General features: G+C 46.5%; 2 protein-coding genes across 3 annotated transcripts in view; one reads left to right on the top strand and one right to left on the bottom strand.

The window, feature by feature from the left end:
• The window catches only part of Chmp3 (charged multivesicular body protein 3), a 28,157-nt gene extending 9,595 nt beyond the window's left edge, over window positions 1-18,562 (top strand). Inside the window, exons 3-6 of the mRNA XM_015506345.2 lie at window positions 4,403-4,582; window positions 12,147-12,268; window positions 14,358-14,472; window positions 17,992-18,562. Of these exons, the coding sequence (XP_015361831.1) occupies window positions 4,403-4,582; window positions 12,147-12,268; window positions 14,358-14,472; window positions 17,992-18,140 (566 nt within the window). The 3' untranslated portion in view covers window positions 18,141-18,562. The remainder of the gene's footprint in view (window positions 1-4,402; window positions 4,583-12,146; window positions 12,269-14,357; window positions 14,473-17,991) is intronic.
• Window positions 18,563-28,167: 9,605 nt separating this feature from the next.
• Window positions 28,168-65,549, bottom strand: Kdm3a (lysine demethylase 3A). 2 transcript variants are annotated; one of them, XM_048787806.1, is made up of 24 exons: window positions 65,056-65,549; window positions 63,838-63,948; window positions 60,135-60,237; window positions 59,305-59,429; window positions 58,860-58,932; window positions 58,667-58,755; window positions 51,743-51,906; window positions 49,230-49,747; window positions 45,840-46,044; window positions 42,393-42,607; window positions 39,904-40,056; window positions 39,698-39,793; window positions 39,332-39,459; window positions 37,910-38,105; window positions 36,269-36,441; window positions 35,674-35,910; window positions 34,256-34,427; window positions 33,514-33,601; window positions 32,823-32,953; window positions 30,934-31,053; window positions 30,712-30,851; window positions 29,614-29,790; window positions 29,403-29,537; window positions 28,168-28,825 (listed from the first exon to the last, which is right to left on the bottom strand). In XM_048787806.1, exons 7-24 carry the CDS (start codon window positions 51,892-51,894, stop codon window positions 28,745-28,747), a joined length of 3,117 nt encoding a protein of 1,038 aa, XP_048643763.1. In that variant the 5' UTR covers window positions 51,895-51,906; window positions 58,667-58,755; window positions 58,860-58,932; window positions 59,305-59,429; window positions 60,135-60,237; window positions 63,838-63,948; window positions 65,056-65,549; the 3' UTR covers window positions 28,168-28,744. The 2 variants fall into 2 exon arrangements, with proteins under 2 accessions (XP_048643763.1, XP_048643764.1); XM_048787807.1 differs by lacking the exons at window positions 60,135-60,237; window positions 63,838-63,948; window positions 65,056-65,549 and adding an exon at window positions 55,011-55,062 and having other exon boundaries at window positions 59,305-59,391.
• Between the last annotated feature and the right edge of the window lie 5,588 nt (window positions 65,550-71,137).

Below are 71,137 nucleotides of genomic sequence, written 5' to 3'. Positions count from 1 at the left end.
TTGGAGTCTCCTGGAGACTCTGTGAAGTCAGGAGGAGGAAAACCAGTCCTAAAACTGCAGAAAGCCCAAGTAGTTTTGGGCCTGACTTAGATCTGCCTTGTGCGCCCTGTGGGCAGGGCAGACATCTGTTGCAAGGGGCACCTCAGGAGACTGTGCCCTGAGAGGGGCTGGTGCTGCCTCACTTGCCAGCCTGTGTGCCAGCTCTGCTTCTTATCTAGTCTCTGAAAAGACTCCCCACGGTGAACCCAGCCTCCTTCCTGAGGTCACAGTGTGGGTGCCACTCAGAACCTGGTGCAGTTTCAGGAAAAGGACTGTAGGTCGGGGGCTCCTGCTGGTGCCACACAGTTGTGATAGGCCTAAGGGTGTTTAGTTCTGCAGTGTGACTCAGCCAGATGAGTTATTTTGTGAAATCAGTTACGTTGTTACAGTGGCCATTTCACTCAGCCTCCACCAGACTTAATTTATGCTCAACCTTCAGTTGAATGACAACTGTGTAGAACATTAGACAAAGTAATGTATTTCTTAATTGTATAGCTATAGAGTCATGTGAGGTGCATTCATTTTGTAAAGGAAAATATATAACATTTATATACTTTTATCCACCGAATAACAGGCTGTTAAAATATATAAAGCAAAAATATAATCAAAAGGAGAAATAATTCTACAGTAATAGCTCAAGACTTCAATACTCCATTCTCTAAAGTGGTTAAGCAAGGAGAGAAACCAGCTCGGTCTAGTAGACACATGTGCAAGAGCAGAATAGGCGATGATTATCAAGCGCATGAGAGAAGTTCTCCATGATGGACCATGTGTTATGCCACAAAATCAAGTCTTATAACCAAATGAAGTTAAAAATCCATAACTAAAGGGACACTGGAAAATTCACGAATGGAAATGAAACAACACACTTCTACTCAACTTGTGAAAGAACTCTTCACTTTGGAAGCTAGAAGATACTTAGAAAAGAGTAAAAATCAAAGTACAACATAAGAAAACGTAGGGTATGCAGCACAACCCAAGATCAGAAGGGGACTTATAGTTGTATATGTTCACATTAAAATGAAGAAAGGTCACAAATCTTCAGCGAAACTTCACATCTTAAGGAACTAGAAGAACAAACTCATCCCAAGTCTAGCAGAATAAAGACAACGGTAAATACAAGAGTAGAGATAAACAAAGCCATGTAGGAAATCAAACCAAAATTTATTCTTGGCAGAGATCAACAAAATTTGACAAACCTTTAGCTTGATTCAGAGGAGAGAGAAAATTCACATTACAAAATAGTCAAATAAAGATGGAGACGCTACCAGTAATTCTGTAGAAATTAAAAATTTTAGGAGAGTATTTTGTGCAATTGTACATCAACAAATTGGGCATCCTAGATAAAATGGACAAATTCCTAGAAACCCATCAAGATGGAAATATGAAGAAAAGAATCTTTGTAGACCTGTGACTAGTAAGGAGACTGAATCAATAATCAAAAACTCTCTTACAAAAAAAAAAAAAAACAAGCCGGGGAGGTGACACATGCCTGTGATCCCAGCGACCCAGGAGGCTGAGGCAGGAGGATCGCGAGTTCAAAGCCAGCCTCAGCAAAAGTGAGGGGCTAAGCAACTCAGTGAGACCCTGTCGCTAAGTAAAATACAATATAGGGCTGGAGATGTGGCTTAGTGGTCAAGTGCCCCTGGGTCCAATCCCAGGTACCTGCCGCCTGGAAAAAAAAAAACCCATACCCTGGACCTGGTGGCCTCACAGGTGAATTCTACCAAACATTTAAAGAAAGTTAATACCAGTCCTTGAACTCCGACCTCCTCCCCCCACAAAAAAAAGTACAGAGAACTTAATCTATATTCCAGCATTGTTTTGACTCAAAGCCAGGCAAAGACACTCAAGAAAACTACCAAGGGATATCCCTTGTGATCGTTGATGTGGAAATGCAGCAACATACTGGCAAAGCAAATCCAGCAACATATTACTAAAAGGATCACACACCATGGACAGTGAGATTTATCTTAGAATGATTGAGCATACAAACATGGACCAGCATGCTGGGCCACAAGGAGGGGAAGAAGGGAGAGGTAGCGGAGCACTTGCCTAGGCGGGCCCAGGCCCTCTCTGTTGATGCACAAGTGTTTGGCAAGATCTTAACACTCTTGCAGGACAAAAGCATTCAATGTAGGAGTAGAAAGAAATGCTCTGCAAAGACCATAGGCACTGGAAGTATTTCCTCTAAAGTCAGAAACTCTTCAGGGAGGCCTGCCTTTGCCAGCTGAGGGGGACTGGATGCTAGCCAGAGCAGCCCGGAAAGAAACAGTGAAAGGCATCCAGCTGGAAAGGAAGAAGGGAGATGGTCTTGCAGATGATATCACCATATATGTGTAAAACCCTAAAGATGCCACAGAAATCTGTTAGAACTAATATGGAAAAATAGCAGGATGTAAAGTCAACACAATTGCTTTTCTCTGTGCTAACAGTGAACATTCTGAAAAAGAGATTTTTAAAAATTCCATTTAAAGTTATAAGAAAGAATAAACTTAGGAAGTACTTAACCAAGAAGGTGAAAGACTTGTATAGTGAAAATCACAAAACTTTGTGGACAGTACCCACATAAATAAGTGGAAATGTGTGTTGGAAGACAATGCTAAGATGTCAGTACTCCCCGAGTTAGTGCGGTCCTTGTAAAAATCCCTGTGGCTTTTTGTTTGTAGAAATAGAAAAAATCCATCTTAAAATTCATCTGGAATCTTTTTTTTTTTTTTTTTAATTTTTTATTGTTGGTTGTTCAAAACATTACATAGTTCTTGATATATCATATTTCACACTTTGATTCAAGTGGGTTATGAACTCCTATTTTTACCCCGTATACAGATTGCAGAATCACATCAGTTACACATCCATTGATTTACATGTTGCCATACTAGTGTCTGTTGTATTCTGCTGCCTTTCCTATCCTCTACTATCCCCACTCCCCTCCCCTCCCCNCTAATGCCATCCATTTCCCTGTAAATTCTATGATTTTGTCATTTTTTAATGCAGAGTAATACTCCATTGTGTATAAATGCCACATTTTTTTTAATCCATTCGTCTATTGAAGGGCATCTAGGTTGGTTCCACAGTCTCATCTGGAATCTTAAGAGACCCCGAATAACAAACAAAACCTCTCCAAAAACCAGGAAGAATAAAATTGGAAGAGTCATTTCTTGATTTCAAAACTCATTAGAAAGCTACAGAGAGAAAATCCTGTAGTACTGCCATAAAGACAGAAATAGACAAATGGAATAGAGTGGAGAGCCCAGAAGTAAGACCGCGAGTCTGATATCAGTTGAGGTTTTCCACAAAGTGCTGATGCCTTTTAGTGGGGAAAGGACAATGTTTACACAGACGGTGCTGGAGAAACCGGAACTCATCGGGAAGAGTGACATTGGGAGCTTGTGCTCTGGCAGCACTGCAGCCAAGCTGAGCAGCTCGGATGGCTGCAGAGGTGCAGTTCCCGGTGGCGGCCAGTGTGCTGGGGCTCTACCCCAAGATTCCTGCTTGTTGCCCTGTTTCACTGTGTGACCACCAATCCCAGGAAGTCGGAGTGAAGGGGGGTTCGCCCCAGGCTGCAGGACATGGTCTGAGTGAGGTGGGGGTGTAGGCCTTCGCACCTCCCTTCTTCCCTTCCACCCAGAACAGCGTACAAGACAACTTGCATTTCCTCAGAGTCTTTCTGAAGCTTCACTGAATAGAGCCCAGAATAGGGGCTGCTCTCTTTTCTCTCTCCCCTCTAACTATTCATTCTTCTGTGGTCCTCCCCCAAATATGAAGTTGGCCCTTCTGTGCTAATGCTATGTACAAAAACAGCTTTAAAAGATATCCTACTGATCCTACAGCACACAGTGCAGACCTGTCACTCCTGGTCGGTGCTGGTGAGCACTCCTCAGGGCTGGGCCTCCCTGTACTGCAGGTTTCTGTGGAGCACTCCTGTAGGAGGCTGCGGCACTGGTTGTGAGGGCCGGCTGTATTGGAGCAAGCTCTGCAGTGTTTTTCAGGCTGCTAGTACAGCACCTATGCACACTAGACTGGCCTCGGTGGGGGCTATGGCTCAGTGGCAGAGTGCTTGCCTAGCATGTGTTCCTTAGCACCACATAAAAATAAATAAAGGCATTCTGTCCATCTACAACTACAAAAATTTATTGAATGTTCTGAAATTTTGTCAATTATAATAGGATTACGCTTTCTTTTTACTCTTTATATTAATGTTGTTTGTACAAGTAATGAATGCCTCCAATAATAATTATTTTAACTTCATTTGTATCCTTTCATATGTTTTCCTTTTTGGTAGACATATTTAGATCACAATTAAAACAGATTTGAGTGCTGACTAGTCTGATTTGCCCTTGATGTCATGTTTTAAATTTAGATATCCAAAGAGAAGAGGAGAAAGTGAAGCGATCGGTGAAAGATGCTGCCAAGAAGGGCCAGAAGGACGTGTGTGTGGTCCTGGCCAAGGAGATGGTCAGGTCCAGGAAGGCCGTGAGCAAGCTGTACGCGTCCAAAGCTCACATGAACTCTGTGCTCATGGGGATGAAGAACCAGCTCGGTAAGGCGCCGTCCCCTCTCACTAGCTCTTACAAACTTCTGAAGTGACCTTGTCAGGTAATCAGGCACCTTGTCAGTCTCGCCCAGGAACATGTCTCTAGCTGCAGAGGCAGTGCTGGGCTCAGTCCTGTTTATGGGAAAATAAATCTGCTGGCGCCAGCATTCAGCTGAGGTGCTTTCTTCCTGGTAACACCCTTCACGTTAGCACACTGGGGCAGAGTCATTTAAAGAAGGAATTCTGCCATTCCTTATTACCCCTTGAGCCGTGCTGCTGGCTTGTAGGCTCCGCAGCAGCACTGAACTGAGCCTTGTCTGTGCCTTGTCCCTGCGTTTGCCAGGGGAGTGCCGTCTTGAACACACCTCTGTGATCGTGGCTCCCACCTCTATGGTCACCCTCACTAGGCATGTGTTTTACCTGGAGCAAGTGATTTCTAGCATGTGATCCTTGAGCAACTGAGAGCCCCCAGACCCTTCAGGGCCATCCATGGGGTTGAACTGAGATACTTTTTGCCTTTGTCACCACATTGGCGTCTGACGTGTAAAAGCAAAGGTGGGAAAACTGCTGTGCACCAGTCCAGGTAGTGGCACCCACGCCACCCAGGAATCACCCTGCTCTTCACTGCCACGTGCCACATTCTGAGGGAAGAGTCGGCTGCGCTGAAGGACCTCAGTGAAGCAGTACAAGTTATTCTGCTAAATGCCGCTGTTGAGCACGTGTCTTTTAGTATTCTGAGTAGCAGAAAGTTGTGTAATTTACTTTACCAATTTCTCCTTGCCTGGCTTAACAGTTTTCAGAGGACTGCCAGATTCCACATTAATACCAAGACTGTACTTTTATTTCTGTAGCAGCAGTTGATGGTCATTTTCCATGTTTTGCCCTCAGCACGTTCTCATATGTGTGTATCAGTATACACACACACCACACAAAGCATATTGTGATGTGAAGAGGAGAAGCGGAAGAGTTTTTTTTACAGATGTGTCTATCAGGTTTTTATGTCATCGTTTTTGATTTTAGAAAATGGAAGACAAATAACATTTTGCTCAAGAGCACTTATTAACTTGTTGATCAGTTGGAATGATAAAGTCATCCAAGTCATGGATCTTAGAATTGTAACTTACTTGGTTGTTAGTGTTGATTATCTAGAGGCTGATTGTTCAAGGAGGAGTCCCGCTTGTGGCTGAGAACCTGTATGTGACCTCTCAGGCCTGGCCAAGTGCTGTGACAAGGCCTTACCTGGCAGACCTCGGGAAACAGGTTGCCACTCAAGTCCTGGGGCACAACAGGGTGTGGCAGTCTTCCTTGTTTCTTGGATCCTCGGGATTGAACTCAGGGGTCCTCTCCCTCTGAGCTCCATGCTCAGCCCTTTTTTGTTTTTTATTTTGAGATAGAGTCACTTTGAATTGGGAGGCTGACCTGGAACTTGTGATCCTCCTGCTTCAGCCTCCGAGTCCCTGGGATTCCAGATTTGTGCTACTACACATGGCTGCATTGCAGTCCTTAAAAAGAGTCTCTGTGAAGGATTCAGGCCACCCCGAATGCTCCTAATTAGTTCTGCATTCCTAGCTCAGATGTGTCCTTTTGGAGGGTTCCTCTTGAGGGATGGGGTGGGGATGGGTGTTGGCAGCAGCTTTCCCAGATTCCTCTGCTAGGACCTCCTTGTGGGTGAGGAGGGAGCTTTGAAGACACTTGCCTCCACTCCCGGACCTCCCCTTCCTCCCTGGCCCTTGACCATAAGATGGAGAGACTTGTTTTAGGCTCTGTCTGGGATACACCTGACCCTCACCTGGTCTTTTGCTTAAAGTGGTATTTTAATGTTAGCAAAGTATCAGGAGAAGCTTATGTCATTAATGTAAAATTTTTTATTTTTTTTATGTTTAATTTTATTTCTGCTTTGATTTTGTAATTTTACAGATTCATAAGCATCATGAATTTTTTTCCAATTTATAAAGTTAAGATGATTAAAGCCAGCAGTGGAAAGCTGTTGGCAGGGACATGGCCAGCGTTTCCTTTTTCCTCAGAGGAGCGGATCAGTGGACTCAGCGGAGGAAGAAGGTGGTGGTGCAGTTGGGGACCAGTTGGGTGGCAGAGCCTAGTACCTGGATGGGGACAAGCGTGTGTACATGTGTGGTAAAGAGCTTGGGTGGAAGGCTAGAGAGGCACGCAGACCAGAGGCTTGTGCAGGCCCCTCTGAGGAGAGCAGCTGGGTGGCAGGAGGGTGGGCTCCCCCGCTGTGCCAACAAGCCCTTCTGTGCTGCTAGAACAATGGTCCTGGGGTTTCAGTTCCTCTCTGGTGCATTGTGAGCATGCACAGCAGGAGTACAGGGAGCAGTGTGATGGCCCTCAGGTGTCTGTCACTCAGCCCAGCTCTTGTCAGCTCTTGATGGGGTGTGTGTTTTTTAGCTCCTTCCTCACCTGGTTTATGGATTTCCTTGGGACCCGGGACTCAGTTTCCCAGGGGTGAGTGCACTTGACATCCTCCCTGAGCTTGGCAGCCTCCCTGGGCCTTGCCCTGCTCTTGGACCCAGTGCCTCACACATACTAGGCTAGCACTCTGCCACTGAACCACGGCCCCAACCCCATAATTAATCATTTAACTATATTTTTAAATTTCTTTTAACCTTGTTACAAGGAAGAATTTATCCAATTCTCTTAAAAGGATTTTGAGGCTTAAATGTTTTTGATGTTGCTTCTCTGAGCTTTCATCTGTCCTAAATGTGAAATGTCATAAAATTCCATATTTTCTTTTTTAAAAATATCTTTTAGTTGTGAATGGACACTATTTGTTTGTTTGTTTATTTATTTATTTATTTATTTATTTATATGTGGTGCTGAGGAGCGAACCCAGTGCCTCTCACACATGAGGCAAGTGCTGTACCATGAGCCCAGCCCCAGCCCTCCATCTTTTCTTAGACTCCTATTCATTCTATTTGTAACTGCCTCCATCAGGCTGAGTGTGGTGGTGCATGCCTAGCGCTCAGGAGGCCGAGGCAGGAAGATCACAAGGTCACAGCCCACCTGCACAGCATCCTGGCATCTAAGCAACTCCATGAGACCCTGTATCTAAATAAAATATAAAACAGGGCTGGGGATGTGGCTCCGTGGTCCAGTGTCCCTGAGTTGAATCCTCGTACAAAATCCCAGAAAACACAGTCTGGTTTGTGACTGTCACTGTGCTGGGCCTTTGTTACCAGTGAGCTGTTTTCAGTACTTTAGTTTCTGGTTATTTAACTGTAATTCCTATAAGAGCTGTGATAGGTAGAGGGCATTCCGTTTGTTTGTTTGTTTGTTTTTTTAATATTTTTTAATTGTAGATGGACACAAATACTTTTATTTTTATTATTTTTATGTGGTGCTGAGGGTGGAATCCAGGGCCTGGTGCATGCTACCCATGTGCTCTCTGTGAGCCCCACCCAGCTGAGAGCAGTCTGTCCTCATGGCTTTCAGGCTGGTGTCCACATTCTTTTCAGAGTATCTTTATTAGTTTGTCTACTGATGATGAAACCATAAAGTTCATATTCCTGTCTATAGTCATTGGTACTATAACAAAGTATAATAATCGTTCTTATTTTCTACGATTCCTTCCCTGTCCACTGGTTCTCTGGCAGGCTTGGGGTCTGACGGTGCTTTGGTTCTTTGTGCTCTTTCCTCCTGATCTTTCACAGTTAAGGTTTTTAATTAGAGAAAGTCATAGACTCAAGTGCCTACAGTTGTAAGGGACATTCTGATGCGCACACGTGTTCTGTTCCCTCAGTGGCACATCAGAGAACTGTGGCATAACCAGGGCACTGGCCTTGAGGCCGTCCAGGGCAGGTCCATCAGTGCTGGCACCCCTCCTGCTGCCCGTCTGTGGCAGTGCCACTTTCTGCCCTCCACTCGGCCTTCATCTCTGGCGCCTCTAACCTGCTCCACCTCCAGGACTGTCACTCCCAGAGTGTGTGTGGTGGAGGGTTAGGGTGGGCAGCCTCCTGGGGTTGCTGTTGCTGTTGCTCCCGGGCACAGCTGGCTGGAATCAAGCACCCTCCACCCAGCGATCCCACCTCTGTGTACCGTGCTACACAGGCCCAAGGCTGCAGGACCAGTGACTACGTGAAACCTTCCTGAGGTTGATTCTCAGTATTTTATCAGTGAGGAAAAGCTAGCACAACAATAAAAGACATTTAACATAAAATTTACTATTTTAACCACTTTTCAGTGTACAGTGTGGTGCTATTTGGATTAAATATAAGACAATACTTTGAGTTCTTTGGTTTCTGAAGATTTTAGAAACTTGTTTCAGTCTAACAGGTGCTTTCTAGGGCTTTATGTCATTAATTTTTTGTAAAGTGATGATTGATTTGTTCGCTTAGCAAGTACTTACTAATTACATTCTGTGTCCCCGGCAAATTGCTAACATAGTGGCACACAGTCACTGCTGGTGGCACGTGTGTCCCAGCGTGTACATGTATGTACTCGAGTGTTGGGTGCAGGGTTTTGGTGGCTGTCCACCGTGCCTGTTGGCTTGGGGTCCACTGTGGCATGAAGGGCTTGGTGGTCCATCTGGGACATAAAAGAGCAGCCTGCGGGGAGGGCTTTGCGTCGGCTCTGGAGTCGCTGGTACCTGCAGTCCATGAAATGTGGGTGGCACCTTTGCTTTCTTTGTTGCATTAGGTGTATGTTAAGCATACATGAAGCTCTGCAGCAGAGCTGTGTGGAGGGCTCTTTGCCTGCCCTGCCTGCGCCTGCACTGAGCTGGCTGTCCCGTGTGTGGACGCCGTGGAACATCACCATCAGCATTTCCTCAGAGCCAGAGCTAGCCAATGAGCGGCTCACCCTGCCCACACTCTCGGCAGTCCTGGATGGCAGCCCCTGGTTTGAATTGGAGGCCCCTTAAGAGTACAGTGCTGATCAGCTTTCACGCACTCACTGCCCTCTGCATGTCTTCTTACTGAAGTGGTCCACTGGTCTTCGCCTCCCCGCTTTATTTTTAGCTGTAGAAGGACATAGTATCTTTATTTCTTCATGTGGTGCTGAGGGTGGACCCCACTACCTCACACATGCTAGGCGGGCGCTCCTGGCTGACCCCTGAGCCCACCCAGCCCCTCCAGGCCCCTTTCAGTCAGGCTGTGGCTCGTGCTGAGTCTCAGGAGTCCCTGTGTGTTCTGGATGCAGCACTTTTTCGGGTAGGTCTTTTGCAAGTATTTTCTTGAAGCTCGTGGCCTGTGACTCTCATTCCCTTGGAGTGGTGACTTTTGATTTTGAAGTGGTTTTTCTCTGCCAAGCCGCCACCTTCCCTTTTTTGTTCTTTTTATTTTTGTTAGTTCTGGTTGGACACAAGACCTCTATTTATTTACTTTTATGTGGTGCTGAGGATCAAACCCAGCGCCTCATGAGTGCTAGGCCAGTGCTGTGCCGCTGAGCCACACCCAGCCCCAAAAGCACTCGAGTGTTTTTGGCCTTTTTGCTTGCAGAAAACACGTTGTACTCCAGTCCCCTCTGACTTGTTTAATTTGTGCTTCTGTAACAGATGCCCCGTGATCCCCAGGGAATAGGGCTGTAGGCCAGGGGTACAGGATGGAGGCCGGGCAGCTCGGTGATCCAGAATGGAGGTCCAGAATGCCATGCCTGCCCAGACAGGAAAGACAGGCCCCCTATTCATACTCACCAGGGAGGAGCCCGAGGTTCTTATCCTCAGAAAGGCCACATCTCTTAACTCCTGTCACACTGGCAACATGAATTTTTTTGTTTTGTTTGTGGGTTTTTGTGTGTGTTTATGTGTGTGTGTGTGTGTGTGTGCATGCACGCGCTGGGGATGGAACCCAGGGCCTTGTGTGTGCGAGGCAAGCACTCTGCCAATTGACCTGTACCCCTAGCCCCTAATTTTGGGGAGCATACATTCACACCATAGTTCCTTTCTTTTGGATTTCAGGTGCAAAACACATTTAGTTCAGCCTCTTAAAAATTTGCTTTCCAATCAACATTGACTGATTATCAAGATAAATGACTATAATAAGTTTTTTTATTCTTATATTTTTGTTTGTAATGTTTTATTCCTAAGTTCATTTTTTATTTTTTCCCACTGTTTGGCCTGTTTCCAAGTTTTCTTGTCCCTCCTTATAATTAGAAATGTGTGTAACCTTTTCACAATATAAAACCGATTGAGCTCGGGGCAATGCAGTGCCTTTAGCTTGGGCGGCTGAGCAGGAGGATCACAGGTTGGTTTGAGGTCAGCCTGGGCAACTCAGAAGGTAAAAGGGCTGAGAACGTAGCTCAGGGGTGGAGCACCCCCGGGTTCAGTCCCCAGTACCATACAAAACCTGCACAGTGAACTCTGAAGTGACCATTCTGGGTGAGCTTCACACTCCTCCTAACCCAGGCTCCCTGGCCCGCAGTCTGTTTGCTGTTGTGAGAGCCGACCCTGAGGCAAAGGCTCAGAGGAGAAAGGAGCCCACGTCCTGGTGGCTGGAAGCCCAGGATGGGGTGGCATCATCTTCTGGGCTCTGGGGAGGGCATCCTGGAGGCGGCATTGCAGGGGCAGGTGTGGGAGATCTCGTGGTGAGACAGCAGGCTGGAGCTGGGGCCAGGCTAGTTTTGTAACCAGCTCCCCTGGTGAGCTACGCACCTGCGGTGCCTGTGACCCGGAGTGTCTAGATGCCAGCTCTTGGAGGGCCCCACCTCTTGCCCCCCTGCAGTCCCAGCTTCCAGATCAGGACTTCTGGGGACACAGCGCCATGCTGGCCGAAGTCCCTATGGGTGCTTGCTCCTCCAGAAAGGGCAGGCAGCCCAGAGCTGTGTGGGCATGCTTGCTCTGCGCCCCTCTTGCCCTGTGGTGACTTTAGCACTTTGGCATGTCTGGCTTTTGGTGTCACCGCATGGCGTGTGTCATTTCTTGCTTACCTCAGCCACTGGTCGCTCCCTCTGCAATACGCTGACCTTAGAGACTCTTCCCCACTCCAGTGTGGCGAGAACAAGGGGCGCTGGCACCCCAGCTAGGCATCTCCCTGTCTGCTTGACTCCTGTGGGGTGGGCACACTCCCTGGGGTCTGGCTGCAGGTGCTAGCAGCCACACGTGGCGCAGCGCTGGACCCTGGAGGCAGGTGCTAGGGGCAGCGTCAAGTGAGTCCTGGTCACCCGCTATGACCATTTCTCCTAAAGAGGGCCATGGCACATGTGTGATCTCAGATCACAGACCACATAGCCCCACACTGACCCTTGCTGTGCCTCGTCCTGCTTGTCGCACCTGGGGACCAGTGGCAGAGGCTGCCTGTGTGGGCTGGTGCATGGACTCTGCCTGGGCACCTGAAGCCCCATAGTCTATGGCCTCTACACAGCTTAGAGCAGTTCCCCCCGTGGTGGTGGTCCCCGTGTTTGGTAGGGCTCTCTCCCTAAAGCTCGCTCCCCGGGAGGGCCCACTGCCTTGGTGCTCAGTGATGCACACGGCCCTGGCCTAGTAGCACAGGAGGGGGTCCATCTCAGTAACGCCTGCTGTGGGCACAGCGGCAAGTCTGCAGCCTGCTGTCGCCACCATTGGTTTTATTGAAGGATCCTGACTGGGCTTCGTCCCTCCTGACGAGTGTCTCCTTCTCAGCCGTCCTGCGAGTGGCTGGTTCCTTGCAGAAGAGCACAGAAGTCATGAAGGCCATGCAGAGTCTTGTGAAGATCCCAGAAATCCAGGCGACCATGAGGGAGCTGTCCAAAGAGATGATGAAGGTGATTGAACCCTACTGTCCCCTTGAGAGTCCCTTTCGGCAAGTGGCAGGGGCTGGGGTGGACGGATGGGAGCAGAGAGACTGCGGCTGCTCTCCAGGTAGCTTTGAGAGGAGAGCTGTGGGCACTGCTGAAGCCACCTGAGCTGCAGCTGGGTCAGGTTGCCAGGTGCTCCTTAGAAGCATGCCCAGAGCTGGGGGCCCGGGAGCAGCTACTGGGATTCAAGGGGAAGGTTTGCAGGCTCCAACTTTAGCAGGACTCAGAGCAGCGTCCGGAAGCTGGTCAAGCTATTGTAGGGTCATTAGGGCCTGGATGGCCGAGCCTGTCCTGAGAAGTGCAGGGTGACAAGGTGGTGTCCATGTGCCTGCCTACAGTATGGGGGCAGCTGGGGACAGCATTAGAACAGCAGGCACAGATGTTCCAGCAGAGCTTTAGTTACAGGGATGGCCGGTGGACGGCTGTTTGCCAAGCAGAGGGGAGAGGGGACCAAACAGAAAGCACAGGCACACCTGCCACCTCAGGAGCTGGACCTGGCAGGGACCTTCATTAATGGCCTTCAGACAGGACCAGGGTGAGGAGACACTGCCAGCCACCCCTGTTCCCTCAGCAGGAAACTGAATCTCTGAGCTGCTGGGGCCCTGTGTTGGACCTTGCCACCGACCTGTCACTGGGGTAGCCTGAGATCCCTTGTTCCCACTTCAGACCAGCATCCTGACAGCTAGGATTGCTCACCACAGGTTCTCACGCAGGAAAGTCCTCCTTCTCCCTCGCAGGGGACTTCTGTGGGCTGGAGAGATACATAGGATGTGGAGTCTGGGCGAGAGGGGCCAGAGAAGAAAATTGATAGGAAGGAAAAGCCACAGAAAATGCTGAGGGTGATCTGCAGCGAGGAGTCCTTGGGCAGAGCCTGTAGGGAGGGATGCCGTCAGCAGGGCGCATGCTTTAAATTGGCATGCACCAGGTTAGCAGTTATTACCCACTTAGAGCTGGGGGCCAGGTGGTTCTCGGAGTAGCTTCAGGCCTGTGTGGCTCAACTCTGGTGGCCCCGAGATCTGAAGGAACGCTTCCTTAGAATCGGAGACCTTTTTCACAATTGTCTCTGGATACTGAGGAGTGTGGGAGAAGTCTTGTGTATGGTGGATAATAAATGTTCATCAAATGCACATGTGATGATGCATCCCCAGGAACACACCAGCCTCCGTGGGCCAGTGGGTGTGATTGCATTCTGTGTCCCCAGCACTGGCCTGGTGGCGTAGGGCAGCATTGGAGGGGTGTCTGCTGATGGAATGGAGAGAGGCATGGATGACCACCTGGGCCTCCATGGTGTGGTCAGGATCCTGACAGGATCTTTGGACCAGATGACAGGCGTGCAGTGAGACACTTTGACATAGCCCTGAGCACCGAGGTGACTTCCACTGAGCCAGGCCATGAGGCTCTGTCCTCTGGGTGACCCTGAAGATGAATTTGCTTGTGGTGATTGGGAGAAAGGGATCTGAGAGTGGGCAGAACAGGACACTTGCTAGATTTGTGTCATTGAGTCCCTCTGGGGGTCAGGGAGCAGACAGGCAGGGTAGAGGGGCTGCTTTAAATCTGATCGCGTCAGCAGAGTCAGCAAGAGTCATGCTCCCAGGAGCCAGGGCCGCCCTGTATGACCGTCTGCATGGTGCATGGCCAGAGCATCAAGGCCCGGAGCTCAGAGCTCTGTTCTGGAGGCTGCAGGGCCTCAGAAGCCCTCCCATCGCCCCTCCTCTGCCCACCCCCCACAGCCACTGGGTGCCTCTTACCTCTCCTGCCCAGCAGGTTGCTTCCAAGTGCCATCACTGCAGGCAGGCTATAGGAGGACAGCTGCGAGGGCCACCGAGGGGGCCACTAAGAGGGTCCCAGCCTTGGCACTGAGGTGGAGGCCCATGTCCTTGGGCCTTGGCCTTTCTGAAGAGCTCCGTGTCCAGTGTTTCCCCTGGCCACCATCAGGGTGTTAGCCCTGGTGAGGGTGACCTGGGCTTGGGGAGACAGGAGCTTTGTCTGGGTGGCATCAGGGGAATGGTGGAAGCTGATGTGGCAGTGCAGGGAGTGACGTGTTCCATTTCTTCAGGCTGGGATCATAGAAGAGATGCTGGAGGACACTTTTGAAAGCATGGATGACCAAGAAGAAATGGAAGAAGAAGCCGAAATGGAAATTGACAGGATTCTCTTTGAAATCACAGCAGGTACGACCTTGAGATTCCCCTTCCTTGCCCTCTTCAGATGGTCCTTCTCCCTGTCACTGAGTTAGCAAATGGCTTCATTCTGTAGCTGTGACTCCCCTACTTTTATGTTTTTTATTTTAGAATATCTGAGTGAGTTCTTGAAAAAATAAACATGATATAATCACCTTTTTAAAATGAGGAATTTTTTAAATTTATAAAAGTTGCATAATGGTGAGAGGGAGAGGTTCCTTTTGTATACCTCTGCTGGGAAGGAAGTTGGTGCAGACTTCCACTTCCTTTTCCTTTTTAATGGTACCAGGGATTGAACCCGGGGGCACTCAACCACTGAGCCACATCCTCAGCCCCTTTTAGTTTTTATTTAGAGGCAGGGTCTTGCCAAGTTGGTTAGGGCAACTTGGAGAGAGGCGTGGATGACCACTTGGGCCTTCATGGTGTGGTCAGGATCTTTAGACCAGATGACAGGCGTGCAGTGAGACTCTCTGACATAGCCCTGAGCACCGAGGTGACTTCCACTGAGCTAGGCCATGAGGCTCTGTCCTCTGGGTGGCCCTGAAGGTGAATTTGCTCGTGGTGGTTGGGAGAAAGGGATCTGAGAGTGGGCAGAACAGGACACTCGCTAGATTTGTGTCATTGAGTCCATGTGGGGGTCAATGTAAAAAAACACACATAGGAAAGGTCTGGAAGAGGGGTGATTACAAATTGTAGTTATTTGCTAAGTGATGATGGTTAATGAGTTGTTGTTTTTTTTTTTTTTTAATATTTGGTTTTTAGTTGTAGGTGGACACCATAACCTTTACTTTTATTTTTATGTGGTGCTGAGAATTGAACCCAGTGCCTCACGAGTGCTCTCTACCCCTGAGCCACATCCCAGCCAGCCCCAGTTAATGAGTTTTTGAACTTTACTTTTACTTGGAGATTTTTTTTTCTTCAATATATTTTTTGGTTGTCGATGGACCTTTATTCATTTATATGTGATGCTGAGAATCGAGCCCAGTGCTTCACACATGCTTGGTAGGTGCTCTCTCATTGAGCCCCAGCCCCTACTTCTAGATTTTCTGAGGTTTTATTTCCATGTTTGTATTGGTGCAGTATAGTTGTAGATAAAGATGGGATTTGTTGTCACATGCACACAGTACAACAGTACAGTCTGGCCAGTGTCATTTCCTAGCACTTGCCCTGTCCCTCTCCTCCACCTGCCCTGGTCCCTTTCCTCTACTGATCTCTCTCCATTCTCATGAGACACCCCTTCCCCTTTTCCCTTTTTCCTCTCCAGCTTCCACAGGTGAGAGAATGTACGACCCTGGACCACCTTCTGAGTTTGGCTTATTTTGCTTAATGTAATGTTCTCAAATTCTATCCATTTCCTGCAAATGATACAATTCCATTTTTCTTTACGACTAAGTAAAACTCCACTGTGTACACTGGCCACGTTTTCCTTTATCCACTCATCTGCTGATGGACGCCGGCTGAGGCTGGTTATGAAAAATGCTGCTGTAAACATGGGCTGCCAGTGTCACTGCAGTGTGTTGACCTCGGTTCTTCAGGATAAATACCCAGGACTGGCACCTCTGGAGATATGGTAGCATTATTTCTGCAGCTTAGGGGTCTCATTGAGAAACGTGTTGCCTGTGCTGATGAGCTGGAATGTTGATCTGTGTTCTTTTCCTAGGCATCGCTAGCTTCCTGGTCTGATTCTGAAGTGCCTGGTCCCTTGGGAGTTGGCGTTGGGAGATAGGGTCTCGTCTCATCCTGACACGTGGGTAACCACTTGTTCCTGTTCAGGAGGCTGTCTCTGCTCCAGTGTATGCTTTTGGCTGCTTCGTCAAGGATGGGTGACTGTGTCGGTCTGCTGCTCTGTCCCCTGGTCCTGCTGGCTGTTTTGTGCCAGGACCGTGCAGCACCTGTTCCTGTGGCTCTGGAGTGTGATGTGAGGTCAGGTATGGTGGCTCCAGCATCAGGCTGGTGGTTGAGAATTGCTTTGGCACTTCTTTGTCTTCCATTTTTCCAAATGAATTTTAGGGCTGTTTTTCTATTCTGAGAAGAACGTCATTGAGGTTTGGGCAGGGACTGCTCGGATCTGTGTGGTGCTCTGGGTAGTGTGGCCATTGGGCAGTGTTGGTTCTGCCTGACACTGAACAGGGGGGGTCTTCGTATCTTCCAAGTTCTTTGCCTTCTTAGTGTTCATGGTTTTTATTATAGAGGACTTTCACCTCCTTGGTTAGGTTTATTCCTAAGATTTTTTTTTTTTTAAGGATATTGTATGGACTTGTGCATTTTTGGTTTTTAGGTTTTACTGTTACTAAAACTGGTGGGGTTTATTTCTATTATTATTTATTTGTCTGTTTATTTCTTTGGAGGTACTAGGGACTGCACCAATGGGTGTGCTACCATTGAGCTACATTCCAGGTTCTTTTTCAGACAGGCTTTCGCTAAGCTGGCCAGGCTGCCTTTAACCTTTGTGATCCTCCAGCCTCAGACTCCTGAGTTGATGGAATTATAGATTTGGAACACGGGGCCTGCCTGGAGCTTCTGTGTCTTCATTTAAGTGTGGATACAAAGAATACTTATTCCAAAAATATATATATATAACCTGTGATGATTTAGAAATTTTTTTCAGAAGTCTACAATTTTAGGATCTAGGAGCTCCAGGGCCTGTCTGTGGTTCTGTCTGAGGACTCAGTAGTATTAGCATCTAGGGGCTCCAGGGTCTGTCTGGTTCTGTCTGAGCACTCAGTAGTATTAGGGTCTAGGGGCTCCAGGGCCTGTCTATGGCTCTGTCTGAGCACTCAGTACTATTAGGGTCTAGGGTTCTAGGGCCTGTCTGTGGTTCTGTCTGAGCACTCAGTAGTATTAGGGTCTCGGGGCTCCAGGGCCTGTCTGTGGCTCTGAGCACTCAGTACTATTAGGGTCTAAGGTTCCAGGGCCTGTCTGTGGTTCTCTCTGAGGACTCAGTAGTATTAGCATCTAGGGGCTCCGGGGCCTGTCTGTGGTTCTGTCTGAGGACTCAGTAGTATTAGGGTCTCGGGGCTCTGGGGCCTGTCTGTGGTTCTGTCTGAGGACTCAGTAGTATTAGGGTCTTGGGGCTCCGGGGCCTGTCCGTGGCTCTGTCTCAGGACACGGAGTCAGACCTGCATTTCTGAGTCTGAGGCTTCTCCTGGCTCTGCCTCCTGCAACTGGAGCTACGGGCACAACCCACCATGCCTGGCTGAACCAAGGTTCTCGAGATCAGAATCCATTTAGTCATCATGACTTTGGGTTGGGCTGGTGGCACATGCCTGTGACCTCACCCACTTAGGAGGCTGAGGCAGGAGGATCCCTTGAGCCCAGGAGTTCCCGGCCATACTTCCCAACTTGGCAAGTCACTGACTGAAAAAAAAAAATTGTTCCTGGTGTCAAGATGAAGTGCTGTGTGGCCTTGTGCCACTTGTTCCCTGCACTCATCTGTCCTCATCCGGTGGGTCCAGGAGTGGGTCAGTACTTGAGCCCGAGTGCTCATCTGCTCGTGTTCTTCCTTTTCAGGGGCCCTGGGCAAAGCACCCAGTAAAGTGACGGACGCTCTGCCTGAGCCTGAGCCTGAGCTTGAGGGAGCCACAGCGGCCTCGGAGGACGAAGAGGAGGAAGAGGCTCTGGAGGCCATGCAGTCCCGGCTGGCCACCCTCCGCAGCTAGGCCTCTGCCTGGCCCTGGCCTCTCCGTGGTCCCACGGGCGCCGACTCGGGAGAGCCCCGTCCTTGAATCTCTTGCACTCCACGGAGCGTTACATTTGGAGAAGGTTCTGTGCTTGCATCCCTGCACTCCACGGAGGCTCTGGGCTCTTGAAGGTGCAGTGGACACCCCATCTTCAGAAGGAGGGGCCGACGTGTCTTATGGGGGAGGGCCAAGGTCCACTTCCTCATGATGCAAGTCTCAGAACAGAGTTGGTTGCCCAGATGTTGAGGGCTCTGTACTTTGTGTGTGTGATTGTGAGAGAGTGAGTGTGTGTGTGTGTGAGAGAGAGAGAAGAGAGTGTATGTGTGTGTGTGTGTCTGTGTGTGTGTGAGAGAGAGAAGCACTGTGTAAATGGATTTTAATAAATTCTGCTTTAACACTTGGCCCCACTGTAGATTGTCACGGGGGATGAGCCCTCGGGTGAGGCTCCAGGCTGTCGCCTGTGTGGGCCTGGGAAGAGCAGGTACCCCAGCAGGCGCACAGGGCTTCTGCTTGGTGGGTGCTGCTGCCCAGCCTGCAGACATGGGTGGGAGATGCCCTTCTGCAGCTGGCATTTAACCAAAAGGCTGCTGGAGCGCCGTGCTGCTCCTCTGCGTCCCCCCTTTTCTCCTCTGCAAGTCACCTGCAGAACTGGCCGCTGTGGGAAGGGCCTCCCGCCTCCCCTGCCATGCCCACTGTGAGCTGGTTGTCCTGTGCATGGGACACCACGGGGCTCCGCAGCAGCAGCAGCCCCTTCTCAAGGCTGGCAGCTGGCCAGTGAGGCCAGGTGTGCTGGCGTCCCACCCCACCAGCACTCCTGTGACACGCCCCAGGGGGGTCTCAGGTGAGCCTGCAGCACTGCTCCCAAGGCTTCCTGCTGTGAGGTTTCCTTGAGGAAATCAGCTGCTAGCCCAGGTGTGGAACACCATCAGGAAATGGCTGACCTGGGTCCAGATGGCCAGCCGGCCCTGAGGCTCTGTGGCCTGCTGAGGCAGCCAGGCAGCAGGAGGAAGGCTGGCCTCCAGCAGCAGGGTAGCTGTCGTGGACTGTGCAGAGATTCTGCTGTCTGGTGTTGCTGCCGTGGGTACTTCCAGACTGTCCTACAGAATAGTCTGGGACCCATAGGAGCCTCCGGCCACTCTTCACCTTGAGAGTATCGTCACGTTTATTTTAATGACGATTTTCAGAGCATCCCAGGCTCACAGCAGAACTGAGGGGAAGGCGCAGCGCCTCCTACATCCCTGCCTTTCTCCGTGCACAGCCGCCATGCCGTGGGTGACCCGGCCTCCCTTGCCAGGTAGTGGACGGCACATGGGATGCTGGGTGTCCTGTGGGTCTGCCCAGGTGTGTGACACAGGGACCCACCATCACGATTTCATCAGGGGACCATCTCTCCAGCCATCTGTGTTCCGTGCTCTGTCCATGCCCTTCTCTCCCACCCGCCAGTGCTGCTCTGGTCCTGCCCTTCCCCGAAGGTCGGGGTCCTTCTGTATCCAGCTTTTCCACCCTGGCTTCTTTCACTTAGTGCGGTGCCTTTAAGTCCCCTCTGTCCTCACAGCTTGACAGCTCGTGGCTTTCTATCATCGTCCAGACACTCCCCTGTGGGACGTGAGTCTTCATAAGTCCCCCGGTGGCCTGCATACACAGAGGGGCTGGCTGGGTGGCCTTCCCGAGAGCTTACAGCTGGGCTCCAGCGGGACAGCGACAGTGCCTCTCCTCCACAGACTCAGCCTTCGGTGCTCTAAGTGGCCTGGGTCTTGCCGTGCAGAAGCAAGCTGTCACCTCACTGTTTTGATTTGCTGTGTCCTCGTGACACTGGATGCTGTGCATCTCTGCTCGCAGCTGCCTGTGGCCTTGGCCAGCTGTCTAGGTCTGTGTTCATCTGCTGAAGCAAGTGGTTTGGTTTTTAGGTTATCGTCTTTTTGAATTTGGGTGACACCGCGGTCATCAGCGATGTCCTGTGTCCCAGTCTGTGTGCCTTCCCGCTCGCTCTGTGCTCAGAGCTGGTCTTCTTGCCTGCATCGTGCCTCTGGTATGCTGTATCTGAAAGTCACCACCACCCCTGAGGGTCTGCGTGTCTCTGGGGGCCTTGCGCCAGGCCGACTTCGTCGTCTCCGTGCATTAGGGCACTGGAGGTGGCCTGTGGACTGCTTTGTGCACGTGGCTGTCGGGTGCCACCTGTTGAGGCTGCTGCTCTCCGCTGTATTGCTCTATGCTGTATTGCCCTGGCCCAGATCAGCTGCCGTACTGGGGCCTGTCTCTGGGCTGTGCGCTGCCCCCTCCCCTTATGACACATAATGGTTGGAGCTTCATGGTGACTGTTGGAGCTGAGGGGTATCCATCTGCTGGCTTGGTCCTCTCTGTCACCGTGCCGGCTGTGCACCTCATCTAGATCCTCAGAGGAGCTGGCTCTGATTCTCACTGATGCTGCTGGGGTCTTTGATGCGGCTGGGCGGGGCCGACATGCTGAAAATGACCATAGGGTGCAGCACGCTATTGGAAGCACAGGGCAGCCTAGGTCTGGGGCCTGTTTGTTCTTGCAGATAATCTGACTAACCGGCTGGGCGGCTGGGCAGGTGGCAGCCTCTCCAGCCCCTTAGGCAAGGCGGGCGGTTCTCGTGCATTTTCTGTTTTGCAGCATCCCAGCAGACTTTCCTGGTGCTAGGCATGGAACCCAGGGCACTCATCCACTGAGCTGCTTCCCCGGCTCATTTGGGGACTAAATTGTTGAGGCTGGCCTTGAACTGGAGCTCTTCCTGCCTCCCCCCCTCCCCCGACCCGCTCCCATCCCCACCTGCTGGGCATCATAGGTATGCACCACCACACCCGCTGGGGTTAATTTTTAAACGTGTCTTTTTCTGTTCCTCAAGAGTGGGTGCATCCTGCTCCATGTATTGTGTGCGTGTCTCCCCTCCTGCTTCTTGGGGGGGGCATTGCTGGAGAGGGCCGGGCGCTGTCTTGGCCCCTGGGGTTGGGTCTGGAAGGCGTGTCCCGACAGTGCCACTTGTAGTGAGATGTTCTTCCACTCGCAGGCACTGGGACGGGTCCCATCCATCCTCACTGGGCCCTCACTCATCCCACGCACCCTCACTCATCCCACGCCACCAACCCGTCCATCACTTCTGAACAGCTGTTTCCAGCTTATGGTGGTTGCCCGGCAGTTTGCTGTGGGCAGTTCCATAGACCCCTCTCTCCTGCCCGAGGCCCTCTTGGGTGCTGCTGACCGCAGCTCATCCACCTTGCACATTCCCAGGGGGTTGCCGTGAGCTGCTATGGAGAAGAGGGTGCCCACTCCTGACCAACCCCACAGCCAGTTATGGGAACAGTCAGGACGCCACACCGCTTTCCAGGTTCTGAAGAGCAGCCGCCATTTTTCTCAATTTAGTGGCAGGTACTCTGCAAATGCCTGTTCGTCGTACAATGAAAAACTTAGGAAATGTCTGATTCAGATGAAAAAGTTTCTTCTCAATTTTTCCGTTTTTGGTTTTTTCTTTTCTCAGTGCCGGGGATTGTACCCAGGGGACTCTGCCACTGAGCTACATCCCTAGCCCTGTTTCCGTGGGGCGGGGGACAGTGTTTCACAAGGACAGCCAGTTGTGAAGTTGTGGTCTTCCGGCCTCAGCCTCCTGTGGGAGATGGTTTTCTTTTGCGATATCAGAATTAATGAGCCCAGTTGCTGAGTCCCATGAGCAATGCAGGTCTGAGCAACAGAGATGAAACCGTTTCTTTTTCCTTTTTTTTTTTTTTTTTTTTTAAGGCTGGGCTGGGGCTCAGTGGTGGAGCACTTCACTAACACATGCGAGGCACTGGGTTCAATTCTCAGCACCACATATAAATAAAGGTGCATTGACCACTAAAAGAATTTTCAAAATAAGTTGCCTTCTGATGAAATTACAGTTTCAAAAACACATTTATAGAGTAACAGCATAATGGTAAAACATGATCTCCTACCCCTCCAAGAAACCTGTTAAAAACCAGAGTCCAGTTTGTCGGAAGCGCAGGAAGCAGAGGTGGGCAGCGCACACAGCGGCTGAACTAAGGACAAGGAGATTTTAAAATGGAAGAAGCATTTTGTGACACTTTATTTGCCCTTTCCTGACCCCTCCCCAGCTCAGCCCCTTGAAGACCACTCTCAGTGTGGGTCATGGTCTCTGGTTCTGGAGGGGCAGACTGGGCCTCATTTGGAAATCACTGTATCTGTCCTAACACAAGAAGCCAGCGCAGAACCTGTTGGGCAGAAAAGCAAGATAGGTGTTGCTTCAAACACAGGCGAGGCCATCACAGTCCAAGATGACACTGAAACCCAGGAGGAAGGCTGGGCAAATGACAGCCATGCGTGCCCAATGGCAAGACACCAGGCAAACCCTGAGCCAAAGGGAAACTTTGCCAAGAGGCTGAGTGTCAAATGGAGCCACCCAGATCCCCAAGCAGAGCTGCAGCCGTGCTGGAGGTGTCCGCTGCGCCTGAGCAGGCAGCAGAAGTGACCAGCAGCCTTGCGAACAGTGATGGACCACCAGTTGGAAGCAGAAGGGGTGGAGGAGGACGTCAGCGGAGCCCAGGTGCCGTCACAGCAGTCCCAGCAGACAGACGGGGACAAGACAATCTGAAGAAAGCTGAAAAGGCTTGTGCGAGGAGCCGCGCAGACCCCTCCCAGGACAGACGAGCCCCCTCCCAGGACAGATGAGCCCTCGCGTGATGGCACACGGGAAGCCACAGAGAAGGAGGAGCCTCGTCAGGTGAGCCCGCTTCCCATCTCAGACAGAGAGGCCGGAGAGCTGTGTCCACTGAGGTGCTGGAAGAGGGCAGAGCAGCCTTGATGAATAGTGGTAGCCAGTTGTCCTTCAAGAATGGATGAGGACTTCATGCAAAACCACAAGGGGAAGTCACACTCTACCAGTGTGTAATGTCAGACACACACTGCTCTCCTGTGTGACTGACAGGGACAAGTGAAGGCGAGAAGGAAGAGAGTGGGGTGGTGGCCCATGCCACAGTCCCAGCTACCCCCACAGTCCCAGCTACCCAGAGCTGAGGTGATGCATCCCAAGCTCAAAGCCAGCCTCAGCAATTTAGTGAAACCCGGTCTCAAAATATAGAAAGGGACTGGGGATGAAGCTCAGGGGTAGAGTGCCCGAGTTCAGTCCCCAGGACCATAAGAAAGGGAGAAAAAGCTTTTTTTTTTTTCTTCTTCTTTTTTCTTTTCTATCCTCTTGGCTATTTTCCATGTTTCTAAATGGATTATCTTTTTTCTAAATGTACAAAATCATTTGTAAAACTTTCCCTGTGCCTGGTGCCTTTTGAGGATTATGCTATAGAGATTACTAACAATTCAATTCCTTTAATAGTATTTTTTAATACTTATTTTTTAGTTGGATACAATATCTTTTTTTAAATGTGGTGCTGAGGCTCAAACCCAGGGCCTCACACATGCTAGGCGAGCACGCACTCTACCGCTGAGCCCCAGCCCCAACCCCTTTAATAGTATTTTAAAGATTGTTGAGAACTGTCTCCTATGGTTGTCCATTTCATTTAGGGTATATTAATATCACACTGCTAGATTCTACTTATTTAAAATCCTTATTATATCTGTACTTAAAATTTCCATTTAAAAAAATATTCTTAGTTGTAAATGGATCTTTTGTGTATTTGGATGTGTGCTGAGGATGGAACCCAGGGCCTCACACCGGCCAGCAGGTGCTCACCCTGGCCAGCAGGTGCTCACCCTGAGCCCCGCCCAGCCCTTAATTCCCATTCTTAATGTCCCTCCGTCTGTGCCTTTTTCCCTTCATGTTTTGCCAAAAGTCTGCCTATTTTATTATTTTTTCCAGTCATTGCTGTGGTTGGGTTGGATTTTTCTGCTCTGTACACGTGATGGTCCCCACTGCAGTGGCACTGGGAGCTGTGGAACCCGAGAGGCAGATCCTGGTGCGGGGAACCTGGTTCACGTAGCTTACCCTGGGAGGACAGGCATGCTGCTCTTGCAGAGGGGTGCTGCTCAGGACGAGTGGCCCCAACTCTGTCCTCAGTCTCACCACGTGACCTCTCCCTGTGGCACCCTTGCCTGCCGCTGTGACGCCAGTCCTCATGACAACCAGATGGGCTGCCCAGTCTTGGGCTCTCAGCCTCAAGCTGTGAGCCAGGTGCACCTCTTCCCAAGAGGGGCCGCCTCAGGCCTCTCCTATGTGGCGGCAGCAGCAGCAGCAGCAGCAGAAATCAGACCCGTACGTGGGGCTGAGCTGGGGCTCAGTGGTGAGCAGCTGCCTGGCACATGCAAGGCCCTGGGTTCCATCCTCAGCACCACGTAAAAATACAGGCATAAACAAAGATACGGTGTCCATCCGTAGCCGAAACATTTTTTTAAAATGGACTATACTTGGCTTTGGACTTTGCTCATCATCTGTTCTTTATTTTAATGGTCATATTTCGTGTCCCCCTCATACCCATTACAAGGCAGCAAGGTGGCCCACCATGTTTCTGTGCAGTCTGGGGGCCTCCGGCTCCAGGGACAGTGTGTCACTTAGTGCTGCATCTGCGATTCTGTACCAGTTCCAGGGCCCACACTTCCTGCTGAGTGCAGTGAGCAGGGCCAGAGACACTGCCACAGCCACAGACGGAGGGAGGTCCTGCTGGGGGTGCTGCAGAGGGAGACTGCTCAGCAGGCAGTCAGCTCTGCAGAGGGCTCGGCTGCTCCTCAGGCTGTCCAGGCTCAGCTCTGAGAAGCCAGTCCCAAACAAAATTCCCAGCAGCTGCACACCCACTCGCACAGTGTCCCACACACACACCTGGACAGCAGGGAGCATGTCCACCCGCACGGTGTCCCCACACACACCTGGACAGCAGGCATGTGCTCTCCTCCTTCACTAGTCCAGCTCCTCTTGTAGTTTTCAGTAAGTCTCGTGACTGTCAATAACCATGTTCCTAAGAGCCTGAAGGTTTGCTACTTCAGTGGTGTCTTTTAAAATTTCATTTTAAATTTTTCACGGATAGCATTTAAAAATTCTACTTTTGTGTTGTTTTGAGTACTTTTCAAAAACGCATTTCCTTACCTTAGACTTGGTCACGGATGGCTGCTGGATCTTATCTGAGGCCTATTCTGCATCTCTTAAAGTTTCCCGTTGGTCCCGTGAGTGCCGTGGAAGGCCTGGACTTGATCTTCAGACAGGAAGGCTGTTTTGCATGTTCTGTTGTCCTTTGGAGGATTTTCACATCATTGCTAACCAAGGCTGTGGGTCTGCAATTTCCTTAATGTCCTACTGGTCAGGTGTGGTTATTAACTAAAATGTCAGAATGTTCTCTGTACTTTTTTCTTTTAGTTGTACCAGTTCTTTTTTATTTTATCTGTATGTGGTGCTGAGGATCGAACCCAAGGCCTCACACCGGTGAGGCAGGTGCTCTACTCCTGAGCCCCAGCCCTTCCCTGTACTTTTTAAAATGCCATTTTCAGTAAGTTGTTTTTGAGGGATGTCTCCAGGTCATCAAACTCATTGACAAGAGATCATCCTCAGCACTCCCTTATGATCCTTTGGATGTCCACACAATAGGTAGTAGCCTTGTTTTTTCCCATTAACCTGAAAGATTTAACAATTTTAATCTTTTCACAAAAATATTTTTTGGCCTTTTTGTTTTTTCATTGAATACGTTGATTACTGCTCTGATCCCTCCCTCCTCTTCTTGGGTCTGGAAATGTAAATTTAGACTTGACTTTTCTTTTTTGGTGCTGGGGATGGAACCCAGGACACCTCAGTAGGCTGGGCATTCGAATGCTCTACCACTGGGCCCCACCTCAGCCCTCCAACCTTTTCTTCTACGTTTAAGGCTGCCTGTCACTTCCGAAGTATTTTTGTAACCAGATCCCATTTTTGATGTGTCGAATTTTTATTGCTCAGTTCTAAATATCTAATTTCCATTCCACTTTGCATGTTGCTTAATTACTCAACACTGGTTAATTTTTATTTAAATTCCATTACCACCGAACAGGATTTCAACTCTATAGTATTAATAAATGCCGGTGGCATTTTGGTCCAGTCTGTGGTCTTTCTGAGTGAAGAGCAATGCCCACAAAAGGAATGTATATTCTGGGTATTGATCGAAGTCCATTTCACTGCTCAAGTGTCCTTATGTCTGCTTACATATCTATTCCAGAAAGGTACCCGACAGTCACCTTGAGAATCTCGTCCTTTACCCAAACTCCCTCCTGTTGGAAGCTGTAGTAGATGTAGAAACATCACCTTTCCTCTGGCAGACTCTTATCCACACAGTGTGATTTTCCTGTTTTCACTTTCTTCCTGTAGTCAAACTCTTACAAGCAGGTCTTTTACTTAGTCAGATGATCTCTTCTTGTAATTGGAATATTTTTGTTCTTTGTTCCTTCTCTCCTGCCTAAATAAGTAATTTAAAAAATGTAATTTTCATTCAATTCCAAATGTTTCCCTACTTGGGAGTTATTTTTTTTTTTATTGTGGAAAAATATACATGTATTTACCATTTTAATTCCTGCAAGTGAAGAGTTCAGTGGCACTAAGCACATTCTGTTCTGAAACCGTGACCAACCATTTCTAAAGCTTCCCACTTCTGAAAACAGCTTTGTACTCCTTTGTTTAGGGTTTTCCTTATACACCATTTCTCCTTGCAAAATGTGGAATAATATCCTTCTCTGTAATCCCAGAGGCTGGGAGGCTTGATAGTGAGTTCACATAGCTGTGAGACTCTCTAAATAAAATACAAAATAGGGCTGGGGATGCAACTCAGTGGGCAAGTGACCCTCGGTTCCAAAAAAGAAAAGAATCTTCTAAGGTTATTTTTATTAGTTATTCATCTTCAACAAGGTCTGAAACTATCATTTTGGGAGTGGGGAGCTTTAAAACTTATAAAACAGTGCTTGCTTCCTCTACCCACCAGTGGCTCCAGCCTGCCTTGACTGCTTTTAAATAACTTACGAATGCCTCTAACTCGAGACTGGTCCTGATGCACCTCAGCCAGACGCTGCTGGCTCCCCTCGTGCTGGCAAGGCAGCCTGGCACCATCAGTCCAGGAGTAGTCAAAACCCCAAGCCCGAAGCAGTTTCTACTGCACAGGTGCCTTTTGTAAACACCATCCCAGAGTGAAAAGTCCCAAGGTGGACCAGCTGAAGTGGGGAGCTGCTTTTGGCATCTAGACTTACTACTCACACAAATCCACCCCGTGGGTTTTTGAACTGTCCTTGGTTTTCTTCAAGCTGATGTCTCTGCTGTCAAGCTCCCTGCCTTCCTTCAGCTGTCCCTGAGCCTGTTGTGTTCCCTTTCTGGCTGGCTGTTGTTGGACGCTGTACTCCATGGGACTTTCTCTGCCGTTTCCCACATGCTGAATTCCTAACTTGACCCATCACACTTCATTTCAGGTAAGTTCTACTTTGCTTTTTTCCAGATCTTTCTTCCTGGTCATGTCTGGCAATCCCTTGTGCATGTTTCCCAGGCTCTTACCTCTTTAAACCTAATAGATATTTCAGAAGAAGCATCGGCTCATTTCAGAATCTGCAAGCCTCGCAAGTCTGACACAACTAGAAGTTCCTCTGACTCTTTCCTATGGTGGCTTTGTCCTTTGGTTCTAATAAACCTGCACTGCAGGCAGGCGGCTGCTTCCTTGTGCCGCCACCGCCTACACAGATAAAATGTAGATCTAGTTGGGCTTCTTCTACCTGATGCTCTGCTGTTAGGTCCACGTTCTGAAACCTGTGTCACCTTCCTTTGTAAACCCTCCCATGACAAACGACCAGGAGAGAGACCACACGCCCCTTCTTCCCTCGTTCCTTATAGAGCCACTTAGCCAGGCCTCCAAGTTTAATTAACTGGTGGTCTTCCTTTGCAAGTGTGACAGTTTTCCCTTGAAATTCTGTGATAGCGCTGTGACACTCACTATGAAATGACTACAGCCCCCACTGTGCTTTGAAGAAGAGTTCTAGCAGCCATCTCTCAAACCCACATTCAATAAACAGATGTGCTGAATCCACAACGAGAAGATAATGGCAATACCAAAATATTATATGAATATTTTAATGCAAAATGCTTAACACTTAAAATTAGCAAAGCTTCATTTAAATTAAAATTCCATGTAACTACAGATGGTTAGCCCAGAGTCGTACAGTAGTTGGCTTCTGCTCTATAACGCCAGTCCTATGCCACACAGAGGACTGCTCCTTTAGCTGTGGCTTCCTCCTGCATCCTGGACCCTGACCAGGTGGGAGGGTGGCCAGACAGACATGAGACAAAGCTGACCAGTAAGCCCATAGCAATCCTAAGCTCATGGACCTGTCTGCACCCTCCAGACCCAGCTGGAAATGACTGTTGCAGAGTTGACAGGAGGCTGTTTGTACAGCTTGGTGAGAGTCCTGCACTAGGAGAGGAGTCACAGTATCAGGATACACGTCTGTAAATAGTACTACATATACACACTTAGTGTCTGTAAACACTAGAAATATACATTAGACAGAGTACCCTCACAAGTCGGGTATAGTTTAAAAAAGAAGATGAGGTAACATGAAATCTCAAAGTCCACAGGAGTCCTGCCTGAAGAGTTTGAACAGCTGCCAGTAGTTCATTGCCAACGCGCAGGGACTAAGGTCTGCTGAAGCTCGACTCGCTGGCCTTCAGCATAGCCACCGCATCTTTCACCGCATGGTAGATGACATTCTTCACCTGCAACAGCGGAAGCAAAGTGGGTCACTCCACCACTCAGGCCACGATCCCTCACTACGCGTCTACAGCCGCCCCCAGCAGTATCACCAAATACCAACGTTCATGTGAAATGCCAGCACCAGGAAAGGCCTGGGCTCCTTCAGAGCTGCGCCCGCCGCCTCTGGAGAACCTGGAGCCCACTCCCTCTTCCTGCAGGCCAGGCAGTGCGAAGCAGGTTCTAAGGACAGCTCTGCCTTGACTTCTCCCTTCCTTATTCCTACAGAACCAGGTACTTCCCCAGCTTCCCAGACCTGCAGCACTCCTGCAGCGGCCACCGTCAGCCAGAGGTCCAGCTCTACTGCACAGGTCTCGCGAGAGCCCTGGCTGGCAGCTGGGCCACAGCCAGAAGTATATAAGCAGCCTTGTCGCGGGCACAGTCCCTCCCAGAGTCTACGCTGCAACACAGCAAGTGAGGTCTCCTCTGGGCTGCTCCCACTCCACTGCAAACGTAGAGCCAGCCCAGTGCGGACTCTCTGTAAAGTCACTAACAGGCTGGGAAGCCAGCGCCCACGAATGCCAGAAGCCAGGTCTGTTTTACCTGTAATTTGTCTTCGTGGTTAGTATGAGTCTGCGACAAATAACGGAATTCCTGAGTGAGCCAGAAGCAGTGCTTCACGTGCTCTGGAGACACAAAGTCCTCGGCCACTTTGATGCAGCTGTACAAGTTGTGAACCTGGAAGACACCGAGCCACGTTAGTGCACATTCAAGTCCCCAGCAGAGAGAGCAGAAAGAGAAGCAGAATGCTTGCCTGGTGCGGAGCTCCTGCTGGGATGAACACCACGTCCCCGAGGAACTGGACGATAGCCCAGCCCTGCACCCCATACTCCTGATGCAGGCGCTTTCTTAACGATCGGTCCAGATACCAGCTCTGGTCATGAATAGGATCATGGTCTGCTGGGTTCTCTTGACCTTGCTCTTCTGATACCTAGAATAAGAACATGAGCGACACGCTAAGACCCAAAGTGAGTGAGCCTCAGGCGTTCTTCAGCCTAAGTGCCCCACTGCAGAAAAAGAGGAGCAGTAATCAGACCTGGAATGAACCAACAAAAGAAAGACTGCACATGGCTGCTGCTTCTGGTACTGGCAGTCTCTACATGTTCTTGGACCCACTATATTTAGACATTTTTTGGCTTAGAACAAATTCCTTAGATAGAAACTTGTTTTACTGTCATTAAAGACCTACCTTTATTTAACAATCTGAGAGTTATCACACAGTCCTGAAGATGACCACACATCCAATTTATTCTAGACCCAGTATCTGGAAAAGTACACACAGAGTGACGCTACGGGGAACAATAAGGTGACCAGCATGTTTAGAAAAGCCAAACGGTCCTTGTCCAGGAACAGCTCAGGGCCTGCCTGGTGCGAGGCAGTAGGCCCAGTGGCTCAGGTCCATGCCTCATGGACGAGGGAGACCACCAGCCAAGGACACCTGGGTCACAACCAGTAACCTCAGTGCCAGCAAGTTTAAAACTAAGTAAGCCCCAACTTTCCAACTTCCACACACAGAGCCCTGCCTAAAAGACACAGAAACTCCAGAAGCCTGGAGCCTTCCAGGACCCCGCAGTCCCTGGCTAATGAACACAAGTAGGGCCCTGCACCAAGGGACAGTGGACAAATCAACAGGGACCTTAGTAATGCACTCAGAACAAGGAAGCTAGGGGCCACGGTCTCTACCCAGTGCTCAGATTACAACACAATGGAAATAAATGGATGCCCAGAGGTGAGCAGAGAACAGAGCTCTCTCCAAGCGCTATCATTAAAACACAGAAGGACAGGCCCCCTCGCCACAACCCTGCCAGCCGGGTCAGCTCACCACACAAGGACTTCCAACAAGGCCACACACCTTTTTAAGGAATTCTCTTATTTTCTCTGTGTCCTTTGCAGCATAGATGTGCCAGAGGGCTCCTGGCTTCTCTTTTCCTTCAATAAACCGCTTTATAGTGAGTTCATCGGAGTCTCCATCTTGGATGGTCCTGAGGACTTCTGGAGCAAAGGAAAGTAGGTGATCAGACCATAGACCCGGCTCGGACTGGGACAGTTAGCCCTACCCTGTGTGCAGCCCTACCTTCTTCCTGCTCGCACTGCCCTTTGGGGATGCCCACATAGACCATGACGTTAGCAGCGTCAGAAACGTCCAGGTGCAGGTTTGTTGTTCCGTATTTCCGATCTTCTGGAGTGATTAATCCTGCAGAAAGAAGACACTGAGGACAAATACTGGGAGACGCCTCTCTCATCCTCAAAAGTAACAACACTCAAGCGATGGAGCTGTCCTCTCCTTTAGAAAAGACTCTCTTATCAGATATTTAATTACAAGATTGTAGATCCACAAATCCTAAGACTTGTTTCCAGTGACAAGCAAAGGAGGTCCCTGATAAAAGCTTCCATGCTTGAGATGAAATTACGGAAAAAATCTGTTGAGCCTAAAGGGGGTACCCAGGACCCAACCTAGACGGCACAAGCTAAGTGGCAGAGCCAACTCCCAGGCCAGGGCAGCTGGAGCTCCGGTTGCTATGTGGCCTGGGACCAAGAGCCAGCACCACTTCTCATGGTGCCTGCTGGAAGCTGCCCGCTCCCACATACTGCTGGATCTAAGGGAGGACGCTGCCTGACACACTCACTGGGCCAGAGTGCGGCCCCCTCCTGTGTCCAGTGCTTCCGGAGCAAAGGCTGTGGGCTGCCCCAACAGCCTGTGTAGCCTGGAGGCCTTGACCCCTGGCTTGCCTGGGGCTGGACATGCCCCAAATGTGGCATGCCTCCAAATGCCCATCTGGGGCCAGAGCCCTGGCATGCCCTGCTGCCTGTGCAACTTGCTGAACATTAGCCCCAGGCACAGAGGAAGTGCTGAGTATCAGGGGGAACTCAGAAGACACAGGAATTCACTTTAAAATGACAAAGGGAAAATATCAAGGGAACCACTGTTCTGTTCATGTTCTCAACGTATCTGGAAAATATTTCCGGAATAAAAAGTAAAAAATGTCAATTTTAAGAAGAGCCATTAACCTACTAGAAATGAAATGAAGGTCCCATCTGACGGCACAAGCCAGTGCCACAAAGTCTGATTCTACTTGCTGTTTGAAAAGTCAAGTAGCAGCATTCAGGAAGATGACACACGGGCAGTACACCTGGGACACCAGGAACCACCAGCATAGGCTCCTGGACAGTGGCCAGGACCTGGGGCAGGAGAGTGAGCTAGAGCCAGTCAGTCCCAGCAGGGCTGCTCGCTGGCCTGTCCAGGGCCACACTGGGTAAAGTGAGACCTGCCCAGCCACTAGCCCCAAGACTGCAACCACAGTAACAACGCCAGACTCTCAACTGAGATTATAAAAACTAATAACGGTCACAGGGAAAGGACTCCCAAAACAACGAAAGACTGATACCAAAAAAACACACAAAGAACTTTCATGAGCCCAAGTTCTAGTCTCTGACTCGCCAATCGCTTCTGAGATTCTGAGGTCATTGTCCCTTCTACTGTTCCAAAATCCTTGTCCCCACTTGGAAAACTGGGGGTCTTGCAGCTAGAGAGAGCCTGTACTCTCTCCTTTGAGCAGCCATGGCCTAACCCGTGGACAATGACAGCTGTATACCAATGTTGATGGCCAGGTGTCAGGAGTGAGGAGAGGCATGTCTGCCTTCTTTTAGCGCCTGTTGCCTGCTTTGGGGGGGTACAACCGTGTCAGGGGAAGAGCTCTGACAAGAGTGACACTGCCAACAGTCAGTGACTAGGAGGAAAAGACCCACAGCCGTGCTATTTAAACCAAGCAGGTGTATTCTGAAAAAGTAGCCACCTCACACCTTGGCTGTGACAGTGAATCACACAGGACAGGAACAAGGAGAGAGGGGAAGCCCAAGGGTCAGGCGCTGCTGTGCTAAGGGTGGTGTCCTCTCCCCCTGAAAAGGAGCCTCAAGGTTTGGATTCGGTCTGTCTTAACTTGTGAGTTAGCGTCTCCTCCTTACCATAAGCATTATACATCTTGGGACCCAGATCAGGCCGAACAAAGTAGTTTGGCAATCTGGAGGCCAAGTTCAATTTGCCGTCTCGCCTGGTGTACTCGGGCAGCGGAATGTTGGCCATCAGGTCATCGAACCTAGGACAAGAAAGCCAGGAATTCGCAAAACAAGCCTGCCATGTTTGTAGCACTGTGTGCGACGTGAACAGAACAAAGGTGTGTGGGTGACCCTGAGGCTGGGGAGAGTGGTCATGGAGACTTAAGGTCAGCACTGTAGCAGTCATAAACAGAGACGCCTTCCTCTCCCACCACAGGATGTGTCAACGACCTGGAGCGTTTCAGGGAGAGCTGAGCAGGGAGAACTGGTAGCTACAGGGGAGGCTCCTCCCCAGGCTGCACTTGGGAGGACGTCCAGTTCGACTCCGAGCCCTGGCACAGCAGCGGCCGTGACCGTGCAGCGCAGCCTGTGCACCTCGTGGGCCTCGGCTCTGGCATGGCACTGGGCGTGTGCACCAGTCCTAGGCACCTCGACTTCATCTCACTTAAAAACACTTCCTCTCCAAAGGGTCTAGCCAGGACAACAGCCAGCACCAAGAAAGCCACGAATTCCACGTTTCCCTAAACCCACTCCTCATCACCTCAAGAACTCATCCCGCCAAGTCCAGGAGGCAGCCCTCTGCCTGCCGCCGTGACCGTACCTGGACGGCATCATGTCCCTGAAATCTTCTCCTGGTGGCCAGTCCTTAAGCTTCAAAACCATCGGTTCTTTTTCATTTTTCAAACGATCTGTAAGGAACCAGAATAAGCAAGCCATTATTCATGATTCAGACCAAAATCAATGACAAGTTCATATTTTATGCTCAAACAATACAAATAATACAGTTTCATCTCGGTAGACGCTTCACAACCCGCTCCATTTAGAACACAAACACTGCTTTTCTCTCATGTGCCCGCCTGCCAGTTGCCAATCGTTTCTAAATGGTCAAAAAATCCATTTGTACTCTCAGGGCAGCAAAATAAAGATCAGTAGTTAATTTGTATTAGGTCCTCTCTTTTGATGCTGTTCATTCTTTGAAATCCAGCCATTCCTCGTGCCCACGACGAGTGGAACGAAACGTGTTTCTACAGTGGCCCTCAGGGACCCTGTCTGCTGCTCAACCACAGGTGACCAGCAAGCTCGGTTTCCGAGGCCAGCATCATACAGAAATGACCAGCTCTGCTGAGGAGACTGAGGCCATCCTGCTCTGCATGGACCAGGACCAGCCGGCCACCCCCACCCCCCCCCCCGGTCATCTTCTGGGTGACAAAGTGTATCACACTAGTCCCTGTAATACAACCAGGGCCCGCTGGGAGGAGAAAAGGAGGAGGACAGAGGCTCAGTCCTCGACTCCCTGCTGCTCCTGTCTCCTTCCACATCCCTGACGCGTCTTTAGTACGTACTTGGGACATCCTCAAAGCCGTCCCAGAAGTCTCCTACTGTGGCTCCCGTGATGATTTCGTTGGTCCTGCAGTTCACGAGATCCACTTCCTGCTCCCCAAACTCTTTCCTGAAGGACTCGGGTTTCCAGAGTTCAGCATTCAGTCTGTGGTGCACTCCCGAGACCATCACCGGCTACGGAGAGGGAGGAGGCTTAGTGCACCCCCAGCTGTCCCCAGCCCACAGCAGTCTCTACCCCACTGCTGCTGGTCCTGGTCTCGGGCAAGCCACAGTAGCTCCTGTGACAGCCCTGCCTTCCAACCACATCAGGAAGCTCCAGGAGAAAGGGCCCCCTCGCACTCCGAGAACACCCCATGCCAAAGCCAGGGGGGCAGCATGGGATGTGAAGGAGATGAAGCCGGTGGGCGCCAGCCTAGGCTCTAGCCTGTCCTCACCACACTGGACACAGACCTGAGGCTGCCAAGTCCTGGTTGTTGGAGACAAGCCAGAATCCTGAGCTTTCTGTGCAGTCCTGATGTTAATGTAAAACCATGACACGTATATATAAGCCAAACAAAACCTGCCGCTGCCTACGGCACCTGCCTGCCACCCCCAGCCTCTGGGCGGATGAGTGAGCAGACCTGGGAGGTGGGACACACAGGGTGGAAAAGCACTGTGAGAATGGGCAAGCCACGTTTTGGTACTTGGCATTTCCCACAAATTCTTGCCCAAGAGCAAATGTTCCTTTGGTGAACACTCTGGTTTGGCCAAAAAGAAAAGCCAAAGATACAGAAAATGGAACCAAAATGACATAAGCACAGCCTGGGCCCAAGGCCACACACCTCCTGCACACTCCAGCTGCAGATCCAGCAACCACACCTGGGGGACTCGAACCAGGTATAAGATGCTGTTGCTACTGCTGCTGCTGCTAGGAGCCCACCATAGGACAGCCGTCAGCTTTCCTCCATGGAAGAGCTCGCTCAGTTTTAGGCTGTCCTGTCCTGTCACTCCTCTAAACTCGACAGCCCACCTTCCCTGCTGAGGCTCACAAGGCCTGGCTGCTCTCATCAAAATCCAACAATGGGGCCGGGTGTGGTGGTGCACGCCTGCCTTCCCCTCGGCTCCAGAGGCTGAGGCAGGAGGATCACAGGTTCCAAGCCAGCCTCAGCAACGGAAAGAGACCCTGTCTCTAAATAAAATATAAAAAAGGACTGGGGGACTGGAGTTGTGGCTCAGTGGTAGAGCGCTTTCCTAGCTTGTGAGAGGCACTGGGTTTGATTCTCACCACTATATGCAAATAAATAAAATAAAGGCCCATCAACAACTAAATTTTTTTTTTAAAGGTGGGTGCTGGGGATGTGGCTCAATATTCAAGTACCCCTGGGTTCAATCCCCAATGCCAAGGGAGCCAAGGAGAGGGGCTGTGACTGGTTGGTGTTACCTGCCCTTGTTTCCAGCACTCCCTGAACACGTTCCAGTTGCTCTTGTTGTTGGGATCCTGCAGGCACAGCAAGCGGTTGTCGCAGAGCCAATAGTGGGGAGTGTCAAAGCCCAGAATGCTGGGCTTGATCGTCAGTCCTTGAGGCCTCTTAGATAAGTCAGAGGAAGTCTTGTTTTGCACCAAAGAGGCAAAGATGTCATCAAGGATTTTTGGTGTATTCTTGAGTCCATTTTCTGTCTGAATGTAGGAAAGAACACAAGACTTTTAAGTGTGCCATTCCCCATCATCAAAAAGTCCCCTTCCTAAAGATAGGATGAGCACCTATCAGTGCATGCTCAGAGCCTGAGCCAGGACCCCCAGGTAAAGAAGCAAGTCCCCTGTTCCCACTTGGGTACAGGAGAAAGTATATGTTATCAGAGAAAGTGGTCCTGCCCTGTGAAGTCTATCTGCCAATGACCCAGTCTCCTGTTCCCACAAAGGTTAAGTATGTGATTTATGTCCTTCTACTTCTACCCACTTGATTTCTCTCAATATCTTCCTGTCTGTCTCCATGCAACTTTGTAAAGCAGATGCACACAATAAAGCAAACACATACCTTTCCTGAGGAGGAATTCAGGAGATTTCGGAGGAAACCAGAATTGTTGTTGCTTACAGGTGTCAAGATGGTGCTGTTAAAGGTGTGAAGGACTGTGCTGGATTTGCTCAGAGGTGGGAGGGGTGGAAGGCATTTGATTTCATTCTTTAAAATTGGCATTGTAGGTTGTTTTTCTAAAACCAAACAAAAAAATCTAGATTTAACAGCATTCTGAAAGGCAACTCTTAGCAATCTTCTAGTAACAATTATTTTAAAATTTGGGTTTTTGAGGGGTATGGTGGTGTACACCTGTAATCCCAGCAACTCAGGAAGCTGAGGCAGGAGGATAATAAGTTCAAGGCCAGCCTCAACCACTTGACAAGGCCCTGCCTTAAAATAGAAAAGGCTGGGGATGACACGGTTCAGTGGTAAAAAGCATCCCTGGTTAAGTCCCCGGTACCAAAACACACACACAAACCAACAAAAATCTTGGTTTTCATTTTCTAGAACCAAGAAAAACTTAAGGGGATAAATACCAATGATATTAAAGATTTCCCAATAAATATTAAAACAATATCTAGTACCCAGGCTAAACTAAGGAAAATGGCATTTTTTAAAAATTGACTTCTGTTTCTGTTATGCAAATAAAATGTACTGTTGTTAATTTACCCTGTTATTCAGCAACGTTAATGTGTATTGCAAATGTAGATTCTTTTGAACTTTTCACATGTACTGCTAACAAATATTGACCGTTTATTGACTCCTTTCATATTTTCTTGATTTCTCTTAGTGCCTTAGTGCACTGGCCAGGGTTTCCTGATTAACAAAGTTAATGACAACTGACACCTTTGTCTCATCCCTAAACAAAGGAAACTATCAAAACAATTTTTTTGAAATTTAAGCCAGGCATGGTGGTGTGGGCCTGTGGTTCCAGCTACTCAGGAGGCTGAGGCAAGAAGAATCACTTACACCCAGGCTCTTGATGCCAGCTGGGCTCCACAGCAGAGACCCCATCTCTCATTTAAAAAAAAAAAAAAAATTCAATGTTAAGGGTGTTTTTTAAAAAATTTATAATTAGATTTAAGCTTTACACAGAGTTTTTCTGTGTCTCATCACACAATTTTCCTTTTATATGTTGGGATGTTAAACCACACCTTGTATTTCTGGAAGACCCTGCTTAGAGATGATTATATATATATATACATATAGTCCCTTTATTTATGGTGTCAAACTTGAGTCACCACATTTTTTTAAGGATGTTTCACATTAAAGAAATTAGCCAGAGACAGAATCACCTAGATTCTAACCTAAGCCTACCTTATCCCAATGTCCACATTCTTTTAATTTTCATCAGCATCTTGAAACACTGGTGACAAAAATGGAACTGAAGATGGCACATTCCAATGAGGTACAAAAGAAACCAAGCACCATGTGGTGAGGAGAAGAGCTGGGGGCAGGTTTTCACTGTACTATAGTCTCAGCACTGTGCGCCCCTCCCGCCCCCCACCCCCACCCCACCCCCAAGCCTTGGGAGCTGACTGCAAACACACCTTCAGAACGGTTGTAGGAACACGTCCCCTCCCACAAGACTTCCAACCACTGTCTCCCCAGAGTGAGATTGCAGAGCCCTCCACGAGTGACTCAGTCCTCAGGAACACTCACCCTTGTTCTCCTTGTTAACATTCCCGCTGGTCAGGTCTGCCAGCCAGTTGAGTGGAGCCGTGCTGGCTGGACAGGCAGGCCTCATGCTGCAGGCTGGCCTGGAAGCTGCTTCTCCACTTGCGGCCACCGGCTCCAACACTGAGGGGCTCTGCGGGAGCATAGCACCCAGAGTCAGTTTTTCGCCAACTAAGGAAGTCTGTATGAGTACAAAAGGAGAGTTTTGTTTAGGCTGAAGAATGGCAATTCCCTTTTCTTAACTTCTCCCTCTCCCCAGTAGCCATTAGTAAGAGAAGTTTCCAGAACAAAGCTACCTAATGAGTTGCCCCAGCTATCCTAGGGCTTCAGCAACCCTGCCACAACAGAACAGGGAGCAGGACTGCGCACAGAGTTTCTGAGGACTAGCAGTGGGAAGGAAGACCTCATGACCACCCCACACACAGGCATTTATTTCCCCACCACCCTCCAACCCAGCCGGGCTCGCCCATGTCTCCACCACCCCATGCACCATGTGGCTTTGACGGTATGGTCTGTGCCTGTCTCCCTGAGAATCCAGCCAGACGAGGCACTCGAAACACGACTATTGGGTAAATAAGGGAGATAGGCAGGAAAGGAAAACGAGAGTTTGAGAGGGAATGTGCTCTTCTGGTTTAGCTGTAAGAGGTGAGGAGATGAGCAGCTCTTGAGAAATATCACATGACTATCAAGAGGAGAAGCCAGCTGCAAAGACGGCACCACTTACTCCTCTGGGACCTAAGAAACCATCTGGTTGGCCCCAGAGAGGGAGAGAAGTTCCTGTGCTGGTCCACCCTCCCTGCACACGAGACACGCTGGCAATGCCCAGTGACTGCTACTGGTTGTCATTTCTGACACCCTAGCGAGCAATCGCCTCGTGGGCAAAAATGTAACAACATAAAAGCAGCGGAAACGGCAAAGATCCCAACTCCTCCAACTGAAGAGTATAAAAGAATTTTGGATTCCTAAAGAACATGGATGACGAGGTGAGAAAGGAGAGCCAGAGACAGGGTGATGGACGGCAGGGACGAGGGAAGCCTGCAGGAAGGGGCACCACTCCTTGCACTGTTCAGTTACATCAGAGGTAAAATACAGTTGGTAATTTAACACTCCATGAAGTCTATCTGAGTCTGCAGAACATGAACACCTTTTAGAAACCCACACAAATTTGACAGCAATTTGTTGGGTAGACTACAGCACAAATTTTTCCTTTTTCAAACAAAAGAAAAAAACTAAAATCTTCTAAGAGCCACCTGGTGACTAAGAGCAACAGGAAGAATGGGAAGGGTGGGTCTCTGAAGAGCCGCAGGCCCGTGTTCCTGTCAAATGCACTGCCAGGAATGCTTGGCTTATTTGAAAATAGACCATCAACAATTACAAGGACAATGAATCTAGCAGAAGCAGTAATACCTGTTTTAGGTCTTCCTTTGAGGCTGGCTTTGAGAAGAGTTTGAACTGCCTGTTTGAACAGGGGCAGTTTGCCTTTATCCCCCATTTGGCTCTTACAGAATGCACAATGTCACCAACATCGTAGAGTGCTAAGAAAACACAAGGTCAGAGGTGACATCTCAACAGGGTGCCAGTGCCTTCGAGCCCACCCAGCAGCACAGAGACCCAGTATGCACAAGTACCCCTCCTTCTCCCAACAACTCCAAGCACCTCTGTCTTCCTCTATGAAACTATTCACAGACAGGGCAGCACTGCCCACAGAGTAAACCAACCACCAGTCCCTCGCCAGCCAAGACCCAGGGGAAGAGCCCCTGCACCGCACAGTACCTTTTCCAGGAATGATCTGCGTGGGCATCAGGTTCTCAGGCTCATGTATCTGACTCTTCACACATCTTAGCCAAGAAAACGTCTTGTAGGCAGCACCTGCAAATAATACCGCACTATGGTGACCGTCTGCATGGCCCCAGGCCCCAGGGTCCCCAGCACCATCAGCAGAAGGCTCCTCAAGGCGGGGGTGTCGGGTCAGTTCTCACCCTGCTGGCAGTTCTTCCTCTTCATGCGGTAGCAGTCCACACACACCCCGAACCCACAGCGAGGGCACACCCAGTGCAAGTTGAAGATGGTGGTGTCACACACGTCACACATTTCCCGGACTCCTTTGACCGCTCGCTTCCAGGCAACCTGCCCTGCAAGGATCAAGAGATCAATCAGTCCTATGGAGGAGAGGGGTTCCGAAATCAATGAGTGCCAAGAAGAGCCGTCAGTAGTCCTCCCTGCGCGCTCCAGCAAGCCTCGGCATCCTGCACCGCAGCTCTGCCTCTGAGGCCAGCTGCACTCCACAGAAACCCTGCCCAGGCCGTGCAGCAGCTGCTCCACCAGCCACAGCGCAGCACCAGTGCCCTCCGCAGCTGTGCCTAAGCTTCTGTTCGCAAGCTCCTGTGTGGAGGCTGCATGGAACAGGCTTCCTCCAGGGGAAAAGCAACCTGCTCAGACACACACCCAACCCTCGGGGTACTCTCAGCTGCCTTCAATCCACTCAATGCCCATTAAATGCTCCAGCATGTCTAATGGCCTCCAAGGAACAGGCCTATGTCCACGGTCAGGTCCTTGACTCAGTCCTGTCAGTGATACCAGGCCCAGGACTAACTCACACTAACCACATGCCCAGCAGCTGGAGGCAACCCAGGAACCTACAAAGAGGCTATCCCCTGGTAATCAGAAGGAGGGTCCTTCTAGGTCTGGGCATGGGCTGCCTGCCCAGCCTGACACTAACAGAAATCTGAAGGAGTAGGAGCAAAGCAGGCATTGTTCCGAGTCACAGGAAAGCCCACTACCGTGACTGACTCAGCCAGCCTGCCCCCTCCCCAAGCAGCCCTGGGCTGATGCGGCTGCATTTTCCTTCTGTGGAGAGGACCTCTTCCTGATCCAGTCTATGGTGGATGCATTATTTCTTCCAGAATGACTGCACAGCCCAAATGACCCCAACTGCTGAGTAAACCTCTGCTGTTTCACCCACACAAGAGCTCTAAGCACTTCACAAATGCGATCTCTGAACTGCACTTTGGTCACTTTGATTAGACTGCTTTATTACAAAGTATTCTAAAAACTCAGCCACCTGTCCCATGGTTATCTGTCACTGAAACGACGTAACTAGAAGAGCTCCCATCTGACAGTGGAAATGTGCTCCTTGTGTCAGGACGGTGACGGCCCTCAGCTAAAGCAGCAGCTTTCAGCACCTCTCAGGGAGGCGGCCCCTCCCATCGACCAGCCCATCACAGAGGAGGGAAGAAGACAGGACCATCACAGGCAAGGACGAGAGGCTCCTCCTCGGGAGGGGAAGAGCCCTTACATACAAGGCAGATGTGTGCGCAACAAAACACCCTCAGAAAAGAAAGCCAGCACTGCCTCCAACAGCCCTGCGGCCAGAGGAGGGAAGTGGCCGCGTATGCCCTGGACGGCTGCTCCTTGCAGTCTTTGCACCACTGCGCACAGCTGATAAAGGAATTTCTTTAAATCAACTACTTTTACCCAAATATATTAAGGAAAATTTTCTGAAAAGGGAAGAGGTTTTTTTGTTTTAATCACTTGTCCTAAAGACATCACAGGGAATGAGATCTTGATTTCCGATTCTCCACTACCCAGTAAAATGGCATGATGTTAAAGCCACTCTTCATCAGTGTGGTCCAGTTCCTCAGTGGCTCAGACCCCTGACCCACGCACTTTCAGATTCCGACTGCTGGTTTCTATTCCTTAGACTCCAGAGAAATAATCTGCATTCCCTAATAACATTTCTGTGCTTAAGCTACCTTTGTTAACGTCTAGTAGTTAAGAACTTTGGTGGTGGTTAACTTCTGCGGATGCCTGTATTCAAACACGCTTGGTTATGCGAGTGGGAAGGCTTCCCTATTAACTTTCAACTGTGTGGCAACGAAAATGTGGAAGAGGACATAACACAGCCTTACGAGACAGATGCCCTGGTGCTTCTACAGAGGAACAAGGGCAGGGCTAGGTGTGCTCTCCTCCTAGACATCCTACCTTGAGATGTCACCAAGGAGGTCTGGCTCTATTGGGTCACCCACCCTGGCCTCTGGGGCTTGGTGGGCTATGTCCAGCACTAACCTTCAAGTGTCCCCTCCAAATTCTGCTCTGACAATCACTTCTAACCCCAGCTGGTTCTCATTCTCAGGCATGGAACCAGCTCACCCTGGTCCTCAGGAGGGTTAGAGAATAGCCTGTCCATTTTCCCTGATTACATAGCCATCTGAGGCCTCCTCACCCTTGGTGAGCCTGCACTCCTAGGGAGGCTGTTAAAGTGACACTGCCCCACCATCACCTGTCCTACTAGCACACAGGAGTGCCACTGCACAAACAGGAAGCTGACTCTGAAGAAGCTAGCCATGGAAGGAAAAAGGCCACCTAACCCTCTCAGTAAAAATGAAACCATGCACTGGGACTTTGGTGTTACCTCAGAAACAAAAACCAAGTTGGACTCAAAATCCTACCCCCTAAGAGATGCTCTTACTGTGTGGCTCAATAGTTGACATAGCTTCCTTTTCAGAAATCACCATTTGACAGAAGTGGTCTCCAATGTTGGCCAGGATGTACTTGGCTGTGTCCAAATCCGTCCCAACGACATTTCTGGTCAGAGGGAGCCACAAGCCAATTGCTTCACTGTCATATTTGTTTGGTGTTAAGAAGCCTTCTACCCGCAACACACCATGTTTGTTGAATTGCAACCTACGGAAAGTAGAAAACACACAAAACTGATTCACAACTTGTAATTACAATTTAAATCAATAAAATCCTTCAAGGTTTTCTGTAATTTCCATGATTAATTACAGCCAATTATTTGTGAATGCCAACAGAAAGATAAAACACTTGTATTTTTTCTTCCACAAGGAAAGCCTGAGAGGACTGGGAGAGGTGCATTCTGCATTCAAACCAAAACAGAGACACACTCCCTCCACAGAGGCAGCTCAGACTGCTGGGAATAGGACTTCACAGTAAGGACAGTCACCAGTCACCAGAAGATGATAATCTGATCAGATTTGAATACCTCCACTGTTTTCAGAATAATGCCCAGCTCAGCAAGAAAAAAAGGCTACTCAGTTGCTGAAGCAAGGCCACATGGACCTGGGAGGGGTTGCGCACCCACCAGAACCCCTGTTGTGTATCTCTGTTGTGAAAGGAAGCATGAGAGGGCCTCAGGTGCTCCAGAGAAGTAGGGAATAGGCAGAAAACTTGCCCAGAACTCACTCAATTTCCTATCATACTTGGCTTTTTCATGAGCTATGTGTTAGTTTTGATCTTTTTAGTTGGAGACATAAGAAACTGACCCAAAATGTACACCAGATGTGATAGATGTCGTGACAGTCACTAAGTGTTCTGTGGGGCTCATGGTGAAGCCGCCTGCCTCATAGAGATAGTAACTGAGCTTGCCTTGCCACAAAAGGTAGATAGTAGGTAAGAGAAGGTTATGTTCAGGAAACAGTGTTTCATACAAGAAGAAAAGCAGGTGAATTGGGTGACAAGAGACCAATAACATTAAACCAGAGTTTACTCCCGAGGTGAGAATCCAGAGAGGAATGCTGGGTCAACTACTGCAGGCCTTCAGCATGCTGCTGGGGACCCAGACCTCCTCCACTAGGCACTGGGGACCTCCTCGAGCCTGGGAGACACACAAAGTGTGTTCTAGAAAAACCACCTGTCCAGAAGAGTGCAGGGTGAGCAGGAAAAGACAACAGGAGCTGCGTAACAGATAAACTTGCTTCAAGCAATCCAAAGAAGAGTTGCAAGGTTTAGTTAAAACAGCCCAAATTGGAGAGTCATGAAACTAAAACAAGTATGAAAGCCATTTCAAAGGGGGGAGGTAATGACAACGGGACTTGGCAACTAAGCCTTATAACTGAGACCCGGCCTCTACTTCTGTTTGATCTGTAGAAAAGCCGAATGGGAAATATTCGAGGAGGTGGCCAAGGACAGCTTTAATCTACTCTTCTCCAAGCAACAGGGGAAAGTTAATTATGACATTCTTTTACGAAAAGAGTGTGTTCTAGTTTCAACTACAGTGGCTTTATTATAACACTAAGCAAAGGCACCTCCCCCTTAAATTAAAAAAAAAAAAAAAAGGAAAACAGCTAAATCACAGAATCAATGATTTTTAGATGGTTCAAGAACAGTGATTTTTAAAGAAAGAAAGCTCTGATAATATTACATAGAACAACAAAGTGATCCCCTCCCTAAAAAGCCTTGGCAACTTCCCTCTCCCTCACTCCAGTTACACTTTTTTTTTTTTTTTTAAAGAGAGAGAGAGAGAGAGAATTTAAATATTTATTTTTTCAGTTTTCGGAGGACACAACATCTTTGTTGGTATGTGGTGCTGAGGATCGAACCCGGGCCGCACGCATGCCAGGCGAGCGCACTACCGCTTGAGCCACATCCCCAGCCCTCCAGTTACACTTTTCACAACAAGAGCCAAAGTGCTAACAAAGACCTGGAGGAAGCACAATCATTCTGCGGTTTCTCCAAAATATACACAAGTGCAAATGCACAAGCACCTTTACTGTACACAGAAAGTCTCCTGAGAGGAAGTGGAACAAAGCTGACCTGACTAGGAACAGCCTGGGCCAGACACCATGCAGGATGCCCATGTCTGCACCACAGCACTGTGACACACTCCACCGTCTGCACTTGTGACTCACTCCGCAGTGAAGGGCAAGCCAGTAGCCAGGAACTGGATTTCATTACAACAGCCTGAAACTGAGAGCACTGGCAGCTCACCTCGCTGGTGTCCTGCATGTGCTGCTTTGAATCACACGATCCTTAAATACTGAAATTACTTGTGCACTTCATTCAGCTTATCAACCACCTTTTTAACCTAAGATTTTAAGTTAGATTTTAACTTTGAATGAAAGAGCAGGAGAAAAGGAAGAAATTAAAAATCAACACTTGTTTGCAATTATAACTGTTGGACCTGAAAATATCTAAATTATGAAAAACTGGATTATATCCAAAGTTCATCAGTACCCAGAACACCACCATTTGTGTCTCAATGAAAGAAAAATGAAGGATGTCCTTTGCTTCACTCAGGCAGAAGAATTTACAGAAAAGGAATTTGACTCATGAAAAAATACAATATAAACATGAAAGCTTTGTCTATTGAGTTGAGATTCTTCACAAGACATGCCTTCTCCCTGCTGGTAAAGGAAACAACAAGCAGGCCTGAATCCCACCAGTGGGCAAAGACACAGCTAATGGTTCCAGGAGGGCAACCTGGCAGGACAAATGCCAAGGCCTTGCACACACACCTCTAACCTAGCAATGCCACGTCCTACAATCCTTGCAAAGCACAGCCAGAGAGAGACACGTTATTTCTAGTAGCAAAAAATGAAAAGTCATCTTAATATATCAACAAAGGAGTTGCTGAGATGGGATATCAAGCATTGCTATAATGGGTTCTTATGCAGAAATGTATAAGTATTTGTAGAAAAAGATGAATGTGAACAAGAGGTTCCTCCTGGGCATTGGAAAATAAATCCAAAACAGTCCATGCAATATAACTAATTGGATGGGCCTGAACACTGCCAGTGCACATTCCTAATTTGTGGTGGATTTTCAGAACCTTCAGCATTTTTCTACGATGACAGTACTTTTAGAAATAAAAACGTGTACTTCTAAGCTTCTCAGCTTCATTTGAAAAATAAGGTGTGGTGGTGCACGCCTATAATCCCAGCTACTGGGAAGGCTATGGCGGGTAGATCACAAATTTGGGGCTAGCCTGGGCAACTTAATGAGAGTCCCTGCCTAAAAAAAAAAAAGAAACAAACAAAATAATATGCAGAAAGCTCTAGATTAATGCTCATAGATTAGAAATGCAACCACTACCTTCTTAGTTCTAGCTCTGCTAAGGACAGAAGAAGAAAAGTGCACAAGTGGGCCCAGATGCCATGCACTCTCTCCCAGGCCTCACCTCCTGAAGTGGAAGAAGCGGCAGAACACAGGTGAGTCCTTCTGCTGCTCTTTGTCCTTACGCAGGCTGTCCAGACGACACTCCCGGCACTTGGGCAGCTGAGCCACTATGTTCACACAGGAGTCGTCCTGCACAAAGGCCTCACCGCTCTGCTGCAACTTCTTGAGTTTAGCAGGGTCTGTCAAAACTGACTTCCGGGCTGGTACTAGGAAAGAAAAAGATCAAGGAAACAGAATCTCAAGTTTTTGGATATCACATCAATATTTGATTAAATTCTACTCATTAAGCCAATATTCCAAAGAAAGGACTCCTTCTCCACTCCTGGTTCAGAGGTAATGTCAGGAACATGGCTGACAGCGGACACCAGAGAACAACTGGAAGGTGCTCTTCTCTCCAGGTCGGCACACTCTCCTTTCACAACCTAGTCAGCGGGAATGCCAGAGCAGCACTGCGAGGCAGAGGCCTCAAGCAAGCTCACTGCAGTACTAGCAAAGTACTAGAACAGGTGGGCACACCTCTCCAGAAGACTGAAGTCAAGGTCACTCTGCCCCTTTCACACTCAAGAGAGGCTGATTTTAGGTGGGTGCGGTGGCAAACTGTTTGTAATCCCAGGGGCTGAGGCAGGAGGATCGTGAGATCAAAGCCAGCCTCAGCAAAAGCAAGGCACTAAGCAACTCAGTGAGACCCTGTTTCTAAATAAAATACAAAAGGGCTGGGAATGTGGCTCAGTGGGTGAGTGCCCCTGAGTTCAATTCCTGGTACCAGCCCCCCCACAAAAAAAAGAGAGTCTAGTTTTAAGATGAGTTTTTTACAGCACTCTTTTAACAAAAGTGAACCAATCACTTTCCTACATAGATCCTTGGCCCTCAAAGTAAGGGCTATTTTCTAAGGACATCTAAAGACGTCACTTAACTCCTGACATGTCTTCAATTCCCTGCACACACATGCTCCCCTCAGCAGACAGGACTGTGGATAAGCTCGCTCAGGTGAGTTCTAACCTGTGATGGGTAGGAACTGGAGAAGAGACGTTAACAAGGTCCTTACAGAAGAGGAGAGCAGAGGCGAAGCCACCACAGGACAGGGCAATCACTGTCTGCCCAGCAACAGAAGAGAATCCACAGCGAGCCCAAGACAGAAAAGCCCCTTCTCCTCAGAGACCGCAGTGTACAGAGAAGAGGGAAGGAAGTAGGTTCTTGGGCAAACAAAAACAACTTCTAGGGAACCAGGTGAGAGACCAGGCTGGGAGAAAACTGGAAGACAGACCCCAAACCAAAGAGGGTTTTAAGTAAAGTAAGTGTTCTCAATAATTCCCTTAGAGGTGATCTGTTGCCTCTCTTGTACAGCAGGCCTGATCACCCCATGACATGCTGAATAATGCTGGTACTGATGGTCCTTGACCCTTAAACACTCTCATCACTCGGTTACAGTGAAAGAAAAAGTAAAGAAATGAGAAAATAAAGGAGATTAATAGTTCAAGGATAAAGTTTTCATTACTCAAATGACATCACCCTTCAAGTTGGACCAGGTTCCCTCATCTGTTCTGCCCTGGCTAAAAAGAGGAAACATCTAGAGCTACGCAAGGTGAACTGCCTACATCTATCCCTCAGTGAAGAGAGCAACTGTCAGCGCCTTCCATACTCGCTCAGAACAGAGCCAAGAGAACAGGACAATGCCCTGTTCCTAGTAGCCACCCATGCACCTCAACAGGAAAAAGGCAGCTCTTCACTCTGCATGGAGCCAGGGAGCAGACTCCTGTGTTGTCCAGCTTTCCAACAGCCACAGCCGCACTCATGGACACAGCTCGGAGATCCTGGCAGGTTTCCCAAAACATGCTCACTCCTCAGCTACAGACGGCAGGACGTGCTAGTCCAGGAGGTGTGACTGGGTTTTCCTTTCCTTACAATCATGCTAGATGGGGGACAGCTGCACAGCATATTAAGTGAGACAAAGCTGGACTCTACTCACTTGTGAACCCGTCATGTGCTTAAAGCTAGTTGACTGAGGGCTGATGACTCAAAAAGAATAAAGAAATAGAACAGATACATGCTTACGAATATTCACTTCATTTTGGGAGTTACATAACTCCTGAGGAACAGTATGATCTTATGCAAATTAGCATCTATATTAACCTAAACCTCAAGAATGAAAAAGATGGGGTACAAGAATCCCCCTAGGCCAGGAAAGTTCTTTCTCTTCCTCCAGATGTACACTATAAAAGGCCAAATCCCCCCCACTTTGCCCTCTAATTTCAGAGACCTGCAGTAAATAAAAAAAAAATAGTGTGGGCAGATTGATTTTTTACTGACTCAAATGAACAGGGTTTAAGTTTTAAAAACTTAAACTACTCTACACGGATTTTCCCAATTCTGATAATTACCAAAATTGTGATAATTCTGACCATCATTTAAGGCACCTTTAAAGTATAAAGGCTCTGCATCTTTACCATGCTGAAGCCACTTCATTCTTCTAATCCTAGCAACCCAGTCAGATGACCTTCATTACTGAAATGCACCCCAAACCTACCAGTACCCCTTATCCAAAAGGCTTAGGGCCAGAAGCACTGCAGATTTCTGGCTCTTTTTTTTTTTAATCTAGAGTATTTATGTATGTGTAGTGAGACACTTGAGATGGGACCCAAGTCTAAACATACAATTTCACATATACTGTACAGACAGCCCTGAAGGTAATCAAATCCACTACTTTCAGGGTGCCTGCCCTCTGACTGGGAACATCATGCAAGAATTTCCCACCTGCAGTGTAACAATGACATGCAAAGAGTTTCAGATATTGGAACATTTTGGATTAACGATATTTGAACTAGAAATGCTCAACCTGCAGCATGAAGCACAGTACTACTTTCCCTACAGAAAGACCTTTTAGTTTGAACTGGTGAGTGTGCAGTTCCTCCACTAAGTAAAGTGGCACAGCAGTTCAGCCCTGTCTTTCAACATCTTTAACCAACACTCCCTTTTCCAGAGTGAGGATGCAATTCTGTAATCTGTTCTCAAAAATTCAGATCTGAGCTTGTGTGTAAGGATGAAGTGTCACCTCTTCCCCTCTAACCTGGACATGACAGGAAAATCGCAGCAAGAGTTGAAGAGACAGTAATCAGCAGATCACTTTAGGTTTCATTTTTAAAATACTTTCTTACAATGAAAAGTCGGGATAATGCTCACCTAAGAGAACCAGTGACATCATGGTTAAGGCTATGATGGAATGCCTCCACTTGGCGAGGTTAACAGACACCAGCCCTCAATCACAGCGCGAACCCATCCATTCAACACAGGCTCACCTGAACTTCCTCTAGAGTCACTTCCATGTATTCTATCACAGAGAACAAAACAGACACCACCTCTACCCTCTAGCAATGAAGACTTTAGAAACACTCACCGTTCTGGATTTTATTGTTGCTTCTTGTACAACAGCTTTCGTTGTCTACTTTTCCAGAAGTCTCCTTTACACTCTGAGACTGGCAACCTAAAGCTGAAGGTTCGACCATTTTTCCTGAACAACTATGAGAGCTATCACAATTAACACCTGCTTTCACGTCTGGCTTCTCTGAAAAGATATCAGAGGTGGAAGGTGCATGTTCTGGGTGCTTCTGCAGCTCGGGGGTACTGACAGTTTCCGCTTCTGCCCTGGGAGAAGCTTCTGTAGGTGAGCCCTCCTTAAGAAGGCCAAGGGGTGGCTGTGGAGCAGGCTGCAGTGGGCCTTCCTGCTCAGTGTCCATCTTGGGTTGGTCACAGCCAACTCTGCGCTCACTTAGAATCTTCAGGTCTCCAGGCCCAACCTGAGCAGGCTGTGAAGAGGGAAGCCCTGCTCTGCAGACATCTGGTTTTGTTCTCAGTCCTTCAGGCTTTGTGTTTAGACAGGAAGAAAGCTCTTCTGGTAAACTCTGCTTAGGACACCTGGAAAACACAGGATGGCAAAGCAGCACATTAAGACCTCTTTCAGCTCTCTCGATTCCAAAACCAACTATATGTTCCCTTCAACAACCAGCATGGATGAGAAGGCTGCTTCCATAGAGAACTCAGGACCGGTTTCTGTGAGCCAAAGTTAAAAAAGTCATCAGTCAACAACTCACAGAAGTATCTTAAACCAGAAAAACACAAGTGCTACTTACAACACAGTGAACCTTAGTTTTCCCTCAAAACAAGCTTAAATGGAACCAAAAATTATATTCAGCAGTTAATCTCAGTGGTTTTCAAAATGTCAAAATTAAGTCTCTGCAGGGCCCATTATCAAAGTTTTTTTTTTTTAATATTAGAGAAACTTCTGAACTTTCTTATATAATGAAGATTATATTTAAATTTGAAAGATATAACTAATATTCTTTTTTTTTTTTTTAATATTTATTTATTTATTTTTAGTTTTCGGCGGACACAACATCTTTGTTTTATGTGGTGCTGAGGATCGAACCCGGGCCGCACGCATGCCAGGCAAGCGCGCTACCGCTTGACCACATCCCCAGCCCAACTAATATTCTTATTGCTTGCCAAGACTTGGAAATTCAATCTCATGGCAGGCAAATGTGTGAAGATAAAAACTTTTAAAATATGTGTATTAGAAATACTAGGTATCAGGCTGGGGCTGCAGCTCAGTTGTAAGGTGCCTGCCTCACATGTATGAGGCACTCACCGGGTTTGATCATCAGCACCACATAAAAATAAAGATACTGTGTGTTTATCTATAACTAAAAAATATTTTAAAAGAAATACTAGAAATCCCTTAAAAGGTAGTCATCCAATATTTAACCAGCAACAGAACAAATCCTGTTCGGCCCAACCCAGCCGAGGTGGTTAGGACCACAGCAGACACTACAGCGGGCGATGACTGATTCACAGACTCACTCTGCACCACCCCATCTTACTCGAGATATCCTTGAAGGACTTCATTTCTTCAAAATTCATTCTAGAATTCTTGCCCCATCAAATAATACAGCTTTATTTGTACTTTATTTTTCCTGCCTCTAACAGAGGATTCGTTCCTGAAGAACAATTTCTCATAAACAAGCATTCCTATCAATCTTCTGTTTGGGGTGGTACTAGGAATTGAACCCAGGGCTTCACATAAGCTAGGCCGTGTTCAACACTGAGCAATGAGCACCCCATAGTATTCATAGCATTTATAGTAGAAATCTCAGTCTGGCCATCAATAATTTCCTGATATCCTCTGTTGTGAGACTGCTTTCCTTGCGCCTGAGTACTACCTTACCACTCTCCAGGTATCAGCATAGGAACTTGTCCTTTGTCTTTCCCCCAGCAAGCAACGTACTCAGCCACTCTCCCACGTTTGGGGACAGTCTTCCCAACCCGCCTCTCTACACCACAGACTCTAATGACCACATCTTGTCTTGATCATAAGCCGCCACTACCTCCCAGAAGAGGGCCTTCCCTCTCTCTGCACCATGCTCACTTGAACCCTCGTCACACTTGACATCTCTTATTCAGTACCTCCACCTGTCAGTGACACCATCACTCACTGCTCCCTTGTGTTTCAGTCCCCTCTGCCACATCTCTACACTAGACCTCAGTGACAAGGCTGAGAAGTGATTCTTACCTGTACCTGGGGTTGACTCATGTCTAGGTGGCCCCTCATTGTACTCACATCTCCTCCCCAGTACCCACTGACCTCCATCTTCCACATTCAACCAATCCGTTCTTTTCTCCTTCCGAGCTCTACCCATCAGCAGCACTCCAAAAGGTCCCCACACCATCACAGAGCCCACTCCCGCCCTTCCACACTGCTTCCTGTTGTCCTGTGTGCTGTCTACACTTTTCACCGCTGAAGGAATTTGAGTAACCCCTCCTCTCAGAAACTTATGAAAAACTTCCATGGACAACAGTGAACCATGACCAAAATAATTGGTTGTGATTAAGTATCCTTAACACAGCACTACTCACCCTTGAGGAATCTTTGCTCCAAGGTTGGGTGGAGAGTTGGCAGTCTGAGGAGTACTTTGCTGTCTTGGGTCTTTACTAGGAGGGGTTGCTGCGGTACAGCCAAGCAGGATCTCCTTAAAAGCTGTTGTGGGAACAGACTGTACAGGACACATACTGGGAGAAGCCTAAAAGATATCAAACCAAAGACATTAAAAGGGAAGTCCCTAGCTAGAAATATGAATTGCTAGCAAAATTCAAGATTTGCTTGGTTTAATAATAAACGAGCACAATACCATCACCAAATAAAAGGCCAGCACAGTAAACAGGTGATAAGTCACAAAATCAAGGACTCACATCTAAAGGCTGTAAATAAATCACTTCAGCTTTCCAAAAACCTTCAGTGTTCCTACAAAAGATCACAAGCTGATCTTTTTCAGACCTCAATCGTATGCCAGGAAAACACAGTTATATAGCAACTGTTTAAAAATGCAATGCACAGAAGTGAACTTTTGGTGACAGTCTCAGTGGTGGCAATGTCACATGCATTTGTTTCAACATGACAAGTGCCTACCAGGCACTTACTGCGTAGACTGGCGGGAGACCTGACCTCGTAGGACTCCTATAGGCCTACTGGGTACAACATAAGCCTGTGCAATGCAATAGTGGCTGAAGACACGACTCTTGCTCTTAAGTGGCTCATCAAGTCACAAACGTCATTCCAAGCTGCAAAAAATATTAAGTCATGACAGGCCTACGGAGAAAGACAGGAGGACACCCTCCCCTTCCCTCTCAGATGATTACACCTTCACCAAATGAACACATTGGAAACACCTCTCTCCAGTTTCTCATCCACAAAAATAAACTTCCCACCCTGACACAAGAAGGAAGAGGTGCATGCAGGACAGTTACCATGGTTGCACCAGGTGGCACAGGCTCCCCAGGCCCCAGGTGTAAGTCAAACCTCTCCATCACCTCTGTGGGTGCCGTGGTGCCCTTTCTCTCTCCTTCCACCCAACCCAAAGAACCTTCAAAGTTTCTTCTTCTAGTCATTAGCTTCTAAAATCTGATGTAGAACTTGAGCCCTGACAATTCTAAATATATTTAGATGTCATGTACACAAGTCTTTTCCTCATTTATTCTGGCAGCCTGGAAAATACTCCAGGCATGGTGGCATAACCTATAATCTCAGCTACCTGGAAGGCTGAGGCAGGGCAATCACTTGAGCTCAGGAGTTCCACACCTGTTTGGGCAACAGAGCAAGACTATCTCAAAAACAACACAGAAACACCTGAAAAGAACTTAACAACACTAACAAAGTTTTGGCAGAGCTTCAAGCTACTTAATTGCTGAGTGATCTCATTGTTTGTTCTACTATTTCTCATTGCATGTTCAACTTTCCTCTCCTTAAACATGAACCTAGTGTTCTCCAGAAGATACATGTTTGCTCTTGGACTTAAGGGAATAGGGGTGGAGTACAAGCTTGGGATAGTCAACTATACCTCTCTGGACTGGTTTCCTAATCCTTTAAATGAAGAAATGAGCTGTGTATTTTGAGTATTATTTTATAATTCTCTGGTAATCACCTATTAAAAGGCCAGCCTCCCAAAGTTTAATTGCCCAATCTTTGTGTGTGTATGTGCTGGGGATTGAACCCAGGACCTTGTGCCTACCAACTGAGCTATATCCCCAGCCCAAATTGCCCAGTCTTTACCAACGCTCATTTCAGGCTCACTCTTACCTTTCCTCATAGCTACCATCTTACTCTGAATATGTTCAGAGTTGATGCACTCACACCTGTGCTTGAATTCGCTACTGAGAACATAATTAGAAAGACTGGACCAAAACATCTATGCATAAATTTTGACTACAATGTCTGTCAAACTGCCAAAAAATCTCTCCATCTCTCCCATTTCCCATATCCAATCAATGATTCAAACCTTGCCTCTATTTCCAAAATATTCAATCTATCCACTTCTTTCCCTGCCATGCTATCAACACCTCTCCCCCTGGACTACATATCTTGTAGCTAGCCTGACTTTCTTCCATCTCTGCTAATCCTCTGCTTCCTGCTCAAAATTTATTCTACCACTGAGGAATCTTTCTAAAATAGAAGTCGATAAGACGGCAGCACTCTGCTGCCTGCAGGAACCCCATGTGTTCCAGACTGTCAACTCCATCGCCCATCCCACTTCACTCTCTCCCTTGCTCATCGTCCTCCTGCTGCACTGGCTTCCTCCCTGGTCCCAATCTTCAAACAGCCCAAGCCTCTCTAGCCTTGCTACTCCCTCTGCCTGCAGTCTTCAGTGGCTAGCCAGTTCCTGCAGTCACCCTCCACTGGCTCAAATGTCTCCTCCTCAGAATCCCCGATGACTCACTCCAAAGTAGGTCCCATGAGCCACTACCCTACTACTATCATACTCCTACCATGCTTACATCTTTCTCAATCATTTGTCACACTGTCAAAGTACCTTCTACTTAGTTACTGTCAGTTTCACAAGGGAAATGTACACTACTTATGGGCAGAGGCCCTGTCCCTGTGTCTGTTAACATCACTTCAAATCCAGACATACGGCAGATGCTCAATAAAAACAAGACTGGCGGAATGATGTACCAGTGAACAAATGCAGTTAGCACCTCGTATTTTTAAACAGATATTTAATAAGTAAGTCTTATGAGTTAGCTGAGGCAGTAATAATGGTCAGTGTTTCTCATAAGCAAATATTCATAAAGTGTGTGTTGGAAGGAAGGAGGGTGGGAGGGAGGGAGGGTGGGTAGGCTAGCAGGAAGGAGAGGAGCAGGATGATCTGTTGTGATGGTGGTGACCGCCACACCAAGGACAGCATCTAAGAGGCCTGAGGACAACACAGCAGTGACCAACACTCAATTCTGGTGTTAGACCAGTGTTTTAAATAATCATACTAAACCAGGTGTTAGACCCTGGTTTGAATTCAGTCTTGACAATTCCTGGCACACTAATCTCGCACAGTGAGAGTAACAAAGCATACTTCACAGGATTGTGCTTTACCACAGCAGCTTGACACACAGCAAAATCAATTTTGGGTTCAACTACCTTAATGCAGAAAAATTCTGCAGAAGTTTTCTCAGCTGCATCACTGTGTGATAGAATTCACTTAACTTGGGGTGCTTTCCTTGAAGCAGCTTAAGGACACCCCTGCGACTTGCCTAAGGTGAAGCTCCATGGGATGGACACTGCCTCCCAGCCCGTTATTCCTCCTGTGTACACCTCTGCACTGCCTCTGACTCAGAAAAGGTCAAAGTTTCTCCTTACCTGAAGAGCTTCCCTGAAGGTCTTCTATACCAGTCATGGCAATAGTTCCTCCCTGCCAGCAGACGGAGATAATATAATTGAGTGCACGACAGTTTCTTACAAGGGCACTGCTGGCTCACTCCTCAGCAGACCTCTCAACTAACCAGGCAGCATCCAAACTCTGAGGAATAGTCTGCTAGGCAGAGAAGACCTTCAAGGAGCCAGCTGCCACTGGCACACAGGCTTATCTCATCCAAAAGGACTCATATCAGGGCAGCCCAGGATCGTGCCTACCTAATCCCAAACTCCTGCTTCCCACGACAACCCTGCAAGTCAAGCCTCACAGCTCAGCGCACCTGGGAGGTGCGAGCAGGAAGAGCCGGGCTGTGTGCTGCGGTGCTTCCACTCACCCCACACATTAGCTCCTCCATTCCTTCACCTCTTCAGCCCCTGGAGTCGAGGCCAGCTGGGTTTCCTACACTTGCCTCATTCTAAGAATCACCCAGGATTAAAAAGAACGGTGATATGAAAAAATACTCACGGAGGCTACAGAAAAGCATGTGTTTAGTTTATTTAAAAAAAAAAAAAAGAAAAAGAAAAACAGGCCTCCGTGATATATGATAAGGAAAGGAGCAAGGAAGGATTTCAAAACAAAGAGTCTCTGAGAAGCACAATGACAAGTGAGGTTTCTTCTTTTTGTTGCATTTTCTAAATAAACCAAAAATTATAAAATAACTTTAAAAATCAATGTCAGACTTCTAAGACTTCTAATACTCCAGGTAAACACCTAAGACCTCCAATTTCTATTAGAATAAGATGCCTTGTTCAGTGCTTAAGAGCTGACACAGGCTTTTTAAAACATGGAATTCTGTTTCTCATTTCAGATGCAGAGGTTAAGATTCATCCCCAGGCTGAAGTTCAGGCTTACACTTTTAACAGCTTCTGTTGTGCCCAATATATCCACTTGTTGCTCCTGGGTATATGGACAGTCCCACTCCCTGCCCTTCCAGAGCATGCGTTGGGCAGAGGATCACATCACACATGTGCGTACTACCACATTTCACAAGCACCTCCTTGAAGGTTACAAATTTACTCCACCCCCTTTCTGTCGATGATAAACCTGACACTTGGAAGAACTGACACCTTTCCCCAGGAAACCCCTAACCTCAGTTCTGTCCATTCTTCCTCTCCAAATAAGGTCTCCCATTTCTACCCCATGTCCCCTAGTGCTCTCACAACCCTCCTTTCCATGCCCCTTGACTGTTCCCACAGATAGCCACTGCATCAGGTAGCACTTGCCTACTCCCAATAGCCTTGGCAAACTGGCCTTTACTGGTCTCTACCCTAGATGGCTAATAATTCCAATGTCACACCTGACAGGCTACAACTCCACCTAGCTTCTCACCAGGGGGATTAATTGGCAATGACCTCTCTGAGTTTAACTCTTAAGATGCAACACTCACTTGCTGGCTTGGCATCCCCTTCACAGTCCTCAACCCAGAGTCTTGCTTCTATTTCCTTCTCCCACCAGCTCAGCCCTTCTAAACTGGGGAAGCACACAACACCATGAATGACCGACCGTGTCCCTTGCACTTTCTAAGCTTCAGCAGTTTTCTACCCACTGTTAGGAAACACCCTCGTCCTCAGTCCTCACACCTAGTCTTCCAATGGGCCAAGTCAACGCTGCCTCCAAAGCAGCTCTCCATTGCCTCAGTTCACTGACTGGCTTCATGCTCCTCCGTGGTCGACAATCCCACTAACTTCACCTGTGCCCTGATTTCTATCCAACCCCCTTCCTTCACCCATCATCCCTAAAGCTCAAGTCCATCACGTAAAACTTAAAACCCCTAATACCCTAAATCACCCTCCATACCTAACTGCCAGATAAAACTCAACTTGAGTCTGCTGTATCTCTCTCTCCTTTACCCTTCCTTCTATGCTCCTCCAGCCACATGCCCTCTAACAAAGGGACACACTCTTGAGAACGTCTGCCTATACTACTCTGTGAGGCAGGCACCTGCACAGCTCCTGCTCAGAGCATGCCCTCCAAGCTTGTGGGACACTATAATCTGAACCCACCCACCCCCCCGCCCCGACTACAGGCTCTTTAAGGCAGGAACTCCAAATACACTTCAGTCTTTAGGACCAAGTACCCAGCCGTGGTAAGTGTTCAACCTTGTAACTCCAAGGCAAAAATAAAAGGTAATTAACACTAATTTCTATAATGACTTTTTCCTTCTTTCCTGAACAACCTGAGCATCCACCCAAGATACCTTGGTGTACAAAGCTTTTGGAGAGGTATCGAAGTTCCTAGGTAGGATCAGGAAAGCCCTCCGGCCACTAGCCACAGAGACTACTATGTGCTACAGCACAGTGCTAGCTCTGGTTCTAGTCAACACTGTGGTCCAGTCAGCCCCCACCATGAACCTTGATTCCCTCACTGACCCTGGTCCATTACCCATGCTGTTGCTCCTTGCCTGGCTCCCGAGACCTCAAGGTTCCTTTTCAAATATTGTGGACACTTTAAAAAAAAAAAAAAATCGTTATTTTATTTATTTATTTTTATATAGTGCTAAGGATCGAACCCAGGGCCTCACACATACTAGGCAAGTGCTCTACCACTGATCCACAAGCCCCCTGTGGATACTCTTAATAATAATATCCTGATCAGTTTTAAAAATCTATACTTCACCCTGGAGCACAGCATCATAAAGGTGTCTTGTTTTTGCGGTGCTGGGGGCATATCCCAGGTTTGTCTTGCACATGCTAAACAAGCCCTCTACTACTGAGCTTCAGTCCCCACCCACAGAAGTGTTTTAAATAATCATACTAAAGGAAATATCCATCAACACAAATGCATTTTTATCCCAAAGTTCAGAAAGTCATTTGTACTGGAACAGGTCCTAATGTTTGAACTCACCTAGAGAGAAACAAAATTTCTTGATCCAAATAGCAACTATTTGGGAACAGAATTAAATTTGGCACCTGAATCCACATGGCATTCATGGAAGCCCAAACCTTTTCTGGCAGAAATTATAATGGCAAATCAACTACTTGCTTTGAAAAAACCAGTACATTTCCATACCTAACCAGGAAAGACCAATGAAACTTCCTTATTATCAAGAGATCAAGGGGTCCATTTCATCAACATCCAATCTACTCAGAATTTTAAGATTCTTTCCCTTGTCTCCTTCCAATATAACACATACAATTCAATTTACCTTCAAAAACTCCCGCATGTGGTAAAATTGTCACATCTGCTAAGAATTTCCAGCAAATATCCCCAAAAACGAAACCTTAAAATACATATATATGTATATTATACCCATCTACTACATATATATAGTAGATGGATATAATGCCTTTATTTTGTTTTTATGCGGTGCCGAAGATCGAACCCAGTGCCTCCATATGCCAGGCAAGCACTCTGCCAACTGAGCCACAACCCCAGCCCCCAAACTTATTTTTAACGCAAAAAATAGTGAGCTAGAAACTTATATTATCTCCATCTGCTGCAGTGTAGAAATCATGGCCAAGATCGGGAACTTGCACAAAAGAGTGGACGAGACAGCACACAGCCAACAGAAAAGACATCTATCTAACTACTACAGAGTCTGGCCATGCAACAGCAGAGCTAAAGAAACTTTACACAAATGACAAAAGCAAACCAAGATTACCTCAGAGCAAGATTTTGCTTGTTTGGAAACCAAGCTTCCATTATTCTCAGAAGACTTCCGTTTTACACCTCCAATTCTTGCAGAATTATCTAAAATGTGTAAAAATAGGTAAGCTGGTTTCTTGTAATATAAGGAAAACAGAGAAAAGGGGGAAGGAGAAGAAAGATTTTAATTAGATAGTACTGTATCTTACCATATGTCACGAAGTTATCATGTACAACTTCAACATGAATCAGTGAGGGATCGACAATTTTCAATGCTGGAATCTTAAAAACAAAAACAAAGAGGGGCTGGGGTTGTAGCTCAGTGGTGGAGTGCTTGCCTAGCATGTGTGAGGCACTAGGTTCAATTCTCAGCACTGCATATAAATAAGTAAAATAATGATACACTCACAATTAAAAACCATTTAAAAAAACTAAAAATTTTTTAAATGCTTAGGAACACATTGAAAATTGGCTCTATTAAAATAATAGAGTATCTTAGAAATAATTTCTTTTAAAAATGATAGTAATAATTTCTATCTCTTATTCTCAATTCACAAAATGAGAAAATATTATTAGGTCCTTTAAAATCACAGATTTTCTGTGTGGTTATGTGGCCCTGGAACTCATCTTTCACACAGTTACCATGGTCTTTACCTCCTCACAGTTGACTTGAAGAGTTTTAGATGCTGGGTTTCCATTCACAACAGTTGCTGAAAACCACTGAGTAGATGGGTCCAAACTATAAATTTTTACTTCTGAACCAACTAAGTTTTTGTCACCTTAAAAAAATAAATGAAAAAAAATGTTAGAGAATCTGCGCTACCTTCCAATAGCACCATTATCCAAGACATTCGTCCCCAAATCTGTAATTTCTACAAACATAAAGATAAAATAATTGCTACAAACTTAAAACAGACATTTCAGCAAAGCTAAGAGAAAATGTAGGCTTTTAATGCTCCATTTTCTTACAGAATTGAATTCAAATAATATATTTATTTTGACACATTCCATCAGAACAAAAAGTATCAGACAATTCATCAGAAACTCACTGTTCTGTGTAGTTTTAGAGGAATCAAATTTAGGAACCCCAACAGAACTGTGAGTTTAATTCAGAAAAAAAAAAATTTTTTTTTTCTTCATGACTGTGAAACTGAGAAACTCAATACCATTAAATGGGAATGTAAGGATTACCAAGGAATTTTATACAACTAAAATTCCAAACATCAAATTCCATGTCAGAATATAACTGAGCTTTTAAAATGCCTACATTACATTTATAATTTCACATAATTTCTGAACTTTACAAATTAAACTCCTCAATCATGTTACATAGGAAAACTTTTATTTTTCAATTTTAAAATTAATTACAATGAAAAACAATAAGAAATCTTAATGACAGAATGAGGGAGAAGAGCTAAACCACAGCTTCTTAAAAGCAATCATTGGTCAACTTATGAACTATCAACAAGAGAGCATCCACATACCTTTTAAAAGATGGCTTTCATCTAAATGTTTCACAATCAAAGCCTGAAATTCTTTACTGATGCTCTGATTATCAGTAAGGGAAAGCCGAAGATTGTTTACATCCTGTAAAATCAAAGATTGTTACACTTTAAGGAAACAAAAAGGAATTATTTATAAATCCCAATGACCATTTCAACTGGTCATCCAGACCAGTTCAGGTAATGTCAACTAGCCATTTGATGGCACCAAACCATTTCAACTCCAGTGAACTGAGTAGGTCAAGAAGTTGGAAATTATCAAACACAGGCATAAGGCCAACTGAGAGGAAGTCACCCATGCCGAGAGCATGAGAAATACCAAGTGACTCAATCATGATTTTAAGCATGACATAACTTTGGTTATGGGAAAATAATAAGTGAATAAACAAGTTGGTTGATCCAACTTTAAAACAAATCCATATACCAAATACTGGGAAATCCCAAGCCCAATCCAAGAAACAAAGACACACCGGAGAGATGCTCATTGTCAATTCACTAAAATCGCTGTTTTAACATCTCATTTCATATAAATTCATTTAACCTAACTATATCCCAAATACATTCTACTTTACAAAAGGTAAGGAAGCTGGTGGTGGGGGATGACAAACAGAAAACCTGAATGCGCAGCCCAGAGCTTCAGAGCGAGCCAGTTCTGAAACACTCCGTTCTTGGCAGCTGCCCCACCTGGCACTCGTCCGCCCTCTGGCTTTGTGTACACACCCAGTTATGACAAATGTATACAGACCGTCAATAGGAACAACCAGCCAAACCAAAATTCTAGCAGGGCAAAGAAAAACAGTGCTAAACATAGCAGCCCTTACAACTCAGGGCCTTCCCACTTCTCTGCTACTGTGAGATACATCCACAGAAGCAAGAGCAGTCCACCCATTTCTCCCACTTAGAGAAGAAGGCTGAGCTGGAATAGTGCATTTTCTTAGTCAGATATTGCTACATAAACCAGGGTAGCCACAACAGCTCAAAGCTAATTACCAGAATGGGTCATATATTGGTTGGGTTTTTTCCCCCTCATAATTTAGTACTACAATATCAAAAAAAAAATTCCAATTCTTATTATAAGATAAGCAATCTATTGATGCAGAGAGCCATATGGGGCTCCCTGGAAAGGCAGAGTGATTCTAGTCTACCTAGGACAGTTTTAGGGCCTATCTGAAGTGCTAGATAGTTCATCTAGAGACCCTGTCTTATTTCTTAACCATAAGTAACTGAGTCAAATCCATCTAACCACACACCTTAAGTTTCAATACCAACTTCTGCATATGCCAAATGACATTCAGGTGCTCTCTGCATTATTTAGAGCAAGCATCCTATAAATTCATTCAGCAGAAGCCTGATGTGATCATCCATATCTACACAATAGTGTCCTGAGTAAAAGCCAAGAATGCACACTGAAGTTTCCCTCAATGAATTATATATTAGTATTACATTAAGAATAATTTTCACACTGAGAACCCAAGGTACAACTCACTGAGAACAAACACTAATCTAGATTTTCCCTTTTTATAAGTTTTTTTTAGTTGAAGATAGATAAATAAAGGTATTATCTATGTATCTATCTATCTATAATATGTTACTGACGATCAAACCCAGTGCCTCACATGAGCTAGGCAAGTGCTCTACCACTGAGCTACAATCCCAGCCCTAGATTTTTCCTTTTTAATTTCGAGAAACAAAACTAATACTTAACTGAAAAACTAGGACATGTGGAAGATGTAAATTCAGGAAACAATGCTGGCAAGTAAAAACTATTCTACCACCCAGTAAGGCAAAAGAGCCAAACACCCATCTGTGTCACTGGTCCTGTAAACAAATCATTCTTCTCAAGGCAGGAAAACCATCAAGATGCCTAGTAACATACGAAGGTAGCTTGCATGAGAACTTAAGTGGAAGCATCCTCCTTTATTCTAACTACTTCTGCATTATAAAATGAAGCCTACATGATGGGCCTTGTTTTCACTCATTTCCAGGATATGGAAGTAAAAGCAAAGCCAATTGTTGCAAAAGCCAGTGTGTGGCTTTCCAGTACAGGCCCAGAAACTCAGCCACCGGCCCAGGCTGCCTATTAGCAAACACACAGGTTTAACAGTTGTGCATACTACAGAAACAAGTCAGGTCTGAAATCACAAAACAGAGTGCGTAAAGGGGACAGATGTCATTACAAAACCAATAGTATTCTGAAGGCAGTGATCTCCTCCCTTCTAACATTTTCATAACAAATACTAATATAAACAACCAGAAGCCCACATGTTTAAAGGTGAGAGTTTTCCAAACGAACTGAAAAGAATGTATGTGTATACAGCCAATCCTCAGTTATGTTCCACCAGATTGCCAAAAGGAGAATTAGTGAATACCAAGCCATGGGTCTTAAGAGAAACATGGGATCTTATGAACCTCTGGTCACATTCTCATCGACTGATCAATATATAACCTTGCTGGATGTGTTTCTATGAAAGACACCTTATGCAATACACATTGCAGATTCATCAGCCTTGAACTCGTGTCCACAAGTACCCCACCTGACGGCTGGGCAAAAGCTCCTCTAACACATGTACTTCAGAACCACCACAGCTTTCTTTTTTTTTTTTTTTTTAGTTTTCGGCGGACACAACATCTTTGTTTGTATGTGGTGCTGAGGATCGAACCTGGGCCGCACGCATGCCAGGCGAGCCCCACCACAGCTTTCTTGAGCTTATAAACACCAAACAACATCTCAGCACTACATCTGGGACACTTTACACAGAAAAAAAATCACAAAAGGAAAACAAGAAAAAAAGCAAAAACAAAAACACGAAACAGTGAAACTAAACAAGTTGCAAAAAAGGTACTTGTTTACACCAGGAGAGCTGAAATAAGATGGCAAAGGAACATCACCTTAACTGGCCTCAGTGGGAACCTGCATCAGGCAACTCAAAAGTGTTCTGTGCACATGGATGAATGAATGTAAGCCACCACAAGTACTGATTTGGGGGCTACAAATATATTTTAGTAGGTAGGCAAATTCACAAACATATAATCCATGAGTAACCAGGATCAGCTGCATTATTGTATGCCTGTGTGTACTCATGCACATACACACAACTGCAATAGTCAACTTTCCAACATTATTTCCATGTCACCTAGGTGTTTCCATACATACCATCAATTGTATACCCTGTCCTTTCAAACCAAATGGATGGCACAGACCATAGGCTACAATTGAAGGATGCAATCCAACAACCCTTTTTTGGGGGGGATATCAGGGATTGAACCCAGAGGCACTCAACAACTGAGCCACATCCACAGCCCTATTTTGTATTTTAGAGACAGGGTCTCACTGAGTTGCTTAGCACCTCACTTTTTGCTGAGGCTGACTTTGAACTCACGATCCTCCTGCCTCAGCCTCCCGAGCCACATAGCGTATGCTACCGTGCCTGGCCCAGGCCCAACAACTATCCCTTTTTTTTTTTTTTTTTTTTTTTTGTGGTGCTGGGGACTCAACTCAGGGCCTTGTGCATACAAGGCAAGCACTCTACCAACTGAGCTGTGTCCCCAGCCCCCACAACTAACTCTTGATGGGATGGGTTCATCTCTTTATTAGGCATCTAAATATGGGCAAAACACCAATCTTACTTCTCATGTTAAAAGAACTTGAATCTCTGTTTTTAAGAATGATTTAAGGATGATTTACCTGTATAGGCTTTAAAAGATCTTTGGAAAGAAATACGCTTTGCTGATCTCCTAGGAAGCGAACAGAAGTTATGGATCCCAAACCAACTTTGTCCAACAACGGTTTGTACACCTGGGGAAAAAAAAAAAAGTTTAGCATCATAATTGCTATCAGCATTATTCTGAAAATGGAACTGGCAATTTTTAGGCACACAGGAAGTAACAAAGCTTGTGTTTACTGCAAGGACCTCATAATAATGAGGTACCTACAAAAATCACACAATTTTCATTTAAACCCGGTAATTTAAACCAGATATGCATTTGGGAGTCATTAACACACAGGTCCCCAGATCCTCCGTTTCCTAAAAATTTATGCAAAAGAAGTATATGCACCTTTTTCTGGGGAGACTGGATTATGATTTCAGAAAACTCTTAGCAGGTGGACACAAAAATATAAAGAGCAAAATATGACTTAAACTGTGACCTCCAGCAGCTCTTCTCACTCATGAGCAAAACCCTGGCTTTGCCAGCAGCAGGTGAGGCCCTCCCAGGATCTGGCCAACTTTCAAGCACCATTCTGGCCTTTCCAACTACCTGTACCTGACCTTCCTCATAAGCTCCAGATGTCCTCTCCAGATACAGTGGTCACTCTCTTCCTCAAACTGCACCACATTTACAACGTAGATACAACCCAGACCTTCTTGTAGTATATTTAGAGCCAAAAACAATCCAGAGCAGGAGGAACCTTGGAGACCCTGAGGCCAGGAATGGAAACCTCTTTTATGGATTGCTGCCACAGAGACCTACCCAGTGCTGCCTAGTCTCACCAATTTTACAGACACTGGAAATCTAAATGCACATTCCACATTTTTTTAAAAAGGCAGCTAACTCAATTTTCTTAAAACACTTAACTGTTTGGGCCAAACCAAACAGATCTATCTATATGTATGTATGACTACCAGTTTCTGACCTCTGACCTTGACATTCCCCACACTACTTCGTCCCCCATTTTTCAAGTGAAGAAAATACGACCCTAAAAGCCCAGGGATAGGCCCAGAGTTGCAGAGCTCCTACAAGGTCTGGCAGAAGATTCTAGGTGCTTTTATACCCTCCTGCCTTGTCACAAACATGGACTACTGTTTCATGTGTGTGACAAGGGCCAAACACAGGCATTTCATTTATATTTTCCTTGTTTTACCCAAAACAGATGAAATGTTCTCTTTTCCTCAGTTTTACTCACTATTGCAGGCCACTGAATAGTTCGTTCAGAAATTTCAGGTGACTTTCGTTCAGCCAAAACCAAATTATGTTCTACCAAAAATGCTTTCCTCTGAAGGCTGTAGACTTCTATCCATCTTCTCTTCCTCCAAGATTCCCCATCAAACTCGACACATACCTGGATGAAAATTGGAAAAGCAGATTCAAGTCACAAACATTATCAACATACAAGCTTAACCATGTCATTATTATTCTTGAGTCTCCCACATGCATGTGTTACTCCCTCCTAGTTCCCTGCCTTTCCTTCATAGCCACAGCAAAATAATCACACATGTACCAAACTTGATCCCCAAACTACCCTGGGATACAAAAGTTCAGGGCTTTCAGGATCAGTGCCCTCAAAGTAGTCTCTGGGTAGCCCAGAAACCAAAGAACCCCACTTAGAAGGGATTTACATGTTAATTAGATGTGTGAACTTTGGGAATTAGATGAGACAAATCTGAAACCCAGAACAACTACTTTTCCAAGTGCATTGTAATTCAATTCTCTGTTGACACTGCAGTGGGCTTAAGAAGACCCCATCATGACACCAGCTGCTTTTAGACTCCTCTGGTAGACTACTTAGCAAAAAGCCCTAATGCATGACACACCTTCAATATACCTTTCAATAGAGAAAAGGGAGAAATTTACTTCAGGGTTGGGAGTCTAAAACTATTTTACACGATAAAAGAAATAAGTAATTAATAAATGACCCCAGAACTACTTTTTTTTTTTAATTCCTGGTATTGGGGGGCTGGGGCTGTGAATCAGAGGTAGCATACTTGCCTGGCACACTTGCCATACTTGTGAGGCACTGGGTTCTATTTTCAGCACTGCATATAAATAAATAAAGATCTAACAACTAAAAAAAAATTTTTAATTCCTGTTGTTGGGGATAAACCAGAGCACCTCATTCATGATAGACAAGCACCCAATCACTGAAAGACCCACTCAGCCGGTCTAGTTGCTTATATAAAAGTCAAACTACCTTTGAAATATAAATTTCCAAGTAACTGTAATGTTTTCGGCTTCAGATAGGCAAAATATCTTTTAACCATAAGGCTTTAATCCTTTAAAACTTAAATAAATTTACGAAGACATTTTTGTAAAAATCAGACAAAAGTTGGTCTCTGGCAACTCCCAGAGGTAGGAATTGTTCACAAAACCTTAAAGGTCATATGATGCACCCAAAACACCCAAATTTATTTCTTTGGTATTGGGATTGAACCCAGAGCACTTTACCACTGAGCCACATCCCCAGCCTCCGCCCTTTTTATTTTGAGACAGGTTCTTACTAAGTTGCTAAAACTGGCTTTGAACTTGAGATCCTTCTGACTCAGCCTCCAGAGCTGCTGGGATTATAAGCATGTGCCACTGTGACTGGTCAAAACACTCAAATTTCATTAGCTATTATGAATATGCTGCCCCTTAATTTATTCTAAAACTTTTTTAAACATTTACATATTTTAGCAGACTTGAATAAACTCCCTTAATATTCAGTGAGAAAATCACTATTTTTATTTAAAATTCTTCGTCTTACAAGAGACCTCTTTTTTGGTGTTTCAAGGATTATTAATGAACCCATCTCTATCAAATCTTATGATTTCACAGATGTCTTTACTAACTACATGGTCAGAACCCAACTTAAGAATCCTTTCCTCAAAGAAGCCTCCCCTTGCAAAAGAGCCTTTCCCCTCCTGAGAGAGGTCCCCCTGGCTAACTGTCCTCAGAGCTCTATGCATTTCTCTCCTAGCACTTACGCACCAGTTGGCATTAAATTTATGGCTAGTCAACTGACACGTGAATCAAATAGGTCGAAGTTTGTGTCTGTTTTTGCTCACTGTCTTGTCACTGGTATACAGTCCCTATCATTACTTAAAGACTTATTAAGCATAAATAAATGAACTTCTCTCTGAACTGAGCTCCTACATTCCATTTCTCTTATTTCACCTAAAAAGCTGTAATTTCAGCTGATACACTGTTAATTCCAATCCTGAACCTTTTCCAATCTACAGGATATCTTTAAAAAAAAGATAAAATTAAGACCCACTCTACCCTTCTAGCAACAATAAACACACATCCTTAACTTCCCAGGCAATTTGGCTAGGATGCTGCATAACTTCTTGTATGGAAGGATATTTTGCAGTAACCACCTTATACTTTCCACCAAATCAGAATAAATGCAAATGGAGAACAGCTATGTGGCAAAGCCTTTCTCCCAGGTTATATCTATTCTATCACTTCAACCAACCAACCAATGCTCCTTACCAAGGTGTACTGAGACTGCTCATTTTCCTGGCTTCCTTGCCAGAGGATCCAGGTCTCCTGACATCTCCCACAGAGAGACTTAGTCTTTCAACCCCAACTTAGCTTTCCATGCCAGTTTTCCCATCTTTCAGATATGTGATATAAAAGGAATAAGCACACAAATTTCAGAATCAGAGAGACCTTGGCTTGAATCCCACTATGTTGAAACTTTCCTTGATATTTTTTTTTTTAATATTTATTTATTTATTTTTCGGTGGACACAACATCTTTGTTTGTATGTGGTGCTGAGGATCGAACCCGGGCCGCACGCATGCCAGGCGAGCGCGCTACCACTTGAGCCACATCCCCAGCCCCTCCTTGATATTACTTGCATAAAACAAAACGTGATTAGAAAGGAAACCAACTCAACTGCATCCCAGGTTTAGAATTCTTACTTAGAAGTCTAGATCGCTGAATCTTGTTTTATTAACTTCAAAAAGAAAGCAGTAACCTCTAACTCTCACTGAACTGTTAGGTAGATGGGGGAGGGGTCGGTACTGGGGAATGAACTCAAAGAGGGGTGTTCTACCACTGAGCTACATCCCCAGCCTTTTTTATTATTTGAGACAGGGTCTTGCCAAGTTGCCCAGGTTAGCCTTGAATGTGCATTCTTCTACCTAGGCCTCCCAAATCACTGAAGAATACAGGCATGAAACACCATATCACCATAAAACACACATTACAACAAGGTATGTAAAGTGCAGCCAGGTAGTTTTAAGACCTACATGGTAATCTAAATCATATCACCATATCACTGAAGTTATGAGTGAAGGAGAGAGTCTTCAACATAACCAGATCTACTCAACACTGAAAAAAAAATGAAGGAAGGATTAAGACTTTAAGTGGTTTTCCCAAATATAAGCAACAATGTTTATCAGACCACTATTTAAAACTTAAGATAACACAAACTAAAACTCAAATATCTCAATTTTTAAGTACTTTTAATTTTAAGTTCAGCTCCTGCACAAGGCCCTGGGTTCCATTCCCTGTGCAGCAAAACAAAACAAAAACCCATGTATGTCTTCCATTTTTTCCTTAAAGCCTGAGGTTCAATACTGAAGGACACCTCCCCTAAAGTCTCTTTTGCAGATACTTTGGGGCAGACAGAAAGAACTAAGGGTGACTCATCCAGTTTATGCAGGCTGACAAATGAAATGAGCTTCTGCTGTGTTCTTTTTCTCATGCTCCCTAGGCCCACAAAGTTACTTGTGCTGTCTGACACTAAAGGCCAAACAAAGGTCAGTTATGACTGCCTACCTGAACTTCCAATTTTACTATTCTTGTAATAGGGCCTTTTGTAAATGTGCAACTGATTAGGCTATCAAATATTTTGACCAAATGTTAGATATTTCAAATCAATTACTTCAAAGCTAATTTTTCCCAAAAGAAAATCTTACATGATACGTGAATTAATGTTATAGCTAATCTCAGCAAAAACTCATCTCTCCTGAGCATATGATTATGAAAACTACGGGAACTGCCAAGGAGAATGTTACCAAATGTGAAGGTAGAAATACACAGAACAGCATGGTTTGTAGTTAAATGTTTGACTATATATTGACTCTGCCTAGTTCTACAATGCAGAATACAAGTTTCACTATTCCAAAAAATAGAAATTAATTCACTACGCTTCCATTACATCTTCTTACATGAAAATAAAATGCTTACCTAAAACCTGAGTCTAGTATTCAATTATAAGTAGTAAACAGTCTCTATTACACTGCACCAGGAGTTTCTCATCTTACATAGCCTGGCTGGCAGCAGAATCCACCAATATTCAAGTTCCAACTGCATACAAGGATGAAAGGCATTGGTCAGGCCACTCATTTGCTGACAACAGTAGGAAACGATACATAAAGATGAAAAACAGGTGGGATTGTGGCTCAGCAGTAGAGCGCTTGCCTAGCATGTGTGAGGAACTGGGTTCGATCCTCAGCACCATAAATAAATAAATAGATAGACAGACAGAAAAAAGTAGGGTTAAAGAAAGATAAAGACTTAGATAGGCAAGCTGGGGAAGGAGGACATTCCCTGCACACCTAATACAAAAGAAAACAGTTCACACTCAAGCAGAAGGATGAAAGATGAAGTCAGTCCTGGGAACCACATTTAACTAAGATCTGTTATTCTAGAGGTAGAAAAGGCTACTGCCCCAGCAGTTATTTCTGAACTGTTATTTGTAAACCGTTTCCTAATAGTAATTATTTTGATTCCTTCACTTATTCATGCAGATATTTAAGTACAAGTACATACTACATAGTGTTCAAGGTATGAAGGATTCAAAGGCTAGCAAAATAAAGTGCTCGAAGCAATTTTTTTTTTTTTTTAAGGCACTAGGGATTGAACTCAAGGGCACTTGACCACTGAGCCATATCCCCAGGTCTATTCTGTATTTTATTTAGAGACAGGGTCTCACTGAGTTGCTTAGCACCTCACCTTGCTGAGGCTGGCTTTGAACTCGAAATCCTCCTGCCTCAGCCTCCCAAGCCTGCTGGGATTACAGGAGTGCATATTCTACCTGAATATCAAAGCCTAATTTTTCAAGTCTGTAGACAAACTTGGGCAAGTTATGTAATTTCTTTAAACTTCAATCTAACCCCCCCCCCAACACACACACAAAATCTAACCAAACAGGCTACTGGTAAGGATTATTACTTGCCACATAATAACCAATCATTACTTCCTGTTACTATGTCTTCCACTTCTTTGCAATCAACTACTAGATATATTGCTTTTGTCACCTAAGTGACTTTGTTACAAAGTCTTTCTGGCACTGAAACAAAATTAATAAGCCTTAGCCTTTAATATCATTCACAATTAAGCCTGCCAGTCTAGACTGACTTGTATGTGTGCTAAAACTTAGAAAAATCATCACAGAGTACCTACCCAAGTTTACTTATTCAGTCACCTCAGCGCCCAACCTCACCACTCAAAAAAGCTCAATGTCCCTAAGCCCAGATGTAAGTACGGTCTTAGTTACTTGGTTCTACCTGCACTATTTGGTTCCAGTGTTTCAAAATCCATTTTTATTAACTACAACATGGTTCTTATACTTAAGCCAATTATTTCAATGGCTACTGAGGAATGCAGTAGTAATGATTAGAATAAAGAAATAATATAGATTTGCATCTTAAAAAGGGCTGAGTTGTGAAGTCTGCAGATAGGGCATAAGTCCAAATTAACCAAAACTGCTCTTGAATTGAAATCCCCAGTAGTCTCCAGTCAGGCACCTTAGTACAGTGGAGAAGAAACACTGCCCAACCTGGATTCAAATCCTCACTCCCTTACTTACAGTAGCTAATTACACAAGTCTAGATAAGAGTCCTTTTCCTCAAACTACTTCCTTCCTCATCCAGAAAATGAAGGTATCACTGCTCCTGAAAGTTGGGTGTGGCAGGGATATAGAGATAAAAATAAATACATACTAAGAACCTCCTAGATTGTCTGCCTACAACAGATCCTCAATCACTTCCATGGAAGGGAAGGCAAGGGAACACCAAAGACTATACAGTTTAAAAACTGTTTCTATTCAAGTCAGTTAAAACACAAGTTCTACAGAAAAATTTACCTAGATGAAATAAAACACAACCACCTTGATGAAATCTCATACACAAAGCTCTACATTTTATGTAAAAAGGTTATTAGCCTAAAATAAATAGGCTGGCTATCCCTGTACAATACACTATCTCTATAAACATGAAAACCTCTTTGGTACAAGAATGAGTGGAACAGAGGAGAGAAACCAAATCCCATAGTGT

This window comes from Marmota marmota, unplaced genomic scaffold (assembly GCF_001458135.2).
Source record: "Marmota marmota marmota unplaced genomic scaffold, marMar, whole genome shotgun sequence".
NCBI lineage: Eukaryota > Metazoa > Chordata > Mammalia > Rodentia > Sciuridae > Marmota > Marmota marmota.
This window is presented reverse-complemented; position numbering and strand designations above follow the sequence as displayed.

Coding starts and splice junctions, on each gene's coding strand:
- Kdm3a (XM_048787806.1), bottom strand. CDS start 51,894: ATGTGTCCTGTACAGTCTGTTCCCACAACAGCTTTTAAGGAGATCCTG. Junction 30,852..30,933: donor GCAGTGCGAGCAGGAAGAAG/GTAGGGCTGCAC, acceptor CCTTTGCTCCAG/AAGTCCTCAGGACCATCCAA. Junction 28,826..29,402: donor ACCACGAAGACAAATTACAG/GTAAAACAGACC, acceptor CCGCTGTTGCAG/GTGAAGAATGTCATCTACCA.